General features: G+C 41.0%; 2 protein-coding genes and 1 long non-coding RNA gene across 4 annotated transcripts; 2 read left to right on the top strand and 1 right to left on the bottom strand.

Annotated features, from left to right (window-relative positions):
* The first annotated feature begins 33,673 nt into the window (after positions 1-33,673).
* LOC115790973 (uncharacterized) lies at positions 33,674-40,780 on the top strand. Its single transcript, XM_030745025.1, has 14 exons — positions 33,674-33,768; positions 33,849-33,937; positions 34,729-34,889; positions 36,744-36,858; positions 37,167-37,363; positions 37,439-37,487; positions 37,575-37,721; positions 37,818-38,153; positions 38,322-38,419; positions 38,505-38,611; positions 38,716-38,795; positions 39,130-39,158; positions 39,254-39,385; positions 39,739-40,780. The coding sequence occupies exons 1-14, from the start codon at positions 33,701-33,703 to the stop codon at positions 40,276-40,278; spliced, it is 2,148 nt and encodes a 715-aa protein (XP_030600885.1). The 5' UTR covers positions 33,674-33,700; the 3' UTR covers positions 40,279-40,780.
* A 770-nt stretch (positions 40,781-41,550) lies between these two features.
* Positions 41,551-42,783, bottom strand: LOC115789890 (uncharacterized). The gene is made up of 4 exons (XR_004020745.1): positions 42,554-42,783; positions 42,203-42,386; positions 41,942-42,033; positions 41,551-41,814 (listed from the first exon to the last, which is right to left on the bottom strand). It is a non-coding gene; the product is annotated as an uncharacterized LOC115789890 (long non-coding RNA).
* A 1,898-nt stretch (positions 42,784-44,681) lies between these two features.
* Positions 44,682-60,106, top strand: scn3b (sodium channel, voltage-gated, type III, beta). Of its 2 annotated transcripts, XM_030743467.1 has the most exons (6): positions 44,682-45,424; positions 47,951-48,132; positions 48,239-48,467; positions 51,100-51,238; positions 54,154-54,237; positions 59,070-60,106. In XM_030743467.1, exons 1-5 carry the CDS (start codon positions 45,370-45,372, stop codon positions 54,215-54,217), a joined length of 669 nt encoding a protein of 222 aa, XP_030599327.1. In that variant the 5' UTR covers positions 44,682-45,369; the 3' UTR covers positions 54,218-54,237; positions 59,070-60,106. The 2 variants fall into 2 exon arrangements, with proteins under 2 accessions (XP_030599327.1, XP_030599328.1); XM_030743468.1 differs by lacking the exon at positions 54,154-54,237.
* Positions 60,107-61,104: the final 998 nt, after the last annotated feature.

Raw genomic sequence — 61,104 nt, 5'->3', positions numbered from 1 at the left:
TTGTACCTGACCATTTTCAGAGAATATGTTTTGTTTTGTTTTGTTCTTTTTGGTTAAACTACTGGCATATCAATCATCTAACTCAAGGCACGTATCAGTGTTGTGTCTACACATAGCAGACAACTTAGCAAAGAATCAATTTTAGATTGTATCTTTAGGCACTTTGTTACTAGCAGCCTGTCACAAACAACATCTTTTGTTCCCATTGCTTTATATAATCTATGAAAAATGCCAGAGAGAAAGACCGTTTGACAGACCACCAACATGGTGATTTCTAAAGAGCTATTAGCTGAAAACTTGACATATCTTAAAATGGTGTGCCGTGTGTCCAAAAGAAAAACAAGGACAAAAGAAGAAGTGGCAGAACTCTCTACAGCAGATGAACAGTATGTGAAAGTCATGCCCATAATAAACAGGAAAAAAGACCTGACACAGGACCTGAAAGATGCATGTGTTCATCCAACTGCTGTTCGCTGAATCCTCCTCACTGACTCCCATTCTCTGAACCAAATTCCATGAATTCAGTTTATTGAATCAGTCACTCTTTTGGCAAAACTTTAGTTTTCACCTATTCAGACACAATTAGATCTCATTTCATCTATTTGCAAATTCTAAAAACATGCTAAAATACATTTTCCACAGTGATTCACATAATGCTACCCACTGAAGGTTGAAGTTAAACACAGATACAGCTCAGATGTGATGAAAGTGATATAAGCCTGTTCAGAGTGCACAGCCAGTAATGGTGAATTGAAGGTCGATACCAACAATGGAAACGATCTGAAAGCAGAAGAGGGAGACGAGGAAAATCATGATTATAAAACATAAGTATATGAGACATGCGACGCTTGTGACATTGTGTGATTAAGGGATGGACAAAGTGAACAACCTCTGCTGCCACCATAATCTGCTATCATGAATCTTTACCATTTTACCTTGTAAGTATAAAGGAGGCTCAGAAGTGGTTGACAGTGGGTGGTTCATTTCAGCATTTATTTCATATTTTAATCATTCTTATACAAGTGTAAGATTGCCACACAAAGTTGGACAGATTTGAATTATATGTCTTGAACACTGTGTTTTCAGTTTTTGTTTGCTTGTTTTGTCTGACTATGTGGAGGATCTGAAACTACTTTGTGGTTTTGAGCACAAGTTAAGCTGTTTCGATTTGGTTTTGTGTTTACAATCTTGAAATAAATGTCAAAGGTTTTAAGAAATGCATCTTAACAACTGTGAAAAACTGTATACACAGTAGCTTAGAATGTTTTATCTGCCATTCATTGTGACAGACAGTCGATGTGTTGTTCAGTATTAATATTGCAACAAGGCACTTTTTTCTTTTTTCTTATCGGCTGCCTTTCTCTTCCCCTTTTCTTCCTTTTCATGGTGTTTTTTTTTTTAATCATTATTCTTCTCAGGAGGACTGTCAGCCATGTCTCCAAGGTTACTACTGCGATGCTGCGGGGCTCTCAACACCTTCTGGAAAATGCTGGCAAGGTTTTGTCTGCTCTGGGGGTGCAGAGCGACCTGACCCTCCTTTGAGAGACAGCCGCGGAGGGCCGTGCCCTAAAGGTGGTCAGATCCCCTTACACCTATATCTTATCATTCAAAACACAGATGAAAAAATGATCAAAAGAAAATATACCAGACAGATTAAAAAAAAAAAAATGTGTGGATGATTTAGTAAGGCAGTCAACAGTGCTGGAAGTATAAACAGATTGGGAAGTTTAAAATTCACCTAAGGAATTGAAGCGAAAAGGTAAGCAAAACACTTTGATTATAATAGGGCTACACAAGCAGCTACTCGACTGACACTAGAAATCGAAGCCTCTCTCCTGTGGATTGTGCATGTCTTAGTTTGTGCTTCAGTGTGCATCTATTTCATGACTCTTGTCTTCACACGACCAGGTTATTACTGCTCTGAGGGCTCTGTGGCTCCTCGGCACTGCCCCTTGGGAACCATCAGCACAGAAGATGGCCAAGCCAGCTGCAGTGCCTGTCCTCAGGGGTAAACTCACTTATCAGCCATGCACAGTCATTTGAAACTGTAAACAGAAACACGTTTTAACAGACAAATATTATCCAAGAACTGTAACTCTACATAGAGTGCTTTTTTTTTTTTTTAGGTTTATGTGCATTTCCTTCTTGTTTTGCATATACATGCATAGCACATTTAATTTATTGCCATGAGCTAAATTATTCATCCTACATTTTTTGTGGATAGCTTTTATTGTTCTGGCAGAAGTAATGGCTCTCTGTCAGAGCGTTATGAGTGTCCTGTGGGTCATTACTGTCCATCTGGGACCTGGGCCAAACACCAATACCCGTGTCCAGTTGGAACTTTCAATCCCCACACTCAGATGGCAAAACCCCAGGACTGCCTTCCCTGCCCTCCAGGTCTCACATCATTTACTGCAATTAACTGTCAGTGTACTAAAGGTTAAGTAGTTGACTCAGGGTGTAATTAAATACTATTTTATTAAAATTAGTCAACATCAATAAGCAGTTAATAATAAAAATGTCAGGGAGAAAAAAATATTGGGTATATATACAGTATTTCAGTTTGAATTGGTACCATATACAGTGCTTATTCTTCATTTAAATTTTCTAGGTTGATTCATGGTAATATTCCCTTCCAGTCAATATCAACATTGTTTCCTCTTAAACCAGGCTTCTTCTGTGGATCTCCTGGGAAAAGTGTTCCATCAGGCCAGTGTGGTGCAGGATACTACTGTATCTCTGGGGCCTGGTCATCCACACCAGAGGATGGTGGGGTCACAGGTGACAGGTGTCCTAAAGGTCATTACTGTGCCCAGGGCTCCTCGGCACCAGTTCCCTGTCCAGCAGGGCATTACAGCAACCAAACCAGAAACAATCATCTTACTGACTGCCTTCATTGTCCTCCAGGTTGTAATTCACTCACCAGATGCTGTCTGCATTACATTTTTAAGAAGAACCTTCACTTGCATTCCTTGAATTATAGAGTAATGATCCCCTCGTATCATGTCTATAACTGCTTAACAGTGTTGCTTGCATTTTCAGGTTTCATGTGTGACACCAGAGGGCTCTCTTTCCCTTCTCATATGTGCCCAGCTGGCTCTTACTGTCCAGGCGGAAAAAATGGCAACCATGACTCAATCGAGTGCTCACCTGGAAACAAGTGCCCACCTGGTTCTGATAGGCAGGTACCCTGCTTGCCAGGGACCTACCAAAATTTACCAGGACAGGTGAGGAACATGGAGATGAATAGCTGCTTATATTTTCACATGTCCAGCAGTTCTAAAGACAAGGTGCACATACTATACAATTTACAGTAAGGGAAGTTGCCAAGTGGTAGCCAAGAAACCTGAAGGATTTAGATAGTTTCTGGAATGAGGAGAGGGCCAAAATCCCTCCTGAGATGTGTGCAAACCCTGTGAACAACTACAAGAAACGTCTTACTGCTGTTCTTGCCAACAAAAGCTTCTCCACCAAGTACTGAGTCGTGTTTTGCTTTGGGGTCAATACTGTACTTATTTCATTCAATGACATGCAAATCAATTTATACCTTGTGTGTAATGTGTTTGAAAATAAATCCAGCAAACCCATCTTTGTTTTAACACCTGCATGTATGATATATACTTCAACTCCAACACTGGCATCCAGTTTTAATGTCTGCTGATAATAGTGTAGTCATCACTTTGTGTTTGTACTGTGGAATAAAACTCATAATTTACTCCTTTACAGGCAGATTGTGTTACATGTCCAGCAGGATTTTACTGTGCTGGCATAGTGGATGCTGACACTGGACATGTGTCTGGGATTCACACTCCCATGCTGTGTCCTAAAGGACATTACTGCCCACCAGGTAGGTAAAGATAGTATTACTATTGTAACACATTCATGAGAAATGTACACGATTAGCAGTTTGTGTAATAAAATAAAGATATGTGTGACACAAGTGCAAAACAGTGAATATATTGTAGCTCTTGTTTTGTGCATGCCCTCATGCAAAGCTCTAAAGCTAAATGGATTTCTAATTATGTAAATGACCATTATAGAGCATGAGCAAGATAAGAAGGGTCTTTAGAAAATGTTCTGTGATGTGTATTCAGGGGCAATCTGTACTTATTATCCATATTTATCTACAGCAACGCAGGATGGTGTAGCATTCCCATGCCCAGCTGGCACATCTAGCAAGCAGATGGGGTTGTCCAATAAGTCTGACTGTGAGCTCTGCCCTCCAGGGAAATACTGCAGTTCCTCTGGACTGGCTGCTCCAACTGGGGTCTGCTCTGCTGGGTAAACACAGGCAAACTAAACACGCACTTCATCATGCATACAGCCAGATTATGAAAGAAATGTTCTTTCCATATATTTTAATTAAATCTCCTTATGCCCTGTCTCTTCCTGTGTGTCCTTCTGTTATCTATTACTTCTTTAATCCCACATACCCATTTCAATTATCTCTATCGTCATCATCTCTCTGCACACAGTTACCTTTGTGTCCAAGGTTCTGTTTCTGCCCAACCAGAGGACGGCCCAACAGGAGGCCGCTGTACTGCAGGGTCCTACTGCCCACAGGGTACTAGCTACATGATTCCCTGCCCTGCAGGCACTTTCAGCTCCACGGAAGGTGACATGCAATGCTGACTAATTACACAATGCTGTTGACACTGGAACATAACACCCTGACTTACAGTAGCTTAAGTTACTGACTGTGTTGAGTGTCCTTAAAACAATTAGCAGGTGAAGTGGAAATGTTTAACTTTATTTTAATTTGTGCCGTTTTCTTTTGAGTCTTCCCTTTCATAATAAATATACAGTATGAGCTGTTTGTTTGTTTTTTTGGTTTGCCAGGGGCAGTTTCTTTGGAAGCATGTCAGCCTTGTTTGCCTGGCTATTACTGTGCCAAGGCTGGTCTCTCCTCCCCATCTGGGCTTTGCAACCCTGGCTTCTACTGCAGAGAAGGATCCAGAACTGCCACGCCTTGGGGTAATACCACAGGTAACAGTTTTTTTTTCCTTCTTGCCCTTTACATAGTGTTAATAAATGCATAAAACATGGAGAACTAGTTATTTTAGTAATGGTATTTGAAGTACAAAAAAAAAACCTAAGGTCATCTGAAACAGCTTGAAAAATACCTCCCTGTGCTGAGTTTTCTTTCAGTACACTTTGTTTTTTTATTTAACATTTTCATGGCCTTTGACTCAGCACAGCTGAGAAGGTCTTCACAGAACATTTACCAGTCCCCACTACAACTCTTATTATTTTTCTTCCTAAGATTGCAGAAAATGACTCTGGCCTTTTTAGGTCATTCACTTACATAATGAGTAATGACATCCAATGAAGGTCTATTGTCTCAGTTACAGGAGATATCCTATCTCCATCCCCACTTCCTGGTGATTCAACCCAGGGTCAGTTCCATGGAAATGTATGTCCTGAAGGCTACTTTTGTCCTAGAGGGAGTGCAAAGCCCAGCCCATGTCCTCCAGGTAAAAAAAAAAAAGAAAAAAAAGAAGAAGAAGTCAAAAGAGGGCTCTGAAAAAAGAAAAAAGAAAATTATTTTTGTTGCTGTGAAAGTTTTGCAATAAAGCTTTGTCATGAATGTGTTCATCAACAGATCCTTAGCATTCTGCAAATACTCTTGTTTTTTATTTACACTGTCTCCAAAGGCAGTGTACAGTGCATAAAGCACTCAGAGGTAAAGTATAATGGCTTATTTATCCAGAACTTTAGAGAGGGCTGTAAAACTCAACAGCACTCCAATAAAACTGTCATAATGAGCAGGTAGCTACTTAACAAGGTGAATTAATGGAGCCTACTACTCATTTTTCTACTGCGGTATGAAAAATGACAATTATTGCAAGCTGTTCCCTTTTCTTTGTCTATGTACTTGCATGATCATATATCTCCTGCGTTTAGGCACCTTCTTGGGGAGGTCTGCAGCTGAGTCCGAGGTAGACTGCGATGCTTGTTACCCAGGGTTTTACTGCCCTTCATGGGCTCAGACTTCTGCTGACCTCCTCTGTCCCCCCGGGTGGTTCTGTCCAGCAGGATCAGCATCTGGACATCAGCCAGGTAGAGTACACATCAGTGTGGGTCAGCTCAAGTTTAACAGTGGTCTTTGCACTCTCATATAGTATGTGGTCACATATAGCGAATACAGTGGGCAATGCTATCTCTCTTGCTCAGTTTCAACTTGTCACTTCATTTGCTTTTTCTCCATGCAGCTGGTTTCAGATATGTTGTCATAACTAGAATGACCAGAATGTTTTCGTTTGACACATTTGAATTTGCCATTTAACTAGAATCCACTGAGGTGTCCGTCATTTTAACTGTAATACTTTTCTTCAAGTCTCAATTGTGTAATAATAATCTATAAACCATGCTCTAAATATACTGGAGACACATTTATACCTCACATAAACTGTCCTTCTCCTGTTATATTACACGCACACCTAAAGATTTTTTGTTGCCTTTTTGCCTTTTATTATGAAGATGTTTTGCTAATTTGAGCATGAAATGGGGCAGAACCTATAAATAGCCACAAGCTCATGTCTGTCAAGACAAGCCACCTGCTGCTGAGCCTGCTTTCTCTTCTCCTTTCCTCCCACAGGATTTTTGTACAGCAGTAATACTGCTAAGAGCCGCTGTCTTTTTTGTTGCGTTGTTTCCATGGACACTGAGCCAGAATATACCAGATGTGCTTACTTTCATGGCACATAAAGGAAATAAAGAGGATGTGTCATGGCAGTACTGTAATTTTCTACGTTTTCATTGTAAACAGTGACAGTTCAAATTTTTCTTTATCTGCCTGGCAGGTCACCAGTGCCCACCTGGCTATGCATGCCCACATGGTAGCGCAGAGCCAACTGGCTGTAGCCCTGGCACATTTCAGTCCTCATCTGGACATCCCACTTGCAACAGCTGCCCACCGGGTAATTTAAAAATGCCACATATTAAAAAAACTATAACCTGTAAGCAGAAACAAATAGATGAACTGATGTTTATTATAAAATGAGACTTGCTTCCTTGTCCAGGTTTTTACTGTCTGAAAGGTTCGTCTGTGCCATCTCCCTGTCCATTCGGCTACGTCAGTCCATCACCTGGCAGGATGTCCCTAAGTGACTGCTCCCCCTGCCCATCTGGGTTCTTTTGTAACAGCAGTGCTCTGACAGAGCCGTCTGGACCCTGCAGCCCAGGTCTGACAGCTTGGGAATTCATGTCAGACAACAGAGTTTCTTTATCTTTGCTGTATGTGTGCTTTGTATTAAGCTATGGCATTCACTGAATAATACTCTTTTCCTACAGTGTTTTAAATTGTAAATGTTTCAGCGTCCTCTGTGAGATGTCTGACCACATTGTTTACTACAGGACATTTTTGTTCCCTGGGATGCACCGAGCCTTCTCCTGTCTCCCAGTCTTATGGAGATGTTTGTCCCATGGGACACTTCTGCCCTCAGGGAAGTGGGTCTCCCACACCCTGTCCTGTTGGCAGCTTCTCACCCGAGCTTGGAGCTTTCTCTCTTTCTCAGTGCCGTCCTTGTCCCCCAGGGAAATACTGCCACAGTGCTGGAGCCTCACAGCCCACAGGTGGGGAATCAAACCAGACATCAGAGTGTTATAAATTGGCTTTGAATAGGTTGTAATTATGGGAAAGTGAATAAAACCCACAATATCTCATAATTCAGCGTTACCTCAAGTACCCCAAGTGCAGATTCAGGAGTTGTACACCTCCCATTAGTATTATCTGCTGATTTTCTGCCCATATCACATTGTTTTCAAGTCTCATAAGCAGATGTTTTAGACCCTTTTCTAATTCCTCTCTGCGTCAGGTCTGTGTTTTGCAGGATTCTTCTGTTCTGGAGGTGCAGATAGTCCCACACCTCAAGCCAACTCATCTTTGTCCAGCTGTCTTCTTGAAATGCTAGGGGGTTATACCATAAGGACAAACATCAGCTTCTGGATGCAAAGCCTGTCGTGCTTTAACAACTCTGGTAATTTTGATAAAATATAGTCTATAAAATATAGTTTTCTCTGTTGTGTTTGTAAACACAACAGATGCTCCATTTAAAAGGGCACTACATCACTTTCCTCAAACCGCTCTACCACAGTGCAGGGCTTTAGAAGTAGTGATAAATGTTCGCAAGGCAGTGGCTTTTCAGATTGACCTTAAGTATTCTGCAATTAATCATTGCCCTCCAATGCTACATTGTTTCGCTGACAAAATTGCTTAATAGGCATTGTGGGTAAAAAAAAAAAAAAAAAAGAGGCTCCTCTTTGGTGTCCTGTCTGTTAGACAAAGATTTAAACTTGACTCTTTTTCATGCTTTATCTGTCATGTTGTGTTACAGGGAGAGACGCTAGCTGGATCAAAGCGGCAGCGGTGTCACAGGAAGATTTAGATCATACTGTGACTGACTCACCGCCAAGTCTCAAGAGGCCACATTATGCGTGTTCCACTTACAGAGGAGATAAATGCCCTAGGGGTGGGTAAATCCTGACAGTGAACTTGTGCACTTAATGTGATACTTTGTTCATCCATTCAGACACACAAGTTATTTTCCTTGCTCATGACATGATAGTCCCGTTTATCGAAAGTGACAAGGCATATGAATTATTTCATCTGATTGGTGCAGTGTGTTTGGTGTACTCCAGCTTGAATCTCACATAATCTTAGATTTGTTTGTACACTTGGTCATAAAATTATGGCTGAAATGTTAAATCACATTATGGTTTGAAGAATGAATGCCTAGTGTCTTTAATGGCTAGCCTTATGATTAAGGACAGAAATCTCTTTAGTCAAATTTATGCATTAAGAAAACATGAGTGTCAGCGCAAAAAGCAAATAAATGTCACTCTTAGAGGTTCAGATTCCTCAGCTCAAAACAATAGCAAGAGCATTTTGTTTTATGTAAATGGAATCAAATCGCATCTCGTGTCACTTTGGATAACAAGTCTTTACAATACTGTGGAGAGAAACCCAGTGAATCTCTTTCAGTATGCACTTGCCGACAGTGGGTGATAAAGAGCTGCAGATGGGTGTGTGGTGAGGCACATGAAAGGAGCGCTGAAGTAAAAGTTGATATAAGAACACAAAAGAACAGATTTGCAAGTAATACCATTTCTTCAAATGTAAAGGAAAATCTGTGAGGGTAGTTATGTGAAACAGAAGAAGCAGAAAATAAAAGTGTGTGAGTAGAAAATTCTGAGTTTGAGAAAATCGTCTCTCCCTGGAGGAAGCACTTACAGGTAGTCAATTAGAAACTTTCTCTTGCTGAAGTGGAATAATTCAGCAACAATTTCTGGCTGTTTCTTTTTTCAGGTTTCTATTGTCCTGTGGGCTCTGCTTACCCTCACTCCTGTGACCCTGGTTCTTACTGCAACCAGACTGGTCTAGATGCTCCGGCAGGACCCTGTGCAGCTGGATATTACTGCGCTAGAGGCTCTTCAGAACCCCATGCCAACTCTTGCCCCACAGGACACTACTGCCCCCTTGGAACCCCTCTACCTCTGCCCTGCCCTCTAGGAACAGTAAAAAGTGAGACATTGCTGTTTTGTAATAAAGCTGTAATTGGTAAATTAATTTAATGAATGTATTGTTTTTTTAAAATTATTTTATCAACATTTATTGATTTAATTAACAAAATAGAACCAAGTGCTTTCTCTTTCTTCAAAAAGAGAAACAACCAAGGACAAATGAGTAAGCCCTGGCTTGTCCCAGGTCATGAATTGATGATGAATGCATATTCAATCAAAATACTAAAATTGAGAAAAACAAAACCTAATCCCCTTTGCTCCTAACATCATCAGTTTACCCACTGCCGTCCTTGTTTGAACTGATGTATACCTTTGCAGCTCAGTGATGTGGAAAAATATGAAAAGTTCCATTGAAGCATTTTTCCCCCCCTTGGGCGTCTATGAATAATTGCAGTCACAAAGTGGCTTAATCGTGTAATTGTATTCTTGTCTTGCGGCAGACAACTAGAATCCTATTATTATATGCTGTAGCTCCTTTGTGCGGTTAAGAATTAGAAACTGATGAGGGAGCTGGGATATACTTTGCATTGAAATAACATTGTAATCTACTTAAGGCTTTAATTACAAAGTGATATGGTAATTTTTTTTTTTGAGTGAACAAATACAGTGTACATATGAGTGTGCAAAACAACAGTTTTGTCTTTGTAATCGTTTTAGGTTTTTCACTTCATGAAAATTCAGATTTCTTTATTATCACACGCACACATGAATGTATTACCATTGCTCCTAGACAAAGAGTGTAACTACAACGTGCACATTATCAACCAGGTTCTCTTGGTGGATCCACGGTTGAGGCTTGCCAGCTGTGTCCTCCAGGTTACTACTGTCACCAGCAAGGAATCGCTGAGCCAAGTGGCCCCTGTGCAGAAGGCTACTACTGTCCTGAGGGACAGATCTCTGAAAGACCACAGCAACATGTCTGCTCAGTCGGTCATTACTGTGAGAAGGTCAGCCAGGCAGTGTCAGGCTTCAAGCTACTGTCAGTCATCACTGAATATTGTATGTGATGTCTTTACATAACCCTTCCTTTTCAGCTGTATTATTTTTTCAGAACAAGTGCATTACTATAGCAAGTTGGTCGCCAGTGATATTGTTGCACATTACATTGTGATTACAACTGATGATATATGTTGTCCTCCACATATAACATCTAATAAAATAGTTCTAATGATTTCCTCAGGGGAGTGCCAGACAGACAGCCTGCCTTCCTGGCACCTACCAGTTCAGACAAGGCCAAGGCGGCTGCGAGACATGTCCTGCTAGTTTCTATTGTAAAGAGCAAGGTAAAGCTGATGGAATGACAAAGCATTTAACTGCTGGAGCCCAGATGTAACCTTTAAACTGAGACCAGTTTTATAAGAAATCATAATAAAGGTTCTTATTTGATTTCTGTATCTGCTTGTCAGGAATGGCTCTTCCACTTCCATGTGAGAGAGGATTTTACTGCCCCAGTGGATCAGCATATCAACATCCCTGTCCATCAGGGACCTATGGAAACATGTCGGGACTGGTTGAGGAATGGCAGTGCTCACTCTGCGACCCTGGGATGTACTGCAAAGGAACTGGTACATTTCTCTGACCTCATCTGTTGTTTTTTTTTTTTTTTTTTTGCAGATGGCTGCTGTGTAAATTTCTTGATATATTGCTTGAAAAAAATATGTGCTTCTCTTCTTCGCTATAAGGGTGGCAAAAACCTTAAACTGTTTTTGCTTCCAGGGAGGACCTCTCCCACTGGACAATGTGCTGCAGGGTTTGTTTGCACTGAGGGAGCCACGGAACCTTCACCATTAGATAATATGACAGGGTTCCTATGCCCACCTGGGTTCTTTTGCCCTGTGGGGACATCTGTACCAAAACCATGCCCAAAAGGAACATTCAGGTGGACATCCTTGAGTCCTTCTAGAAAAATCTAATGATCTGAATTGTAAAAACTACAAAAATAGTCCAATATTAGACTTCACAGTGGCTAAATATTGTCTTCTGTGTAGCTATTAGTAACATGATCCATGTTCAGTAAAATACTCTGCTTTCAGTGAGCAGATTGGGCTTGTGGATCATTCATTGTGTCGTAGCTGCAGTCCTGGCTTTTACTGTTCAGAGTCTGGCCTTTCTGCAGTGTCTGGACCCTGCTTGCCAGGTAAAAGGCAATAGTCATTTTTATGTATCAGGTGATTCATTACCGTGCTTGGCATGAATAGTTTTACTCAGTTAAAAATATCACTGAAATGCTTCTACTGCTAGGTTTCTATTGCTTAGAGGGATCCCAGTCTCCTACCCCAATGTCAAGTGTATCAGGAGGTGTTTGTCCAGCAGGCCACTACTGTGCAGAAGGCAGCAGTGTCCCCTCACCCTGCCCAGCTGGCTTTTACCAGAACAAGACTGGAGGAAAAAGCAAACATGACTGCAAACCATGCCCTCTTGGTAAACAAAATGTTCATCTACAAAACTGACATTTCTGAAGATATCCTTACTGTCCTTAATGTCTTTGCCAGGCTGGTTCCAGGATTTACCAGGGCAGAAAGACTGTAATCCCTGTCCCCCTGGGTTTCATTGCCAGCCTCTCAATCCCAGCCCCACTAGAGGGAGCTCTGGTGGAGTATCAAGCCCCCTGCCCTGCCCAGCTGGCTATTTCTGTCCAAGGGAGGAGAATCCACACAATCAACCACTCCCATGCCCCAAAGGCAGCTACAGCCCTGTGCAGGGTCTCACCAGTGCAGGTGAAATCCTATAACATTTATAAGAAAGAGAGACAAATGCAGTTTATAGCTAGTTGTTTTATTCATTTAATATAGGTTGAAGTTTAAATATGGCAATAAATGTTTGATTGAGACAAATTATATTAAATATTATATTACATTATATCAGATATTATAATAAATGGTTACATAAGCAAAAACACAGACAAAAAAAATTCCAAAATATATAAAATAACATTAAATATGTAAAACATATTAGCAATGAAGTCAATTGAAAAGTAAAATGAATAAAGAAAGAAAAATACATGTCAAATATTATAAATATCTGAAGGTATTCCAAAGATGAGTTTTTACAAACAAGCTTATTTATCATGTGAAATATACAAAAACAAGTCAGAGTTGTCATAATTTAAAATAATATTTCTAAACTGGACTTTCATAGTAAATTAAAAAATATCAAAGTTTAAATTGATTTACATTATGTTTACACACTGACTTTTCCATTATGTTATTATAATGCTCTGTAATTTAGTTTGCTACAAACACTGATACGTTTAGCCACGTGCAACAGCCTCAGTGATGTGTTGATTGATCTGGTAGCTTGTTGTGCTGTTAGGATGAAGTGAAAGCTGTCAGTCTCTGTGTTTCCAGGTCAGTGCTTAGTATGCCCGGTAGGTCGGTTCTGTGGCTCTGAAGGTCTGATTGAGCCTTCAGGATCATGCGCTGCTGGGTTTCTTTGTCTGCTGGGTGCCAAAGTGCCAAATCCAACTGACAACAGAACTGGATCTCTCTGTCCACCTGGGATTTTCTGCCAGCAAGGTCTCGGAGCAGGTAGATCTTTGGATAATAGAATGAGACATAAGTAGGTGTGATTTGATTGAGTGATTGTAATAAGCAATAAAATGATTCTACTAAAAGTTCCTGTCTGTACAGTTAAAACTGTGGATTATTCTTGCGAATGACCAAATAGCTCCTTTGATGCATAAAAGCTATTTAATATACAGTAATGTCACAACTTTTCACTGAATTGCATGTTTGTGTAGCCGCACTACCAATAGCACTACACTTTTAACTCTGGCCTTCCTTAACCTACTGTAACAGACCTCCAGAGGTCTGTGAGGTTAAGAGAGGAGAGATCAAATAATATCTCTGCTGTTTAGATATATTGACTTGAACTCATTTTAAAATTAAGAGCTAATATTATATAAGTGATTATGAACTGTTTATTCAGCTCAACAGTCCATGTTTAGGGTCATTTAGGCCAAGATGTGTATATAATCATTAATTGAAGCCACTTTATAAGCTGCTTATCTGTAACTTAGTTTGTAAAAATAGCTTACTTCTTCCTGCATCTACATTTAACAGTTTCTTGTTGTTTTAAAAGATATTTTAATTGTTTATCCATCCTAATATCTAACACCATCAGATGTAAATAACGTTTATGTTGGTAAACTTTCGAACAATACGTATAATTGTACATTTCTGTATACAGGTATGTTTTTCTTTTAATCTCTTGTGTTTTAGGTGATTGCTGGGCAGGGTTTTATTGTGACTGGGGCTCCAGCAGAGCAAATCAGGTTGTGTGTCCAGCTGGTTTCTTTTGCCCCAGGGGTACACCAGCTCCAGTGTCTTGTCCTGCAGGAACATTTAGCTTTCAAACAGGCAACACACATCAGTACAACTGCACCACGTGTACCCCTGGATACTACTGTAAAGGTGGGTAGCATGGATTTATCTGTAGCAAAGGGAGTTAGATCAGTAACAATCCAGAGAGGAATCCATTTGGGGAAAAAAATACACGTTGTCCATTATTGTTTTTGTAACTTGCTATCAAAATATTTACAAGCTTTTCTTTTTTTATTAAAGCAACAAATTCACTTGCATTTTCTGGTGGTTCATGAAAGTCATTGTGGGACGCACATGGTTTTAATAATTAAAGTGGGCTTTGCAATTATGAGGTGCACTGAAGAACCTCACTGAAGTCTCTATGTCTCACCTAAACTGACCAATGATTTCACAGTGTCATCAAATTGATTTCATTATTGATGCAACTCTATCTTTAGGCCTTTGAAACTACACAATAAAGAGTTTCCAAAGTTGCCAACTGTTTGCTAATGTTATTTGGCCACATATAATGTGTTTGTTTTTTGTTTTTCTTGATGTGGCTCAGGTGAAGGTACTGTCCAGCCTACACTGTGTCCTGTTGGCCACTACTGCCCTGCAGGTCTGATGCTAGGACTGGAGTTCCCTTGCCCACCTGGCACTGTACAGAGCCAGCTTGGAGCCTCCAGTCCTGATGCCTGCCTCCCCTGTCCTGCTGGTACAGAAAAAAAATTTTCTGCATCATTTTAACCATTATATGAGCAGTTATTGTGCTTCTAATTATTGACTTTATTTTGTTGATGTTTCCTGCAGGAATGTTTTGCTCTGAGTCTGGCATGTCCAAGCCCACAGGTCTCTGTGAGGCAGGGTACTACTGTCCTGCTGGATCAACCAGTCCAAACTCTACTCACTATCAGGTGTTGTTTGTCCTCTATGATACTGACCAGTAGGCCCTTGCCATTAGTGAAATATTTCTAATGATTTCAGGGGCCTTCAACATTTGATGTAATATCAGAGGCTGTAAAAAAAAAAGAATTCACTAGATTCGCCACTTTGTTTTTTGACACATCATGAATGATCTTCCAGGCACCATCCAGTGTGATAGAAACCATCAGAAAAAAATAAATAAATAAAAATTAAAAAACAAACAAACAAACAAACAAACAAACAACAACAACAAAAAAAAGCAGTATAGACTCCAATCAGTGAGGTCATTCATTCTGTGAAAAAACAGGTGTCAAGCCAACACATGTTGTACATGGATTTCTCACTGAAAACCTGAGAAAAATGGGCTGTTCCAGACATTGTATAAAAGAACAATGTTCTTTGATTAAAATGTTGATTGGAGAGGGGAAAACATATAAAGAAGTGCAGAAAACAATAGGCTGCTCAGCTAAAATGATCTCCAGTGCTCTAAAATGAGAAGCAAAGCCAGAGAGACATGGATGAAAAAGGAAGATTACCATTCAAATGGCTCGAAGAATACCCAGGATGGGAAAGACTCAGCCAAAGATCAGCTCCAGGGTGATCAGAGACAGTCTGATGTTACCTGTGAGTATTGTGACAATTAGAAGACGCCTGTGTGAGGCTAATCTGCCGGCAAGAAGCCCCCATAAAGTCCCACTGTTAAAAAAAAAGGCATGTGCTGAAGAGGTGGCAATTTGCCAAGGAACACATCGACTGGCCTGTAGAGAAATGTAGAAACATTTTGTGGATAGATAGATAGATAGATAGATAGATAGATAGATAGATAGATAGATAGATAGATAGATAGATAGATAGATAGATAGATAGATAGATAGATAGATAGATAGATAGATAGATAGATAGATAGATAGATAGATAGATAGATGGATAGATAGATGGATAGATAGATAGATAGATAGATAGATAGATAGATAGATAGATAGATAGATAGATAGATAGATAGATAGATAGATAGATAGATAGATAGATAGATAGATAGATAGATAGATAGATAGAAATATTTTTAAATTTTATCTATTTTTCTTTTTCTCAGGGAAATTCTACTGGAAGCCATCTTTGTCCATCCGGCCAGTACTGCCCTGCAGGCACTGGCTATCCACTCCCCTGTCCTGTTGGTTCTCTTTCCATCTCTCAAGGATTGAAGGGAGTTCATGAATGTGCACCCTGCCCCCCTGGACTGTTTTGTGACAGTCCTGCAATAGCAGAGCTTTCACAAGCTCTCCCATGTCAGGCTGGGTAAACACTATTACTCTTCTACTTTTCAATTTCAAATCTGCTCTTTCTGAGAGTGGATAGTTGGTTTTTTTTAAAATGACCATTTAATATCTTTAAAATCACTTCAGTGTCTGCCAAGGGTTCAGTTTCTTTCTCTTCTAGTATTATACTGCAAATAAGAAGATTGGAGCATTTAGACATGTAGTGTAGGAGAATAAAAACACAACCCAATTAAAAATATTTTTACCATCTGTTTTAACTGCCGCTAGCTAATTAGGGCTTCTGCTTTTAAACTAAAGTGAAGAAGTGTAAAGTATAATTACAACGGTAACTGCTTTATTAAAATACACACATTAGTGTAGTGTGATATATATATATATATATATATATATATATATATATATATATATATATATATATATATATATATATATATATATATATATATAATTTTATTTTTTAATTGTTTCATTTGTAAGAACATTTGTAAAGTAGATTAAGTAATACAATGAATACAGTGAGCCAGAGTCAGTGTATCAGATGAGTTATCTAAAGGCAGTTAGATAACTCAGTCATACATACAGTACCAGTTAAAAGTTTGGACACACATACGGATTTAGATTTGTGGCTGAAATGACTTAGCCTTACTGACAGATTGTTCAGATTTGCTAGTGGCAGCTTGTGGCAAAATCTATGTTTTCCCTGTTTATGCCTACAGGTACGTGTGCTTGGGAAGCAGCTCCAGTCCTACTCCGTCTGATGGTTCCCATGGCTACCTCTGTCCTGCTGGCCACAGGTGTCCTGTTGGCTCAGCGCACGAGGAGCCCTGTGAGCCTGGCACTTACAATCCTGCCCCGGGAGCAGCCCTTTGCTTATTATGTCCTAAAGGATCCATGTGTCCATCGTCAGCTACTAAAGAGCCCTCTACCTGCCCATCTGGTGAGGACAGTGAAAACTGATGTTGACTCAGTCCCAAATCAAATATTTCAAACTTCAAGGTATAACAACAGTATTGTCCAAATTTGTATTGTCTGCAGTAATAGAAAAAAAAGCTTTCTTCCTAGGTCATTTCTGTCCTGCTGGGACAGCGCTGCCTCAGCCCTGCCCTTTGGGAACTTTCAGCAGCCTCACAGGTGCCGACTCTCTCTCCATCTGCACACCCTGTCCCTCTGGAGTGTACTGTAGCTCATACGGAGCCTCCACACCAGAAGGTGACCAGAGATGGAGATATTTTGCAACTTAACTTTGGTCTTTTAGCAAAATGTAGATATCTCTACCAAACTGATAGTGTCACTGTGTTTTTGTCCAGGTCTGTGTTTGCAGGGTTATTTCTGCCAAGGTGGAGCTATGGAACCAGCACCTCGGAGCTCTGAAAACTTTCCCAGGAATGGCCCTTGTCCTGTGGGCCACTACTGTCCAGCAGGGTCCCTCTCCCCAGTTCCATGCCCTCTTGGCAGTATTCGTAACTCCACTGGTACTCCACTAGTGTTTACACTCATTATAAAATGGCAGTTTCATGCTGCTGCATTTGAACTTGAAAGAGATCAAATTCTTATGCTGTCTGCTTCCCTGATCTGCGTCACTATTTACTCTGTTATCTATTGTGCCCCCATCATAGGAGGTGTGTCCATGGAGAGTTGCTCTGCCTGTCCCGCTGGCCACTACTGCTCCACAGATGGTCTTGCCAGCCCCAGTGGTCCTTGTGCTTCTGGTTTCTACTGCCCTTTTGACTTCTCTTCAACCACTCCATATGCATTCCTCTGTCCCAAAGTAAGGCCATACTGAACTACCTCCCCAAGTCTTCCCTAATGTACTGCTCAAAAAAGTAAAGGAACACTTTGAAAATACATCAGATCTCAATGGGGGAAATAAAATCATGCTGGATATCTTTACTAGTAAGGACTGGTAATGTGTTAGGAACGAAAGGATGCTACATTGTTTGATGGAAATTAAAATCAACCTACAGATGGCCGAATTCAAAGACACCCTGAAAATCAAAGTGAAAAAAGACTTCTGGTAATGGGACATATTGACGTGCCAGCCTGTGTAACCTCTGTAGGGTCCAGGTTTTGCCTTATGCTGCCAGTAGTGACACTGAGCCTCAGCCAAGCCAAATGCACAACTAGTGATATCCCAGAAGTTTAATTGATTGGATGCTATACTCAGATTAAAAAGTGTTCCTCTAATTTTTTGAGCTGTGCATTTTCCAAACATTGATATTAAACAATGTTCTGCTAAATTGGATGTCACCTCTCTGATGTCCTTTCATCATTTTCATTCTATCCAAGGGCCACTACTGTCTGGAAGGATCTGCCTTGGCCTTGCCTTGTCCCACAGGACAGTACCAGCCTAACCAGGGATCAGACAGCTGCATCCCCTGCCGACCTGGATTCTACTGTGAGGAGGCCATAGTAGGAGATCCACTACCCTGCCCACCACACTCATTCTGCCCTGCAGGTAGGCTGAAAGGACGCTCTTGACAATAAAAGATATAAACTTTTATTTATAGCTCACTGACATGTTCACTGACATGAGACCAATATGAGTGTTCTCAAATAACTTTTGACAAGAATGTAATACAATATCTTTTTCAAAATACAGAAGTGATAAATAACCAAAAAAGACTTATATTTTTGTTCCACCGAAAGCTAAAATATACGGCATATAATAAATAGACTGGCACTTTTTTTTTGTTTCCCAGGCACAATGGTACCTCAGCCCTGCCCTAATGGGACTTATACTCATTCGGATCTGGGAGGTTTGCAGGAAGAGAGAGAGTGTTTACCCTGCCCTCCAGGGAAGTTCTGCAGGTACACATTTATGTGCGTGTAGAGACCTTCAGTGCACTTGTCTTGTGCTTTCAAATGTCCAAAAACAGTGTAATGACTTACACATATGTGTACACAAGCATACAATTAAGCCCATGCCCATTCTGTATACAGACATATTTAATCAGTTTATTTATTTAGGCTTCATTTAACCAGGAGATCCCTTGAAATATAATATAACATGAATATGTATAAAACAAAAATAAAGCAAGTCAGGGTCAGCAAATAATATAATACAAAATACAAAGTCCAGCTTATGAGTGGCAATTGTCTTTATAGGAGCTCCAAGATGTCCATGACCAAGATGCAAAATAAGAGAAGGCTGTTCTACTAGGTTTTAAGAAATCCTGGGTACCCTAAAAAGGAGACAACTAGAGGACCACAAATCATAGTGGCTGTTAGACGGGAGTTTATGCAGTATGGTTATGTACATAAACATATACCAGTGCGAGTGTCTCCTTAGGCTTAATAAAGACCAAGAAACCAGGTTATAATGTACACAGTGATGTGTGCTGAACAAATTTGATATGACCTGTAAATGAGTATGATATACAGAGTTTAGACAATGAAGTGCTGAGGTGGCAACAAGCATGTAAAAAAATGAAACCATAATCAAGTAATCAAGAACATTTAAGCACATAGTTTGTGCAAGTGTTTTCCAAACTAATAAATTAAGACAGGCCCCATTTTGATAATAGATGCTCAACATCCACACTATCCAACCAGATTCTTAAATACAACTTAAATTTCAAAAAAGGTGGGAAGATGTGTAAAATGCAAATAATCCCCTCTTCTTTCAACAGTAGTCTATAAACATCTGGGAACTGACAAGACCAGCTGCTGGACTTTTGGGAGAGGAATGTTGTCCCATTCGCAGTCTGATATAGGTTTCTTTCAGTTCAACAGTCCTGGGTCTTCTTTGTCATATTTTTTCATTTCATAATGTGCCAAAGGTTTTCAACTGGTGAAAGGTTCTGGACTGCAGGCAGGCCAGTTCCATACCCAGACTCTTCTACTATGAAGCCATGCTATTGTAATAGATGTGGTATGTGGTTTAGCATTGTCTTGCTGAAATAGGCAAAGCCATCCCTAAAAAAACATAATCATGATAAAACCTGTATATACCTTTCAGCATTGATGGTGCCTTTCCAGACGTGCAAGCTGCCAATTCCATAGGCACTGATGCACCCCCATGCCATCAGAGATGCAGACTTTTGAACTAGCTGGATGGTCCCTCTCCTCTTTAGTTCAGAGGATATTAAATTTAGATTTGCCTGACCACAGAACAGGTTTTCATTTTGCCTCAGTCTATTTTAAATGACCTTTGGCCCAGAGAAGACAGTGGCATGTCTGCATCATGTGCGGCTTCTTCTTTGCATGATAAATCTTTAACCTGCATTTGTGGATGGCACGGTGAACTGTCACACAGACAGTCAGTGACAGTCACAAACAATGATTTCTTTAAGTGCCCATGCAGTGATTTCCATGACAGAATAATACCTGTTTTTAATACAGCGCCATCCGAGGCCTGAAGCTCATGGGCACCCAGTGTTGATTTTCAGGCTTGTCCCTTTTCCAGACTCTCCGAATCAGATTTTCAAAGCCTTTTCAATTTTAGTTTGAGGAACATTACTCTGAAATTCTTAACCAATTTGGGGTTATATTTGTAGAATGATACTCTTTCAGTGAAGTTTCCTCCTAGGGTATGATCAGACATTATCAGATCTGGGAGTGATTTCTGGAAAACAACATGAATTTGGTTTTGTTTGGTTTTGCTGAAAGGCAGTTTGAACCTTCTCAGCAGCCTGATGAGTTCAACATGCCAACTGTCTACTTGCAGAGCATGTCTGTTTCCAGATGGAGGTAAGGTTCAAAATATGTGGCACAACCAGCCTGTGGCCTACAGCTTGGTCTGTCAGCTAACTAAAGAAAAGAGCAAAGTTCCATCCATCCATCCATTTTCTTCCGCTTATCCGGGGCCGGGTCGCGGGGGCAGAAGCCTAAGCAGAGAAGCCCAAGCTTCCCTCTCCCCAGCCACCTCCTCCAGCCCATCCGGAGGGACCCCAAGGCGTTCCCAGGCCAGCCGAGATACACAATCTCTCCAGCGTGTCCTGGGTCTACCACGGGGCCTCCTCCCGGTGGGACATGCCCGGAACACCTCACCCAGGAGGCGGCCAGGAGGCATCCTAATCAGATGCCCGAGCCACCTCAACTGGCTCCTTTCGATGTGGAGGAGCAGCGGCTCTACTCCGAGCCCCTCCCGGATGGCCGCACTCCTCACCTTATCTCTAAGGGAGAGGCCAGCCACCCTTCGAAGGAAACTCATTTCTGCCGCTTGTATTCGCGATCTTATTCTTTCGGTCACTACCCAAAGCTCGTGACCATAGGTGAGGGTAGGAACGTAGATCGACCGGTAAATCGAGAGCCTCGCTTTTACGCTAAGCTCCCTCTTCACCACGACGGACCGGTGCAGCGTCCGCATCACTGCAGAAGCAGCCCCGATCCGCCTGTCGATCTCCCGTTCCCTTCTCCCATCACTCGTGAACAAGACCCCGAGATACTTAAACTCCTCCACTTGAGGCAAGAACTCGTTCCTGAGCCGGAGATGGCACTCCACCCTTTTCCGGCTGAGGACCATGGCCTCAGACTTAGAGGTGCTGATTCTCATGCCAGCCGCTTCACACTCGGCTGCGAACCGTTCCACTGCGAGCTGGAGGCCCCCCCGTGATGAAGCCAACAGAACCGCATCATCTGCAAAAAGCAGAGATGTGACTCTGAGGCCACCAAGGAAGAAGCCTTCCGCCACCTGGCTACGCCTAGAAATTCTGTCCATAAAAATTATGAACAGAATCGGTGACAAAGGGCAGCCCTGACGGAGTCCAACACCCACAGGAAACAAATCCGACTTATTACCGGCTATACGGACCAAGCTCTCACTGTGGTTGTACAAGGACTGAATGGCCCGCAACAATGGGCCAGACACCCCATACTCCCGCAGAACCTCCCAAAGAACACCCCGAGGAACACGGTCGAATGCCTTCTCCAAGTCCACAAAGCACATGTAGACTGGTTGGGCAAACTCCCACGCACACTCGAATATCCTTGAGAGGATAAAGAGCTGGTCCAGCGTTCCACGACCAGGACGAAAACCGCATTGTTCCTCCTGAATCCGAGGTTCGACTAACGGACGCACCCTCCTTTCCAGCACCCTGGCATAGACCTTACCGGGGAGGCTGAGGAGTGTGATCCCCCGAAAGTTGGAGCACACCCTCCGGTCTCCCTTCTTAAAGATGGGGACCACCACCCCGGTCTGCCAATCCAATGGCACTGCCCCAGATCTCCACGCGATGTTGCAGAGGCGTGTCAACCAAGACAGCCCTACAACATCCAGAGCCTTCAGGAACTCAGGGTGAATCTCGTCCACCCCAGGGGCTCTGCCACCAAGGAGTTGTTTAACTACCTCAGTGACCTCACCCCCAGTGATGGTCAAGTCATCCCCCTCATCCCCAGACTCTGCTTCCACTACAGAAGGCGTGTCAGTGGGATTCAGAAGGTCCTCGAAGTATTCCTTCCACCGTCCGACTATAGCCTCAGTTGAAGTCAGCAGCACCCCCCCCGCACTATAAACAGTGTGAGTGAAGCACTGCTTTCCCCTCCTGAGTCGCATGACGGTTTGCCAGAATCGCTTCGATGCCGTCCGAAAGTCTTTTTCCATAGCCTCACCGAACTCCTCCCACACCCGAGTTTTTGCTTTGGCCACTACCCGAGCTGCATTCCGCTTGGCCTGTCGATACCTGTCAGCTGCCTCTGGAGTCCCACAGGCTAACCAAGCCCGATAGGACTCTTTCTTCAGCTTGATGGCTCCCTTCACCTCCGGTGACCACCATCTGGTTCGGGGGTTACCACCACGACAGGCACCAACCACCTTGCAGCCACAGCTCTGAGCAGCCGCCTCAACAATGGAGGTGCGGAACATGGTCCATTCGGACTCAATGTCCTCAGCCTCCCTCGGAATGCTGTCGAAGTTCTGCCGGAGGTGGGAGTTGAAGATCTCCCGGACTGGGGCTTCTGCCAGGCGTTCCCAGCGCACCCTCACAATACGTTTAGGTGTGCCAGGTCTGTCCAGCATCTTCCCCCGCCACCTGATCCAACTCACCACCAGGTGGTGATCAGTTGACAGCTCAGCTCCTCTCTTCACCCGAGTGTCCAGAACATACGGCCGCAGATCTGATGATACGATTACAAAATCGATCATCGACCTGCGACCTAGGGTGTCCTGGTGCCATGTGCACTTATGGACATCCTTGTGTTCGAACACGGTGTTTGTTATGGACAAACTGTGGTTTGCACAGAAGTCCAATAACAAAACACCATTCGGGTTCAGATCGGGCAGGCCGTTCCTCCCAATCACGCCCCTCCAGGTCTCACTGTCATTGCCCACGTGAGCGTTGAAGTCTCCCAGCAAGACTATGGAGTCACCAGATGGAGCACTCTCCAGCACCCCACCCAGCAACTCCAAAAAGGGTGGGTACCCTGAACTGTCATTCGGCGCATAAGCGCAAACAACAGTCAGGACCCGTTCCCCAGCCCGAAGGCGCAGGGAAACTACCCTCTCGTCCACCGGTGAAAACTCCGACGTACAGGCAGCAAGCCGGGGGGATACAAGAATACCCACCCCAGCTCGCCGCCTCTCACCGAGGGCAACTCCAGACTGGAACAGAGTCCAGCCCTTCTCCAGGAGACTGGTTCCAGAGCCCAGGCCATGCGTTGAGGTGAGCCCAACTATATCTAGCTGGTATCTCTCAACCTCACGCACTAGCTCAGGCTCCTTCCCCACCAGAGAGGTGACATTCCATGTCCCAATAGCCAGTTTCGATAGCCGGGGATCGGTCCGCCAGGGCCTCCACCCTCGGCCACCGCCCGACACACACTGCACCCGACCCCTACGACACCTCCTGCGGGTGGTGGGCCTGCAGGAGGGCGGGCCCATGTAACCTCTTCGGGCTGCGCCCGGCCAAGCACCACGGGCTAATGCCTGGCCACCAGACGCTCTCCCTCGAGCTCCCTCCCCAGGCCTGGCTCCAGGGTGGGGCCCCGGTAACCCTATCCCGGGCAGGGTAAACTGTTCCCTTGTTTTTTCCCTCATAAGGGTCTTCTGAACCGCTCTTTGTCTGGACCCTCACCCAGGACCAGTTTGCCATGGGAGACCCTGCCAGGGGGACAAGCCCCCAGACAACATAGCTCCTGGGATCACTGGGACACACAAACCCCTCCACCACGATAAGGTGGCGATTCACGGAGGAGAAAAGAGCAAAGTTATAACATAAAAAGACCTGAATTGAAAGTAAGGCTAAAAACAATGAAAATTGTCCATTGCAGCCACTATCTGTACTTTTCCTGTTCTTGGTGAACTCCAGAACATGAGAAGTGTGTTGCTCCCTTTCCTGTTTGGGCTCACTTGAACACCAATCAGTGTTCAACCTCCACACAGCCAAGCTATGCACTGTTGGGTTTGGAGGACTGCATGGGAGCTCAGTTGTGTAGCTTGAAAGCCCCTCTCCATGGGCCCTGAGTGGGTAAATACATACCCAAATGAACACAACCACATACTATAAAACAAGCATGACTCAGAGTAGCACCAACTGATTAATTGTTATCACATCAGCTGTAGACATATTCTTCCAAATGATATACTCTATACCCTATAGCCCCATCACCCAAACCAACATCACCAAGTCTGCCTAACAGAATATAATGCCTTGGATAGATCAGTGAACATAGCAGAACGGCTTCCTGTCCAAGGCATAAATAATATTGTTACCTACATAGCAAATGTTACGATACTGTGACCCAATCTAAAGCCAGACTGAGTATTACTTAAGATATTATTGTCAGTTAAGTATCGTTTCATTTGAGAGTTTATTTCAGATACTAGAGTCTTGGCAAAAGTACAGAGTTTGGATATAGGGCAATAATTGTTTAAATCCGAAGTGTCGTCACACTTTAATAAGGGGAGAATATAGGCTGCTTTCCAGATTTTAGGGTGATTCAGTCTGGAGACTCAGATTAAAAAATATGAGTAATAGACACAGCAATAAAGTCAGCCGCAAGCTTTAGAAGATAAGGATTCAGATTTGTCAGCTCCAGGTGACTTTTTTGAATGAATGGATTTCAAACCCTTATGGATCACCACAGAACAAATGACAAAGACAAATGAGTTCTTTGATAAGGCAGTGCAAGATGGAAAAGACTTAGAATTCAAATTAGAACACTGAGATCCTGCTACATTTACATTCAAACCAGAACTAGCTGATAGAAAATGTTCATTAAAATGCCCAGCAATATCAGCTTTACACTTAATTTCAACTGAGTTAATTAAAATATGTTCAGGCAGGACTAAGGTGAAAATGGAACATGACAGCGACTTTATCTGGTTCCAGAATTTAGAAGGGTTATTAAGGTTTTCTTAAATAGATCTTATGTAGTATCGGATTAGTAATTGGATTTTCTGGTCAGAATTGTACATTTCTTTATTAGAGCTCTGGAGAAAGCTCAATCAGCAGGGGAATTTGTGGGCCTAGCCTTGACTATAGATTGTCTTGCCTAGAAATCTTAAATCTTAAATTTCTTTATATGAGCATGCTTATTGGATATTGTCATGAAAGAATTATAAAAATGTTTACATGTTTATTTTAATGAGGAAACTGTTAAATTCTAGTTCTAGTTCCATCCCATCCATCCATTCTCTGCCGCTTATCCTGTCAGTGCTTCTCTGAACTCAGACAACTAGTTCAGAGAAGCATTTTCTTCCCTGGGTATAACTATAACTTCACATTCTGTGAACTACATCAGTGCAGACAGACAGCTGTCTTTCAAGCATCTGTTTCTCTACCAAATCTTCCACTCTGCCGACTTCTACCTCATCCACATCGTGACACTGATGTGGATAAATCATATGGATTCATTCATTAAATAACAGATATCTTGTGTCATCATGAAAGTTTTCACCAGAAAAATCATGGGGAAAAATTTCCTTCCTTCCATCCATCCATCCATCCATCCATCCATCCGCCAAGTGCAGGGGCAGCAGCCTAAACAGAGAAACCTTCCTTGAAACAATCAGATGCAGCAGATAGACAATCCCAATTTAAATCACCCCGGATAATTAATGCCAAGTCACTGAGACTTTGTAAGATATCAGAAAGAGAGGAGAGAACTCCTTTTAGAGCTGATGGTAGCCTACAACAGTAAAGTGGACATATTCATTTTAATGGCAAGCAGGTGAAACTCTCCAGCTTTAGTTATAGATAAGGAGTTACAAAACCTGCATTTAACATACAATGCAACTCCACCACTTTACTGGCATAATCAGATATATAAACATTGTAATCACATTGCTGCTGTTATTCCATCACAGTTAGCAGAATGCAGAAGACGGTCATGTTCAGCAGCCATGGTTAACTGCCAAAAACAAATTACTGTCTTAATACTATCTTAATATGCATTATTATAATATACCTGGAGTATGAAAGTGGAAACATTAAACTGTAAGAGTGGAAACATCAAGCTGGAAGAGATTATTATCTATTAATTTAATTAACCATATATTTTAGATCCTTCTAAACTAATTATGCATGTATGAGCATATGTTTCGATCTCCATGGAGTAAATCTTGTAGTTTTATGCATTAACTAACTGTATGTTTCCTTAGGGGTGGTAAGATCCAAGGTGTTTGCGCTGCAGGCTACGTCTGTGTTTCTGGGAGTGCAGATTTCAACCCGCAGGGACCAGTGACTAACTTAAGCCATTGCCAGTGGGGTGTGCAATGTGCTGGACCATGTCCACCAGGTGCAGTGTATATATAATTTAAAAAAACTGAGCCTGCAAAAGAAAATACCAACCATTCAAAATTTTAACCCTTTTGTTCTCAGATTATTTGATTCAGAGCTCTCCAGGTTTCGTTTAGCTAAATAAAGACCAAATGCTTCCTTTGTTCTAGGTTTTTATTGTCCTGAAGGCACAAAACATGCTCAGTTGTGTCCTGCAAATACCATCAGAAGCTCCCCGGGAGGTGCCAGCCTACAGGACTGCTTACCCTGCCCACCCCAGTATTGGTGTAAATCTGGTATGAACTGAGTGGAGTTTTATAGACACTACCTTTAAATCATGATCGCTGAATTGGTTTTGTGAAGTGATGAAAAGGAATATAAAGCCAAAGATATAAAAATGATCAGTAGAGAACTGGACTCCCTTCTTGTAGTATAAAAGTTGGTTCAATATAAACCAAGTATCAGAAATCTTTTTTCTTCCTAATCAACTTTTTGTTGTGTTTGTTTGCAGGAAACCCAGTTGCTCAACTGTGTCCTGTTGGTCACTACTGTGACGGTCTCCCTGGTGGTGACTTTGGTGGAGGGACTGGTCCCAGACCATGTCCTCTCTACACTTATCGAGCTTCTCCTGGAGCACACAGCAAGGCTGACTGCCTGCCATGCCCCCCTGGTTCACACTGTAACAGCACAGGTCTGTTACTCACAGGCCATATCCCTGTTTTAAAAAGTGAACCCAAATTTAACTGATAAATATAACAAAACCTGCCCCCTTTCCATTCTGTTATTTTATTCTGATTACATGCGTGTCCTGTGCCTACTGTATGGTGCACTGTAATAAATTTTAAAATACATCGTAGAGCATTTCTCTGCTGGATTTTAATGCACATTTCCAAGGGCAATTCAAAGCTACCTCTTTTCAAGACTGCATTAATGTCAGTATACAGTATATGGAGCACATTATCCTAGTTGTGCTTAAAATACGAATGAAGGAAATACAATATGAGTGAAGGCAGTGAATTTTAAACTCTTCACCTAAGGCCACAGCCATAAATGAGGACAACATTTTCAAATAAACAACTTGCTTCTACTCCCCTCAAATGTTTATGGTTAAAATTAAATAATATTGTTGGATAATAAACAGCAGATGGTTGTTGTCCCTTTTCTTTCTTTGGTTCTTTGTGTGTATAAATGAAGGCTTATTAAAAACAATAGGCATTAAAGAACTTCCCTTCTGTTGTACTCATTTTGGTAAGTTTTATGGTTCATATATTGTAATAGTATAAAGTGATAAGCTTTTTTGTCTCTTTTTAAGAAAATTGTTTTTTTTTTTGTTTGTTTGTTTGTTTGTTTTGTTTTTTTCTAGGGCTGACAGACTACTCCAAATATCCCTGCCCACCTGGCTTCTGGTGCAGCGGGACTGGGCCCCCCATCCTTTGCCCCGCAGGCACCATGAGGCAGCTTCCTGGAGCTGCTGCACCCAGCCAATGTGAACTCTGTGCAGGGGGAACCTTCTGCCCAGACCCGCAGGCTACAGGAAAGCCCAATGTGGAAGGGGTACCTTGTCGGGCTTCCTATCAGTGTCCTGTTGGTGAGTTTGTCAGCACAGTTTGAAATAATAGCTTCTGTATGCGATGATTGAACCTTTTTGAAATTCCTTCCTTTCCAGACATAGTAATGAGTGTTGCTATATCTGGAAATGTAACAAGTGCTTGATCATAATTTAGGTGCGGTTTCAGAGAGGCTGTGCAGAGCTGGATCATATTGTGGACCTCAAACTGCTGAACCTCAGGTCTGTCCAGAAGGTTATTTTTGCCCTGAGGGATCCCATTCCTATAGCAGCACCAAACAACTGTGAGTGCATGACAGCTCTAAGAAGCTAAATCTGGCATAGAAGCAATTGTCAACTCTAAGTGTGATATAAAAAATGAGAGGCTTTAACTGTTGAGATGATGAAAGCTTAATAGGTTTTGACTGATTCTACATGGTGTGGTTTAAAGCTTTATAAATAACCCTGTTACCATGTTCCACAGCTGTCCGTTTCCATACTACTGCCCAGCCAATAGCTCTGCCATGATGTCTTGCGAAGGGGGTTCTATGCCTGCCAACATTAGTGGGCTCAGAGGATCCGAAAACAGCTGCTGTATTGTGTGTGAGGGGGGCACCTATCGTCCATATCTATCCTCCATTCTGCAATGCCTTCCATGTCCACCAGGATACTACTGCCCCCCAGGTACTTTATATACATTAGTATAGGATTTTTTCATCATTTCAAATTATCTCGACTATACACTATTTGCCATTTCATTTTCTAACTTTCTTAACAACTTTAATGCAACAGGTACAGACAACTACAAGAAAAACACTTGCCCTCTGGGCTATGTCTGCCCTGGGGGATGCACCCAGCCAATACCCTGCCCACCTGGCTCTTTCGGCAACCTTACTCGTGCTGAGAAAATGAGTGACTGTCACCCATGTCCAGTTAACACCTTCAATCGCATACCTGCCCAGAAGGCCTGCTTCCCCTGTGGCAGCTCCTCCACCTCACAAGCTGGTTAGATCAGGAAATAATAGACTGTTTTAAGAATTTATAATATTACACTGAGTTACAAGAAGTTGTATATCAGCACCACAAACTGCCACGCCACGTATTGCTTGCTTTTTCAGGTTCTTCTTCTTGTACATGCATTGGTAAAAACCGTGCTTTCCATTACTCTGATGGTTCGTGTTTGTGCAGAACTGGCTTTATCTACTACAACGAGCTGGATTTCAAAATCTCTACTGCTGATAGTGAATTGGACTGCCAACCTGAGGTCAGTTAAAACAGTTAAAACGATTTGTTTAATCTGTCTTTCCCTCCATAATCTGTGTTACTGACTCAAAAATATACACTTATATTCACTGGGTGAATTGTAACATATCTTAATTTTCTTTTCCTTCCTGAGCAACTCTATAGACTTACCTGCAGCCAACCTTCAAGCAACTGATATTTAAATTTCCCAGAATCATATGAACAGCTTTCATCTACTTGTCAAAAACAGGCTCTCAAGATTTGAAGCCATAATTTTACTTTGTGGTTTCCACATTCTTTTTGACATATGGGAATATGGAGACAACTATACCATACTGTAAATGAAGGTTCAATCATGAATGATGCAACATATTGCAAATTCCTTGTGTCTGAAGTCTGAGACTTTTTGTTTCACTTTCAGGTGAACAGACGGTGTGCCACAGGAGAGGTGCGTTTGGCAGCATCCAGAGAGTGTGTGTCACCATCCCTCCACTCCTGTAATGTCACCTGTGGACCACATGGAGGAACTCTGGATGTTGAGATGGGCATGTGAGTTACACTTATCGCCTAGTTCCTTTACAAAATCATTCAAGTCAACACCGATTTACAGCTACATGTAATAAAGAAGTGAATTAGGGTGTCCAGCTGGTATATAGCCTGATATTTTGCCTTTCTGTCTATTGCCTTATCTACACCCCAGCTGCCAGTGTGAGCGATACGTGTCTGCGGAGGAGCTTTGCAGTACATCTTGCCTTTCCAGACTGCCTCAGCTCTCTGCCCAGCTCTCGCCAGATGGACACCTGCTGCTCAGCCTCAAAGAAAGGCATAGCATGGTCTGGGCAAAGGTGATGAAAGGTTAACAGGGCCACTGACAAACTGATGATCAGCTACAGCTTGCAAGGACATCCAGCTATCCAATCCAGTTATTTGGCTTATACTTAGTGATCAGTTACTCTAAATGTGTTCAGGAATGAGAGGAAGGATATTCGAAGGCTGCTACTGCCAGATAAAAATAAGCACACATACAACATTAGAACTGTACTGATGCAGCCAAGAGACTCCTCAGACTGTAGGGTTTAGCTACATCAATTAGTAGGCGGAAAGCTTGGCACGGTCTTTAACAAGGTTTTGGCCAGCTTGAGTCTCAGCAGGACGTGGAAAAACGTTGCAGCTGCAGATTTTGTGATATCATTGCATATGGTGAAGTGACAGTTATAAATAATGAATTCCACTCACCATGAAAGAGAAAATATCTAGTTATTTCAAGTTATGAAATAAGAGGTTAGTTCATTTTCCAACAGTTTCATCATGTATATGGTACTGTGCAAAAGTCTTGCACCACCCCTTATTTCTGTATATTTTGCTTCCAATGAGCCAGACTTTCTTTTAACTTTTTAAAAAGTGGCCTTGAGCAATAGTTCTTCAGGCTTTCTGAAGATCTTTCGAAGTTTTTCTTTGAACATTGCCTGCTTTTTAACTAATTTTCAATCCAGTCCTTGGACCTGAGCATTTTTAAGAGGATTATTTTTTTGTTGTTGTTTGTTTATTTGTTTGTTAAGTCATTTAACACTGGCCTGTGAATCCTTCAAGCATAAAAGAAACCACCTAACTAAAGGGATGAGCCAGTGTTGTGTCTGCACCTAACATACAATTTAGCAAAGAAACCATTTTAAATTGTACCGTTAGGCACTTTGTTAGTAGCAGCTTGTCACAAAAACACATAATTTATTTAAATTTTTTCAGTTGAATCTATTAAAGATGCCAAAGATAGCAGTTTTACAAACAGCAATTATTCAAAAGTTGTATTTTTGCACTCACATGGTGACTCCTAAAGCACCATTAGCTGAAAACATGGTGTATCTTGGTATGGTGTGCAGTATGTCCTTCAAAATGAAGAACCTGGAAAAGAAGAGGACAAAAGAAGTTACAGTCCTCACAAACTATCTACAGCAGACGAACAGAATCTGAAAGTCATGTCCTTAAGAAACAGGAAGAAAAATCCAGCAAAGACCAATTGATCCATCTACTGTTCACCAAAGCCTCATCAGAAATGGTCTCAGTTGCTGTCAAGAAGCCATTCTTAAGAAAGGGAAACAGGGAGCAGAGGCTGAAGTATGCCAAATTACACAAGAATGGGAACTTTCTTCAAATTGTAAAATATGGTGGGAGATCTGTCATGGTTTGGGGCTGCATTTCAGCCAGTGGTGTTGGAGATCTTGTCAAAATTTACAAAATTATTAATGCAGAAAAGTACTGTCGTATTTTGGTCCAACATGAAATACCATCTGGAAAGTGTGTGATTGGCAGCGGCTTCATTTTTCAGCATGGCAACAATCCCAAACACACTACCAATGCAGTTAAAGCATGCCTGGATAGAAAAGCATACAATAAAACATTTTCAGTCTTTTCCAGAACCCGGACCTCAATTACGGAGCAGTGTGGGATCATGTTGACAGAGAAAAGAATTAAAGGCAGCCAACATCCAAAGAAAAGTTTTGAATGTCCCCCAAGAAGCCTGGAGAACTATTCCTTAAGAGTGCTTAAAGAAATGACAAGAAAGCAAGAGTTCAGGCTGTGCTGAAGAATAAACATGGTGATGCCAAATAGTGAATTTCAAACTCATTAGAATTCTACAAACTTTGTTTTTGCCTTGTATACTTTATTTCTGAAATATGTTCCTGCATAGTGCAGTGGTTAACATATTTGTTTGGCAAATGAAATGTGGCTGGCTTTGTGGTTGCATTGGGAAGGTTATCTGGTTTAAAACTCTGCCAAATCTTGTACCAACCCACTGTGGTGACCCCCTTGCAACAAGGGAGCATCCAAAAGTAGCTTCATGCTGTATTTCCGTGTGTTTCCACATGTTTCAATAGATCACTGCACCTATTTAACAAAATATAAAGAAATAAGGTGGCTCAAGACTTTTGCACAGCACAGACTCAGCAACTGGAAAAATTATATTTAATGTAGAAACACAATATGGCACAATTTGTAGCCACCATAACGAGTAGAAAATGTTAGCATGCTGTTGTCTAATCTTCTAGTCTGTGTTGTTTCCTTTTACTTCCAGAGAATAACAAATATTTTAGGCCCAGATATTCATTCACAGAATATTGGGAAAATACATTTGGTCCAGTTTGATTCTGAAGGAGTGTTTGGTTGGATTCCTACCCAAAAAGACATCATCAATCAGTTTCTGTCAGGTGACTAGAGCTATCATGTTGATTAATGTACTTTCTTTTTCTAACCAAAAACCCATTTGTTTCCTGTATCTAGTATCAATTGACCAGAAAGTTCTTGATTTTAATTGGTTGATGAAACCCCAAACGTGCAAACTGTGACACACTGTTATCTCTTTTCAGAGCCAATAGAAATCCTAAACACAAGACCCAGAAATAGGAGAGACATAGAAGATGATGATGATGGCCATGATCTGGCTGTCTTACCTCGAATCCCCAACCCCATTGCCTGTCTTTCCTCTGGTGACATGCTCATTTTTCATCTTACCATCAACCATACTGGTACCAATTATTTTCTTTACTTTTACTGTGGTTTTATCACAGGGTGTATTTTTTTTTTAACATTGTCATCTTGCTTCTAACTTTTAAATCCCTAAGACCGCCGTCTCAGCCACTTTCCAGTTTATCTAAAAGACCACCTGTTTAATAGCAACCCCAGCTGGGACTTTGGTGCCTTTAGACATCTGCAAATACTCATGAAGCAGACAAACTTTAACTACTCAAGGTAGCATAGTGTCCACACAGTATCCAACATTTTATATTCTATTTTGTAATCGTAACACTTTGATCTGTCATCTTTCTATTGTCAGGTTTGCCCATGTTTTTTCAGACACAGGGAAGTATGTGTTTGTGGACAGTGTTGTCCCTGAGTGGAGTATGGTAGTGGTAGTCAGTGAGGAGGGGACAAAGTGTAACCCCAGAGCTGCAGTGTTTCAACCCATGACCCCAGAACAATTGGTCAAGCATGGGATTGTCAAGAAACACAGACTAAACCTTCTGCCCGACTGGGGAGTGATTGCTGGTGGGTATTTGTATTGCTGACTAATTGTTTGCAGGGGTATTATTGTAATCAATTAGTTTTATGTATATCCCAATGACACAATACTGACTGTGTGCAGGGATCCTTAGTCTGCTCTTGGTTGTGGTCATTATTCTGACCACTACAGTCTTAGTTCTGCGACCTAGCAAAGCAAAGCTAGTCTCCCAGTGGAGGATGAAGCCAAAGTGGCGCAGTCTTGGGGAGCCTTTCTGTCCGGTGGAGTGTGTGTGCAGCAGAGAAAGGTATGCTGGTGTGACAGGAGTGCTGATTTTATGTTTATAAACTTACATTAAAAAATAAAATTTGAGTCTTTGTGTTTCAGCTTAGTTCTTCCAAGCCAAGGTGACTTCCTTGGTAATAGAGGTGCAGGAGAAGGAGCAGAAGCTGAGGAGCCTGCTATTTCAAAGGGAGGTAAACCCTCTGTTTAATAGACTGTGCCATTGCTTTTGTTGTTGTTGTTGTTCTTTCATCAAACTCTCTAAGGGTTTTGAAACAATTTCAGTAATTGTATCTGAGTCGTGGTAGATAGTAATTCTTTTGTTGGCCTGTTGGATTTTAAAGAGGTACTAGTTTGTATACAATGAAATATAGTATCATAATATATGAATCTTTTATCACTAAGGCAAGTCTAAACTGCAGTTGAATTCTACTTTTATGACTTACTGCAACCATATTTTGTCAGATTCTTCAAGTAAGATTTCTGCACCTCTTTCATGACTTGGCGAATAACACTTAACGTTTTCCAGAAAAGTTTCACTAAAACCAAACTTTGGCAGCTCTTTTTTTTTTAAATCTGACTACTTTTCAGTACATTTGCCTTGTTTCTTTCTAATCTCTGATAGTATAGTTGATGGTAATACTTCTCAGTTAATGCTTATTGCATTATTCATGCAGCTTTATTGGGCACTTAAATGTCCATTGGCCGAGCCATTATGAAACCATCACGGATGACCAGCTAGCACTTAACAGCCTATTCCACATTTGATTGACGATAAAGAAAATAATGGCTTATATCATACTGTAATTACTTGTGCTCTTACCACTAAAGAAAGCTAGACTGGTTCTACTGAATTATTATGGTGCAGTCATGCGTCACAAGATTATCTCCTCAGATCTTAAAAATGTCATCATGAGACCCCTCTGTAATTTTTTCAGCCCCTTTCTATCTTACCTATTGTTGACATTTTACCGGCCCCATTTAGGAGGTGTGTCGGGGTGCTGTGATTTGGAGGAGTTCAATGTGAAGACTCTTTATGACAAGTTAGAGGATCAGAACCTCCATGTAGCCTCACAACTGGCCCGACACCGCAAAGATATACAGGAATTTTATAGAAACATCTGTCAACAAACGGAATCACTCAAGGTGAGTTTTAATGTTGTGATTAATAATACATGAATAATACATTTACAAAGTACATTTATAAAATAAATCATCATGCATCCATCCATCCATTCGCTTCCGCTCATCCTGTTCAGGGTCGCGGGGGGGCTGGAGCCTATCCCAGCTGACATAGGGCGAGAGGCAGGGTACACCCTGAACAGGTCGCCAGCCTGTTGCAGGGCCAACACAGAGAGACAAACAACCTTTCACACTCACATTCATGCTCTCATTCACACCTATGGGCAATTTAGAGTAGCCAATAACCTAACCCCATTAAGTGCATGTCTTTGGAATGTGGGAGGAAACCGGAGTACCCGGAGGAAACCCACGCAAGAACGGGGAGAACATGCGAACTCCACACAGAGAGAGGGAGAGGCCTGGGCCAAGGTGGAATTGAACCCAGACCTTTCAGATGTTCTTCTAACTGTGAGGTAGCAGTGCTAACAACTGCGCCACCATGCTGGCATGATCAAGTTTAACCTAAAAAACTCCAGCATGTTTTGTCACATAAGCCTTCACCAGGGGGTGAAACAGAGTTCATGAAAACACCGGATCTTTTCTAGTGGTGCTCCACCAATAGGGACCTTCCATTTAGGGTGTTCCACCAATGGTAAGCTTCCAGCTAGGTTGAGAGTGGAATATTCACCAGCAAAGAGCGAATCTTCAAAACCTGGACAGATGCAGTTGCCCAAAAGAATATCAACATCAAGCCCAAAACACTCACCAAACTCAAACAAGATAACACACATCAGCATCAACCACAGACATCATGACTGCATCTCTAAAGGCAACTCTTAAGTCCTTATTTAAGCCAGGGTATTTAGTGTCCCATAATTTATAATTCCTAAAAACTTCCTTTTGGTTAAGACTCCTTCGTCTGTCACCGCTTTGTACAGAAAGAGGAATGTGGTCAATTCCAAGGCTTGCAATGTAGATGGATTACTATTATTGAAGTCCAGATAGTGTCTAGCCATGAGATAATTCATGTTACATGTACATACGACATATTTGTGTTGTGCAAATGTCTTTTAGTTCTACCAATTTTAAAAAAAATAAAAACTTTGCAGTTGGGACACTCTAGCCTATAGATAAGGTGTTACAATTAATAAAGTGATTAATAGCAAACTTTTAAGAAGTGAAATCAACAAATGTCTTGAGTACATCTGAGCAATGATTGCACTTATGGGATCCTCTGGATTTTGGGCCTGACCACGTTTGCTGGGAGTCTGGTTGAATATGGCTGCATACCAGTTTATCCTGTAGAGTGGGAGGCCTCCTAAAACTGATTAATGGTGGTTCAGGGAGGATCTGTTTCATTACATCATCACTCTCAATAATACCCCAATTCCTTTTAATTATTTGTTTAATTTTCTCTGCCTCTGTACTGTATGTTGTGACAAAGACTAATATTTCTTTTGTTGGTTTGGGAACATCAAACCAACACCTCAAATAGAAGCTGTTTGAATCTAGGAAGCGCCCATTCACATAAACAGTTCAAGTACATTTATAAAGTATTTTTAGTAGTTTTAATTAATGATCAGTAAATAATATTAATAACAGCAATTAATAAGACCAACTTATGGAATGCAAGTTTGTGGAAGATCCTCATTTTGTCTGACACTTTGCTTCCCTGCAATAGATAGGAAATAATTTATTAAGCTTTAATAAATCTATTGACCAGATGTTACAAAATATTTTTAAAAAGTCACAATTTATAAAGTATTACCAATGAGTCTTTCAGCAAAGAACTGGAAAATGCATACATAATACTGCAAATTTGTTGTCCTCAAGTGCTATGAGACAACCAAATAAAAGTTTTTTTTATCTTTTTTTCAGAATGCCTTGGAGAATATGGATCATAAAAAAATGAGTCTCCTTAAAGAGATATTAGTTCATAAAACAATGAAGGATGAACCATCTAACAGCGGGGTGGGGGAGAGAGAAACACAAGGTAAAAATACATGATGATGATGAGGAAGAGTAATGTCTTCTGCTGAAGATAATGACTGTCTCTAATAGTACAACAGATCATTAAGGGAATGGTTATTCGATCTGGAAAATATGTACAGTACACACTCACTCATGAATGGTAAAGATGTATAGATGTATAGATGACAGTATCTGGTTTGTGTTATGTGTACTAGGTGGGCCATCAGGCAGAGGTAAGCTGGCTGTTTCTTGTTGTCCTTTGAGACAGACAGAAATTTATGTTGCTGTATGAATTTCTTTGCATGTAACTCAACATCCCGATCACTCAAGTTGAGGCCTGCATATCATTGCTGGGAGCTGTTGTCAGGTCAGTGGAAGCTCTCTTATGCAGGCTGACAGGAGACGCTTGGCAGAACCAGGATTTATCTGGTCCCCTGTACTGTCATACTGGCCATCATGATACCAGGGAGTGTGAGGCGCAAGCTGGATACATGCAACCCAGTGACACTAACATGTGTTATACGCAGGTAGTGCAGTGGCATCAGTTCTGTACCATGTATTCATATAAGTAGAGACTAAAGTCCTCATTCAAATGTCCACAGTTTTCATCAGTGAATGTGACCAAAACATTAGCTCTTCAACATGAACCAGGTAAGGAACAAATAGTTATTTGCTGCAATTGGTCACATTTACAAGAACATTATGATATTATACTAAACTTATTCCTCTCTTTTTTAGACCATGTACAGAGCTCAGCTCCTTCTTTAAGTGATCATGACCTGTCCAAACTTGTCACTATATCACCTCTATTCAAGACCCTGCAGGAGATTCAGAATTCTTTACAAAACCTCACCATAAATGAGTCAAAACAACATTTTAACAATGGTAATGAAACATGATATAAAGATCTCAAAAACAGACATGAAATTTAATGAATGTAAGATATATTAACTCTTAAAATACTTTTTTTTTCTTTTTTAGAAGCTGCAGACAATTCTGCAAAGGGGAATTATGATGGGCACCTCATCCCGACTGCACTGGACAACCTCTCACCGCAACACTCTGCCATTTTCCTGTTTGGTTGTCAGGTGATGCAGTTGCTTGCAAACTGCCCCACGTTCCCCAGTGTACTTCTGCTACTGGCCAAATCGATTCCGATTGCTTCATCTTCCTCTAATGAGAGTCTATTGTCACACTGCTCTGAGGACTTTTATTATGATGAGACTAATCAAATCCTTTATCTGTCAGAGGCAAAGCTTCAGCACGTGGGACATTTCATCTCTGTCATCCTGCAGTCCATGGCCCACATAGCATCCGGTAATCAGAAAGGCACCAATAGAACACAGTTCTGAAGGACAGTCTTCTGTCCTAGCTTGGCAACTGTCATATGTAGTACAGAGTAATATCCCTGGCAATTATCTTTGAAAGCACAAAGTATGTAATCTTCTTTAAAAACAATATACAAATATCTATATTTTAATCCAGGATCCAAACCCCAGAGCTTTATGCAATCTCTCCATGAGGCCATTTCAGCTCTAAGCCTTCAGCTGTTCAATGTTTCTTTCAAATGGAGCACATCAGAGGTGTGTAAGTGCTCTTTAAACCTCACTCATCATTCTCATAGTGTAAAAATGGGGGCAGATAACTTTTTATACCTTCTTTTAACAGTCCATTTTCGATGCTTTGAAGAGGCGGAATAACACATTAGTTGAGGAATTTCTCAACATTAGAGTTCCCACTGAAGCTCGCTTCACTGAACATCTATTAGCGAGCAGGTTAGTGAGACAGATAAAGACTACAGCCGAGTGTATGATATATGCCATTTTAGCAAAATATTTCTATTACAATAAATAATACTTCTCCCCTTTTGCCAATTTAGACTCCAGAAATATAAGTATTTTCCGCTTGAACAACTCATCTCTGAACTCAAACAGACTTCAAATCAGGACATAGACAAAGGTATGGCAACTGTTGATTTTCTAAGAAGATGCTGTTAAGTTAATTAATGTGCACAATGAATGAATTTCTCTTGCCTGAACAACTCCCAGGATCATTGCAATGCTGTAAAGCAATAAATATTATGAGGAGAAGAAAAGCGAAGCAAAAACGTTGAATTTCACACTCTGCATCTGTCTCTGCAAAATTAATGAATAAAAAAAAATATCATCAGTATAGTAGCATACATAACCCACTGTAAACAACATTAACCCATGGTCATCTGAAATTCTGTGGAAATATATAATTTGTGTCTTGTGTTTTAGTTGTGTTTTTCTTTCTTTTTTTTTTTTTTCAGGTTTACCACCAAAAGGGACACCAGTGCAGGTATAAATATAAAAAATAAAACAGAATCTTAAGTCATGGGAACTGTCATTGTCCTCCAAACACCACATTCTACTTAACCATTATCTCTGTTCCAGATGTCATGTATAGAGGAAGAAATTGATCGCATGAATGAGTCATTCTTGCTGCTGAGCATGCAGCTTCAGAAGCGAGCTCAAGTGAGCACATGGCTAAAGGAAAAAGAGAGCAGTGCTGGAAACCATTCTGCAGTAATTAGCTGAAATATTACACACTGCACATATAATTACATAATCTAAGAATGAATCCATGTGTTAATTTAATTTTGTTGTGAAGGGCTTTCCTCTGCATTTCAGTTCGGCATGGTGAAATATGTAGTTTGACTTTTTCACTATCTGTTATTATTGTATTTCATCCATATAAATGGCATATTGCAGTGATTGAATAGTGATAACTCATTTCAATATGATATTTATGCTCATTCAGCCTTGACTTAAAAGAGAAATGTGTAAATCAGTATGCATGAACATGATGTGTGCCTGCATTTGCATTATTGCTTGAGATTATGTGTATTAACTCATCTATGTGATCTATTCTTTTGCAGAGGGAAACTCCAACAGACATTCCAAGCCTGAGTCGTAATGGAACAATCCTGCTGGAACTGAAGAGACGCCATGTATTACAGCGCCTCAATGAGCTCCAAATCACATTAGGCCAGATCAGACGGTGCCAGCAGCATGACAGCAAGTCGAAAGATGGGACAAGAGGCTGTACACAAACCGACAGCGGCACCGCTCAGCAGGGAGAAAGTGAGAATTATGGTGGTACTGATGGCTCAAATCCCACCGATGGCCAGCAGCAGGACAATCTTTCAGCCAGTCACAGTCACAGCCACAGCCAAAAAGCCATAGAGAGCAGAGGTCTTGATAACTATAAACTGGAAAGTCATATTTCTGACCAGAGGAGTAACATTGTCCAAACCAGCAACCCTGACCCATTGCTGGACTGCCAGATGCCAGGCATTCAAGATCTTAATGTTCCAGCAAAGCAAGAGCTAAAAAGTGAGACTACAATAGAAAATACAACAAGCCAAACAGATACTGATGACATGTGGGTGCACACTAATCTCACTGTGGATAAATGATCAAGGTTTTCTCGAGTGGTTCTCTAAACATTAATTTTCTGTTTTTTGCCTTTTTGTGCTCCTTCGTGTTAGACCTCAAGTGGTTATTTCTGTACAATATATTTGTTTTCTTTGAGTATTGATGCAAGTGACCTCTAACGTCATTTGCATCAGTTTTAAAAAGAATTCATCTTAGTTCCTTTTAATTATCTTTAGACACAGACAAAAATAATTTGCAGCAGCATGCAGTGGCATGACACAATCTGTCAACTTGTCCAAAGAATTTCCTAGTCAGGAGTTAATACTGGCCTCTAAGACAGGTTCTGCTCATTACCATATTCTAATTAAGACAATAAATTTCAACTGATTAAACACAAGGTGACATTGGTGATTCTGCTCTGCTTCCTGATCATAACAACTTCTCTCTTGTGTAGAGGTGACAACCCACGTGTTTTTCATGAATATGCAGTATTAAACTACAATAACTCTTGTCTTTCTTGCACATTTATTGGTTCTAACCTTTATTCCCTGAGATATTTCATTTCAGTGAGAGTTCTCTCTAACCAGCAGATTAACTGAGTGAAACTAAAAGTAGCTACACAACTTGAAAGCCACTTTGATTTGCTCCAAAAGAGAAGTCTGTGTTGCACAACTGCTGTCTTCTTCTGGTTCAGTGATTTATCTGATGCATAGCGTTCTGGGTCTTATAATAGAAAGTCAGTATTCCTACATGGGGCTGTGAGCCAAATCAGAAGGTCAGATGGAACAAGTCTTCACTTACTATCAGTGTTAGCTTAGAGCTCTGTGCCAAGTCCCCCTGGTTGAATTTGGCATTGCCCTGTAGCTATGTGTGTGTGTGTGTGTGTGTGTGTGTGTGTGTGCCTGCGTGCTTGTGCATCTGTGGGGTATAATTCAGCAACTCCTTGACATTATATGCCTTATCAATTAGACTGGCTGCAGTGCCACTGGTTTTGCTTTTGTGTCCACAGTACCTCACAGCGGGACATGGCAACATGTAACAACATACTGGGCAGCTCTGAGAGTGTAAATCTTTGTGGTTATTTAGTACATTAGGTTTGCTCTAGTTATTTAGATGAAAACATGGGTTATTTTTAGGAAGACTGGCTTTGTGTGATGACTGTATCTGTAGCTGTGTGTGCACATAAATAGAGTAATGTGTCTGATCTCAACTTTGTTATTTGGGTCCATCTTTCCACAATAAAATGATAAAAACCTACACAAATACACACAGATTTGCAATTTTTTTTCTTTAAATTTTGTATATTTTATGTGTCCGACATGGTGACAGCATGCGAAATATACAGATGTAGTCACACACTGAGACTGAATATGAATGATAGATGAGTGATGAGTGAATTTGTGTTCATACTTTTCAAACTGCAGCATTAAGAGGCTTTTCTAGCAGGGAGCACATTAGATATACATCAGAATTTCCAACATGTTTGATCCGTGGCTGTCTGCTGTAATCATGTTATAATCTTGAAATCCTTCCAAATCCCTAGAAATCTCCTCTTTGCAGTACATCCTCGAAGATGCCTGCACACACACACACACACAGGCATAATTATAGTACAAACATGAGCACACACATGCTCTCTAACCTGCTCATTTATACATTCATTCACTCATGTAGGCTGTTTGTTAATGATGCCAGCACACGTACATAACTGTCTTTTTGAGTTCTTGATTTGGAGTTGGTCCTGTCTCTCTGATGTGTTCATCAAAAGTGTGCGCCCATTTGGTAAAATCTTTGATCTGAACACAGAAACACGTAAAAGCTCATTATCTTTCATTATGAAAACATATTCCCTCTCTGTGCCTGACATTTTTTAGCAAATCTTTTCTGATCACAAAGCCCGCTGTTGTAATTGAGATTTCGCCTCCCTGTCAGACTGTCACACTTCATGTGGCTGCACACTCTTACCTGGGCTGCTGCTGGACATTTTTCTTCTGCTCATGCTCAGCCTCTAGACAGACCTCCTCCGCACTCGACTCTTGACCACTTACTCATTCTGTGCAACTCCACCTGCTTCAGTATTTTCGATTGTGTTGCTCTTCTTATAAGCTGATCACCTCACACCTAAAGCTGAGCCTTTAAATGATGAAACCTTTCAGAGAGTTTGCAGAAGACCAAAGCAAAAAGAGATAAAAACACAATCAGGTGTGTTTTGAATTGTTAATTATCAGGAGACTGTCAGAGCAGCAAAAACAAAGTGACTTTTACAGACCTGGTGTTTTAATTAGTACTATTAACACTGTCATTATTTCCTCCTACCTCTGCTCCCTTGTAGGGACCTGGCAATGTGGGAGAAATTCCTTACATCTTTTTTGTTGATAAAATTTCACATCACGCCCCCACCAAAATACACTTACGTGACTTATTCACCTCCCACCTTTAAAATAGTTTAAACACATTGGATTCCAGTTAAAATAAATACATTTTAAAAAAGAGCTCAGTTTTAGGCTTCCTGTTGTCATACTGAGTCTGAAGCTGCCTAAGCAAGCCTCCTGTAGTCGCCATGGCACTGCATTACTGTTGCTATGGTTTCCCTGTCTGCAGGATATGGTTCAACCGGGCCTGCCATATTAAGTCTGGTCCTGCATGAGCCAGCCTACTGCTAAAGCTGACAGCAACACAAGAGTACACTCAGCTGCCTCTCTGCTTTTTACATTAAAATCTTTATGAGTGAGAATAGCAGCAACACAGCTGTTCATTCACTCTGACTATTTCTCAGTATTTTAGAGCTCTTGCAAAGCATAGACTAAAGTTCTAGTTATTTAATGGTACATATGTTTACAAAAATGTAAAAAGAAAAAAAAACTAAATAATAATGACCTTAACATTCTCAAACCTTTGATTTTTATTCTCCTTGGAAATAATCCTCTTATTGTTCCAGACACAGTGGCTGTAAAATCAAATACTGTGATGTCACAGTGAGATTATTGTGGCTTAATGCTGCATCACAGGTTTATCTCAATGTTTTTTTCTTTTAACATCATAGCGACCCTTTTTTCTTGGTCAGTGTTTCAGAAGGAAAGATAAGGTTTCTCTCATTGTGTACATAAAAAACCTATCTTGTGATTTCAGTGATTTTCATACTGTTGTTTACCATTTGTTATTATGTATGTGTTTGTGCACGCATACGCACGCTTGCATATATGGAGGTATGTGAGTGTGTGTATGTGTCTTCACTGATTGATTTTTAATTGTATCTTAATCTGTTTTTTTTTTTTTTTTTACCTGAACAGGAACTGCAGATTGAAACTAGCCAGCAGCTAAATTTGGTACAAAACATCTTTTCCCTTTTTGTGATTAATGTATTTTGTACATGTTGTTTGAAATAAACAATAAAGAGACAAGCAATATATATATATATATATATATATATATATATATATATATATATATATATATATATATATATATATATATATATATTAATCATATTAATAATTGCTTGATTGAGTAAAACTTTTTTATTGGATGTCAGGCAGGTCAATAGAGCAGAAAAAAGACAGAAAATTATGTATTGTTGTGTGCTTTAGGTTTTGCAGTAGAGTCAAATCCCTTCAGCTTTTTACTGACAGAAAAAAAATTACATTGTCAAACAGGTACTTGAGTTCTCTCCCATGCAGGTGGTGTAGTGGACTGTTTTTTTCACTGTAACTGAAAAGGGTTTTCATTTTTAGCATTTTTAATATCTCAAATGGCTAATTAAAAAAAATAAAGAAAAAAAGGCTTCATGAGATGATAGACCTACATATGGATTTACATTTTTTACAGTAGGTATACTCGTATCACCTTTATATTGGTTAAGAACACGTTAAGTGTACACGAATACATCTCTGCTACAGTACACTTGGCTGAAACAAAATCTTTAGTGACCAAGAAATCAGGATTGCTCTGATGTAAGATATTGTAAAGAAAAATTTTTTTTAAATAAACCTGTGATACAACATCAGGTCACATCAAAATCTCTCCGTGACTTCTCTCCATTGTTCCTATGATTGCCGGAATCGGGTGGGGAAATGGGAATAATGCAATTACTGATGTGTAACAAATGAAATGTCATGAGAAGGAACTCTGCGGGCAGCTGCTAAACAAGCTTATGTAACACATGACAAATAGAGTTTTGTCTCATCTTACGCTTTAAAGCATTCATAAAACTGCTTTTCATTTGGTTTCTACGCGTGTGTGTGCCCCCCAAAGTTTATACACACTGCGCTTTGTTTAGCGCCTGCTCTCAATATTTAAACAATCCCAAACAAGCTTACCGGCTGATTTGGTTAGGCCTACCCAAATGACAATAATGTAGTCATGCACACTGTAGCGTAGGAGGGAGTGACTCACGCATGCGTATCAAACCCTCTGCCCCTGCCAGCGCTAAGTGACTGCTGAAAAACAAAGACATTGAGCCGCGGCTGGGAAATGTCATCAGTCATCTCTAATGGAGGAAACGGACTTCTGACAGCCAGTAGATTTATTCTTTGAGGGCTGAAATAAGAGAACTGGCCTCGATAGATTTTTTTTTGCTGTTTGTGTGTAATCAGGACTTCAGATCTCGCAATAATAAGTGAGTACATCGCCTTTTGAGAATCCACAGGTTCCAGATCCCATTCGCCTTTTTCTAGAAACATTTTCTCTCTGTTTCTGGATGGATCCGGACTGAATGACAGCAGTTATGCGCGAAGAAACTGTCGGATCACTCGGGTAGCTCTCTCACATCACGGACTTATTAATTTCCCCGAATCGAGGAAATGATTAACTTAGTTCTTTCTATATAGATGCTACATTGCGAGCTAAGGGTTACAGGAACACTCAAATTCTTAGATGAACGCATTAAAATAGAACCCAATTCAAGAACCCTTTTGTAAATCACAAACGCGTCTTTCATAAGACTTCTCGGTGTGGATTTTCAATCGTGAAGAGGAAAGTTACCTGCGCTCTTATTTGCCGAAAAGAGGCGCTGTCGGTGGTCCTGAAGTCTTTTCAACAACTGTATCTCACGCCTGACCTCGTGTCAAGACAACTTGAGAAAAAGAACAAGTTAAAGCGATACTTTTCTCCAGCAGCTCCACAAAGAGCTGAATATGTTAACTCAATATAGAGTTCATCTCCAAACTTTGGTACTTTTGATTTCTCTTGGTAAGTATAATTTTGCAAGATGGTAAAATGCATTGGTTGGCTGTGAATGTTCCTATCTTAATCTATTTTAATTTTTCGGTTATACAACAATGAGTAATCAAGGGCTTTGGCAGTAGCTTGCAAACCACCAAGGAAACTGTGAACTCAAAACCCAGTTTCAGAGCAGTCCCATTGACATCTGCAGAGTGCAGCACTGCTGAGTGTTGTCAGCATTTAAGGGAAATAAATAGAAGCATTGAAGAGAGGACACTGGGGTTAAGCTTTTTCCCTTTTTCCTTTCCCTTTTTCCACTGCCTCCTTCCTCCCTGTCTCTGTTTCTTTGCTCTCTTTCCATGTGTTTGTATGAGCCCTCAGTATAAAAAAAAAAAAAAAGATGAGATAGAATCAATGTTGTCACTGTGAGCCCAGGGGGCTTTGGGTTATATAAGCACACTGGGCCCAACACTTCAACAGTCACACAAACACACACAAAAAAATCTGTTTTTGTGAATATAATCCCCTGAATTATTTTCCTCCACATATTTATTCACTTCCTGCCCCTCTCTCACTGCTCGTCTACCACTAATGCATTTGTATTTTAATCAGTTCTTTCTCTTGCATTATTTCCCTCCTCTCACACTGCCCACAGTTTCTGCACTCCCTTTATCCATTTATTCCTCCCACTGCCAGTAAATACTAATGGGCAGAGGCCATCATTAGTGCTTGCTGGTCTTGAATTTGCTATCAGTATTGTGACTTGAGTGTCTCCGGTGCCTACAGAGCTGCATAATTCAGTTTATCTTTTTAATGCTCACTGAGTTTTGCATCTGGTTCAATGTGGGGTTTAGTATGAGAGCTGATGACCTCAACAGAAAGGGTCAAGGATCAGTGGGCCATGATGCTATTACAGTTGCAACTTCAAAGGACATTTCACGCCTAAAAATAAATATACATATTTTTTCCCCTCTTGCCTGTAGTGATGCTTATCTATTGTTTTGGTGAGAGATGCCCAGACACAAAATTCTTAAGAAATGACATAGAATACTTTGATCTTGTTCCAAAAAAAAAAAGTGTAAGTATGGATTTGTTTTAAAACTTGGTAAACTTGGTAAAACTTGATAATTTTCCACACTACATTGAAAAGCCTATTCTTAATGTTTATTGAGGTTGTTTCAAGCTGCCACATCATATTTATAGTTGTGATACTGTAAAAAGGGAGTGCCCCCTCAGTTAGCTCTAAGGTTTTACATAACAGGACATTATAAAAAGGGATCTAGTTCTGACCAGGTCTTAAAATTAGGTAAATACAACCTGTGATGAACAACAACACTTGTTTAACAAAAACTGAGTACATGCCATGATTCAATAGCATGTAGAACCCCTTTTAGCACCAATAATGAAGTAATAATTTTCTGATTGACTATCAGTCTTGCATATATTTATGAAGGAATTTTGGCCCACTTTTCTTTACAAAGCTTCTTCAGTTCATTGAGATTTGCATTTATGTACAGCTCACTTAAGCTCTTGCCACAACATTTCATGCAGTTTGAGGTTTGGACTCTGACTGGGTCTTTGGAACAACTTGATTCTTTTCCTTTTCAGTCATTCTTTAGTAGATTTGCTGCTGTGCATGGGATCATTGTCCTGTTGCACAACATTATTTCAGCCAAGCTCTAGCTGTCGGACAGATGACCTCACACTTGACTAGAATTCTTTGATATACAAAAGAGTTCATGCTGGACTCAATTACTACAAGGTGCCCAGGTCCCGTGGCTGCAAAACAAGCCCAAATCATCACCCTTCCACCATCATGTTTGACCGTTGATATGAGGTGTTTGTGCTGATCTTCACTTTGGGCTTGCCTGTCCAAAGGACATTGTTTCAGAAGTCTTGTGGTTTGTTCAGATGCAGCTTTGCAAACCTAAGCTGTGCTGCCATGTTCTTTTTAGAGAGAAGAGGCTTTCCCTTGGCAACCCTTCCAAAAAAGCCACACTTGTTCAGTCTTTTTTAAAATTATACTGTAATGAGCTTTAACATTTAATATGCTGAGACCTTTAGAGTCTTTCCTCCTTGGCATTGTGTTAACACACACCTGAATGCTCCAGACCATCAAACTGCCAAAACCTTTACTTTTATTAGAGGTGCCCACACTTGCTGATGATAAATTAATCAATCAATTAATAAAGTGCATTTGATCAGCAGATCCTGGCTGCTACTTGCTCTTTTGATTCTCATGGAAACAGTAAAGGTGTATTTAGTTTTTCAACATAGCTTCTGCATTTTGGATTAGTTTTTGTTAAAGAAAAAATGGCACAGTGTGATGTGTTTTACAGTTTATCTGAGGCTGTATTTACCTAAGACCTGCTAAGGACAGATTATTTTTGTTATACCCTGGTATGCAAAACCTTTCAATTTAAAGAGGGTCTAGTTTCTTTTTTGTTTTGTTTTGTTTTTTGTTTGTTGTGTTTTGCTTTTAGTGGAATATGGAGTTTGAAGTTACATTTTGAATGCCAAACTAACCCTGTGTAACCTTTCATGTTTTTCAAGTCCACCTGAGCAGGCCAGTATGTGTCGATGTTCAGTCAGACACAGAAGCAATCGTGGGACAACCCAAGAAGTTGACCTGCATCTCTTGCATGAGGAGGGAGGAGGTCAAAGCAAGCACATTTGTAAAATGGTATTACACTCCAAAGGAATTTGCAGACAAAAACCAGACCAAAAAATATCTCGTAAGTTGTTTATACATTTTTGTATACTGTGTGTGATCTGGCATATCATGACTGTGCTCACATTAATGTATTTAATTAATGTCTGCATGCTTTCCCTCTCTTCTAGATATACATGTATCAAGGTAACAATCAGACTGAAATGTTTGAACCATTTAAGGATCGTCTAAATTGGAATGGGAGCCAGGACCTGCAAGAGGTCTCCATTGAAATCCGTAAAGTCACCTATAATGACAGCGGTTTCTATGAGTGCCAAATTCGGCGTGAGTTTGGCTTTGGCTTCTACACTCCCAGCTTTGTAACTGAGAAGAACTTCACACTGGCCGTGAGAGAGAAAGGTGTGGCTAAATGGAAATTTCTTGCATGCTGTCCTCCCATGTTCTGTGCGCAGGTTTAGCAAAATTTATGTTTTTCCATGTCATTAACATAAAAATAAAAGTTAAATATAAATGGAAGCTAAACAGCTAATAGTGGTGGTCCAGCTGTGTCACTGGAGTAGGCTGTGATAAAACATCTCCCAAATATCCCCTCTTTAATATTGGCAGATATGACTTTGTTAACCAGTATTCTCTAAACTGACTTAATAAAAAGAGTTTGATTTGCAAACGCAGGATGTCATGAGTGATGACTCCACTGTAGAATTGCACATCCTAACACTGAGACAAGAGAAAGACTAACCTGTGTAGTGTGTTGACTTCTGTGTGCTCAGTGTGATATATCTGTGATATAAATGTTGCACAAACCATCATAAGTTGATTTTTAAAATTTATTATATATTTTCAACAGTTTTTTTTTTCCCCTAAGTGATGCATGAGTGTGAAAGCAGTTTGCCACTAACAAGACCACTTTCCTTCCTTCCCCTTTGTTGTGACTGTATATATTTAAAAGGAATAATTGTGTGTTTTGTTTTGTCTGCCTTTATTGTCCATCAAAGCTTTCTTCTGTTGTCAGTGAAGGTGTTAATTCAAACCAGCTACTTTGCTATCTATTATAAGGGGTAATGTATTCTGCTTCCTGAATGCTTGGCTTGCTGAATGTGTCATGCTCCACCTTAATCGAATATACACCATGTATATTTGAAATTACTGAACTCTCCCTATTTCTCTACCTTTACATTATATATATATATATAATGTTAAGGTAGAGAAATAGAGTATATATAGAGTATATATAATTATATATATAGTTTGATTTAGAGTTTGCACCCATAAAAAGAAGAGTGAAGAATATAGTACTGTTAGATTGTTTTTTTTTTTTTACTATTTTCACAGCCCATCCTTCATATTTCACAGAACAGTGGCATCAAATTTCACAAAGCCTGCAGCTAGTGCACTGTACAGTAGAGCATAGTTACATTAATGTTTCAGTAATGGAATCCATAATGGTAGAATGAATTACTGGCATTTCCGTGCTTTCTTATCTAAGAGATTTTATTCCCCTAATAGCCTTCTTTTGCACAGGCTGCTCAGTCAAATCAGAAAAAAGTTGTCATTGTCTGGTCAGCAGGCTTTCTGGAATTTGTTAAACACCCACTGGCACAGTGGTTCACAGTCACTCATTATGAAACCAAAATGAAGGATAATACAAGGATAACTTTGCATTTATTTAACAACTAACACATGCCCATATGCACTTTGAATCAGCATTCACTTGCTTGTAATCCCTCTTCTTGTCCTTAATGGGTTATTAAGGGATAATTTTCTAATGTTCTTCCACTGTAAACAATGGAGAGAAAGCACTGAATGAGTAAACATTCTCAGTGTGATGTCAACAAGATACTAGCCTGAGTTAACTGATTTTAATTACTGAATAATCATATTAAAGTATCTGATAAGCCACAACATTAAAACCACCTGTCAAGTATTTTGTAGACCTGCTCTGAGGGTGTTTTTTGCTCTCTAGCAATAATACATTGATAGCAGATCCTTTTGCAGGGTGGCGCCTCCGTGGGTGGGGTTTGTTCTGGTGCATCCTGTGCATGGTTAATTTGGTTGAGATGTAGGAAGTTTGCAATGCACTGGGCTCCTTTCTAAGCAGTTTTGTCTTGTGACTTTGTACTATTGGAAGAGCCCCCCTTGCCATGGGTGTGTCTCTTTGTTCTTCTACAATGTGTACATTGGCCATGAGTGTCATCCATGTACACCTGATTTGCAGGAGTCAAATTTTCTGTTGTTTAATTGTTGTGGCTAATCTCAGTATATATGCAGTATATAATATTTAGAATGGGACGGGATAGTTTATACTTCATTATTTACTCTAGAAGCATGTCAGAGGAGAATTGTTTACAATGAGCAAAAGCTGTTCTGGTGTTAAAAATGGCACGCAATTATTTTTTTTCTGACAGATTCTAAAGTTGGAGCATCTTTCACGCTCTGTGAACCTCTGTGACATTACATATCCATCTTATTTCATTCTTAAAGGTACCCTGTGGAGATTTAATGTTTTTTATTCATGCATTTTGGTTGAATTTACCATGAAGATGTGTGTACACTCATGTAATAACAACATAAGCACTGCAACAAAATACACTCAAAATGCCTGTTGTATTAGAGCCCCAAAATATAGATGCAGCATGTTAGGAAACATTAGACATAAACATAGCCTTGCAAAATATCCACTGGGCACCTTTAACTCCTTAGGGTCTGTTTTCATTATACTGCAGGTATGGGCATGATATTATCTATACAACATGCAGTAGTTTCTGCATCATATTTAAGTGTATCTACAGACAGGATGCTTGGCAAAAATACCTTTCTTTCTGTGTTGTTTAGCTGCATAATGAAAGGGAAAGGCAGCAAAAGTATTGATATTGTGACTGACAGAGGATTGTGGGTCAGCAGTGTTGTACAAGCTCAGCATACATTCTTAATGCTGCGATAAGGTCTCTTCTGCTCTTTTTTGCTCACAATATTCCAAGCAAGCATGCATGCTGAATAATACATGTGCCTTGCCACTGTTTTTCCTCCGCAGCCAGCAATGACACCACAGCAATCTACTCTGAGATCATGATGTATGTGTTGCTGGTATTCTTGACCTTCTGGCTGCTGGTAGAAATGGTCTACTGCTACAGGAAGATCTCCAAGTCTGATGAGCAAGCGCAGGACACAGCGTGAGTCTCACACAGCTAAATGTACAGATGCACAGAACAGTGTGTGTCTGCAACACAAACCTGTGTATTTTTATTCAGATATTTATGTGTTGCGACTCAAAACTTGGCAATGTGTTCATATTAATTCAAAAGTCAGAAGTCATCAAGAAAGTGTATGCAAAAATAACTGAAAGTGTTTATTTGCTTAAAACTTCTGGTTTAAGCAAGAATTGTAAAGTCATAATTGTAACTTGAATTCTAAAAAACATATATGGGATAGGGAAATGAGATTTAGGAGTGAGTTGGGGGAGAAAGTGACAGAAAGAGAAGGAGTGAGGCAGTGGGGCAAACACAGAGACAGAAAAGTAATTGAGTCCATCAGTTTCTAACTGTCCTGCAAGACTAATCTGTCTTTTCACCTAGACTGCTGACTGCTCTTCTTTTTTTTCTTTTTTTTTAACATCCGTGATGGATTTTCAGCTCTGTCAGTGACTGGCTTTTTGCATTGCCTTGTCAGTAATGTCAAAGACCCAAATGCACCTTTATAGTCAGCTCCCACTGGATTTTAGTGGTGTTGGCATACCTTGTCAACCCACAGTTACGACTTTTGTACAGGGTCTTTATGTCCTGAAGAGAGCAATCACACATGTGCTGATCCAGTTATTTTTATTTTGCAGTTACTGCTGACTACAAATCTGTCTCCTTCCATGAAACATTGAGTGAATGTGCTGCACAATAGGCACAATATTGCTGAACATTCATTAGAACTAATGTCCAGGGTTCAGACAAATTATATTTTAATTAATAGTGAATGGTTTAAGCTGAAATAGTTACTATATTTTGTAATATTTCTGGGAAGAATTCTTCTAAATACATTCAGTTATTTAGTGCCTTTCTAGTTTACGCTTGCACTAGCAAGTAATTGAGATTTATTGGTAGTGACCTAATTGAAATGCAGCAGCTTTCTTGCTATTTTCAATCTCGTCCTGCAGCAGTTTATAAAACAGTCCTGTACTCTTATTTGTGTAGTAGCAAATGTAATGAAGCACTGTTTTTAGCAGCAAATAGCAGCACTTCTAGTGGAAAGCTTCAGATTCCTGGAGTTCTGAGAAAGCAATTAGGGGTAATTGACTTACATATTTACAAGTTAGGTAAGTAGATATTAAAATCCATCTTTGTGTACAGCATTTACATAAAATTCAATGACAGATCGACAGATGATTAAATTAAACATCAAATAATCTATCAGTACATTCCTCATCTGTTGACTTTACTAAGATTTACAGTGTTGGTAACTTAAATTTTCTTGTTCACCTAATTTAACTGTAAAATTTTTGCTTCAATGGGATGTATTTTTAACTTCAAAAAATACAGGAAATTTTGTAAACAAAATAATTCTACCTCAAGTAGCATAAAGCTTTGCTTTTACAACTTTCAGCTGCTCATTTAATTTCCCATGGTGCCGCCACAGCAGATGGATCCACCAATTTGATTAAAACTGGATACCCTTCCTTATGCAACCCCCTATTTTTCTGGGGTAGCAGTGGTAGTACACCAGCTTGTGACCTTCCCACATGAGGTTGAATTTCTGTTTCCCCCCAGTTGTGTTAGGCAAATGTGATAACCCCTACACCTGGGGTGGGAAATTTTCAAGCTGAACTCAATTCTGCTCAATATTCAATTTTATCTCTTCATAAACTGCTATTACTAAGAGTAGATGTTACAATTAGGCCCTAGACTGTGGCCCCTTTGGAAAGTGAATTGCACACCCCTCCATTATACTAGGGAAATACATTAAAATTTGCCTTTACACATCAAGAATATTTAAGTTGCTATACTTGTATTTAAGGAATTAAATAAAAAGGAAGAGGACACAGCTGAAAATGAGCAAAAAGGTTATGTGTTTCTATAGTGCAGAGGTCAGCACAAACCAAATGTATGTCTCCATCAACTGCGGCGACCCCGTGGGAAATAAGGGAGAAACCGAAAGTTGTAAAGATACAATTTTATGTCATTGAAGCTGGATTTTTATTTATTTATTTTAGTTTGCACTACAAGAATTTCTGTGGTTTTTGAAGATAGAAGATAGATGCCAGTGAAGCTAAAATTGTCTTGTTAACCTTACAGGAATATTGAAATTAGGTGAACAAGAAAATTCATTAAGGGTAAATCTTAGTAAACAGTAACAACAGTCCAATGCTCAAAAAAGCTGTTGGATCAGGTTCCCTTAATATTTTGATTTTTTTTTTTAACTTTTTTTTTCTTTTTACAGTCTGTGTGTAATTAATAGGTTTTGGCAATAAGCCATTACAGACCTCTATGACAACATAGAAGGTCCAGCCACCCACACAAGAGGTCATTTTATGGTCTGCTTCCTACTCAGGCTTAATGAATGGAATACGTGCCACAAGTAGGACATTTTGAGATTACATTTTGTGATGCATTTAGTGGTTTGGAGCATATTAATCATGTCCCTGAAGGAGAAGATAGGATACAAGGATGTGATCTGTCAAAGAGTTAAATTAGGCTATTTCTGAAATGTGCTTACAGTCACAAAACTCTTTTCACTTGTGTGAAGTGTTCTTTAGCTACACACTCTCAGCGCAGCACTTTTGAAATGGTAGCATATTCAGTGCAGGTACTGGGATTTTTAACAAGCTGAAAGTTTGCTATTAAATACTGAATTAGGATGTCAAATCTTCCTGATGTGCATACCATACAGTCTCTGTACACTGCTCGCATTACAGTGGCGGTTTTCACCTGGTAAACCTCATTCCCTTATTTCTATGAATTAGAGGCACATTTTCACTCTTTAGTAAAACAGAAATTCAGAATTGTTGCCCTGTTGTGAACACTGTGCAAACTTTAACTAGCTGTGGTATGTGGTGCTAGCACCAGGTCTTAGACACTCTGTTTTTCTACCAATCTGCCCACAGGACAAACTACCTAGCCATTCCCTCTGAGCAGAAAGACAATCCAGCCGCACCTGTTACAGAATAAAAGCGGTTGTCAATGATACGGTATTTTACATGTGATTCTCTCAAGCTGATTCTAATCACTGAAATCATCCCCTCGCTTTCAGTTCATATGTTTGTACCTTTATCACTCGTAATTGTGCAGCTCTCTAGAGGAGTCCTGCTGCTTCAACACCCCTTGCGCCCTTCCTTCTTATCCCTCTTCAAAAGGGCTTTCATTCCTGCCATTTTTTAAATTCCTCACTTAATCACAAATCCTCCATTTTTATTCACTCTCCATTCAGTGTTCAGTCTGTCCCACTTTCAATGATTTTCTGTTAGAAATGTTAGCACATATTTGATCTTAACAGTGTTGAATGAAGTATGTGAAAGGGTGGGAAATGTAAGCATGTTAAATTCAGATATAATTTCAGACACGTGGTGAATGTTATGCATTTACATTTGCATGTTTAGGGTGTAGGTCTCTTGGATTATTATTAAAAAAAAGTACATACCTATGTATGTGAATTACTTTTGTTTTAAGGTATGCAGGCCTACAGTACTGTGCAAAAGTCTATGAGCCACCCCTCATTTCTTTATATTTTGCTTGGAAAATGGGGGATAAATACAGGAAAATCCTCCTGTAGGCCCACCACCCGCAGGAGGCGTCGTAGGGGTCGGGTGCAATGTGTGTCGGGCGGTGGCCGAGGGCGGAGGCCCTGGCTGGACCAATCCCCAGCTATCGAGACTGGCTATTGGGACATGGAATGTCCAAAAAGGTTGAGAGATACCAGCTAGATATAGTTGGGCTCACCTCAACGCATGGCCTGGGGTCTGGAACCAGTCTCCTGGAGAAGGGCTGGACTCTGTTCCAGTCTGGAGTTGCCCTCAGTGAGAGGTGGCAAACTGGGGTGGGTATTCTTGTATCCCCCTGGCTTGCTGCCTGTACGTCAGAGTTTTCACCGGTGGACGAGAGGGTAGTTTCCCTGCGCCTTCAGGCTGGGGAACGGGTCCTGACTGTTGTTTGCGCTTATGCGCCGAATGACAGTTCAGAGTACCCACCCTTTTTGGAGTCGCTGGGCGGGGTGCGGGAGAGTGCTCCATCTGGTGACTCCATAGTCTTGCTGGGAGACTTCAACGCTTATGTGGGCAATGACAGTGAGACCTGGAGGGGCGTGACTGGGAGGAACGGCCTGCCCGATGTGAACCCGAATGGTGTTTTGTTGTTGGACTTCTGTGCAAACCACAGTTTGTCCATAACGAACACCATGTTCAAACATAAGGATGTCCATGAGTGCACATGGCACCAGGACACCCTAGGTCGCAGGTCGATGATCGATTTTGTAATCGTGTCATCAGATCTGCGGCCGTATGTTCTGGACACTCGGGTGAAGAGAGGAGCTGAGCTGTCAACTGATCACCACCTGGTGGTGAGTTGGATCAGGTGGCAGGGGAAGATGCTGGACAGACCTGACGCACCTAAACGTATTGTGAGGGTGCGCTGGGAACGCCTGGTGAAGCCCCAGTCCAGGAGATCTTCAACTCCCACCTCCGGCAGAACTTCGACAGCATTCTGAGGGAGGCTGAGGACATTGAGTCCGAATGGACCATGTTCCACACCTCTATTGTTGAGGCTGCTGCTCAGAGCTGTGGCTGCAAGGTGGTTGGTGCCTGTCGTGGTGGTAACCCCCGAACCAGATGGTGGTCACCGGAGGTGAAGAGAGCCATCAAGCTGAGGAAAGTCCTATCGGGCTTGGTTAGCCTGTGGGACTCCGGAGGCAGCTGACAGGTATCGGCAGGCCAGCTCGGACAGTGGCCGAAACAAAAACTCGGGTGTGGGAGGAGTTCGGTGAGGCTATGGAAAAAGACTTTCGGACGGCATCGAAGCGATTCTGGCAAACCGTCAGGCGACTCAGGAGAGGAAAGCAGTGCTCCACTCACACGGTTTATAGTGCGGGTGGGGTGCTGCTGACTTCAACTGAGGCTATAGTCGGACGGTGGAAGGAATACTTTGAGGACCTTCTGAATCCCACTGACACGCCTTCTGTAGTGGAAGCAGAGTCTGGGGATGAGGGAGATGACTTGAACATCAGTGGGGGTGAGGTCACTGAGGTAGTTAAACAACTCCTTGGTGGCAGAGCCCCTGGGGTGGACAAGATTCGCCCGGAGTTCCTGAAGGCTCTGGATGTTGTAGGGCTGTCTTGGTTGACACGCCTCTGCAACATCGCGTGGAGATCTGGGGCAGTGCCATTGGATTGGCAGACTGGGGTGGTGGTCCCCATCTTTAAGAAGGGAAACCAGAGGGTGTGCTCCAACTTTCGGGGGATCACACTCCTCAGCCTCCCCGGAAAGGTCTATGCCAGGGTGCTAGAAAAAGGGTCCGTCGGTTAGTCGAACCTCGGATTCAGGAGGAACAATGCGGTTTTCGTCCTGGTTGCGGAACGCTGGACCAGCTCTTTATCCTCTCAAGGATATTCAAGTGTGCGTGGGAGTTTGCCCAACCAGTCTACATGTGCTTTGTGGACTTGGAGAAGGCATTCGACGGTGTCCCTCGGGGTATCCTTTGGGAGGTCCTGCGGGAGTATGGGGTGTCTGGCCAGTTGTTGTGGGCCATTCAATCTCTGTACAACCGTAGTGAGAGCTTGGTCCGTATAACCGGTAATAAGTCGGATTCGTTTCCTGTGGGTGTTGGACTTTGCCAGGGCTGCCCTTTGTCACCGATTCTGTTCATAATTTTTATGGACAGAATTTCTAGGGGTAGCCAGCTGGCGGAAGGCTTCTTCATTGGTGGCCTCAGAGTCTCATCTCTGCTCTTTGCAGATGATGCGGTCCTGTTGGCTTCATCAGGGGGTGGCCTCCAGCTCGCAGTGGAACGGTTCGCAGCCGAGTGTGAAGTGACCGGCATGAGAATCAGCACTTCTAAGTCTGAGGCCATGGTCCTCAGCCGGAAAAGGGTGGAGTGCCCTCTCCAGCTCAGGAACGAGTTCTTGCCCCAAGTGGAGGAGTTCAAGTATCTCGGGGTCTTGTTCATGAGTGATGGGAGAAGGGAGCGGGAGATCGACAGACGAATCGGGGCTGCTTCTGCAGTGATGCGGACGCTGCACCGGTCTGTCGTGGTGAAGAGGGAACTTAGCGTAAAAGCGAAGCTCTTGATTTACCGGTCGATCTACGTTCCTACCCTCACCTATGGTCACAAGCTTTGGGTAGTGACCAAAAGAATAAGATCACGAATACAAGCGGCAGAAATGAGTTTCCTTCGAAGGGAGGCTGGCCTCTCCCTTAGAGATAAGGTGAGGAGTGCGGCCATCCGGGAGGGGCTCAGAGCAGAGCCGCTGGTCCTCCTCATTGAAAGGAACCAGTTGAGGTGGCTGGGCATCTGATTAGGATGCCTCCTGGCCGCCTCTTGGGTGAGGTGTTCCAGGCATGTCCCACTGGGAGAAGGCCCCATGGTAGACCCAGGACACGCTGGAGAGATTATATCTCTCAGCTGGCCTGGGAACGCCTTGGGGTCCCTCCAGATGAGCTGGAGGAGGTGGCTGGGGAGAGGGAAGCCTGGGCTTCTCTGCTTAGGCTCCTGCCCCCGCGATAAGCGGAAGAGAATGGATGGATGGAAATACAGGAAAATATTGAAACACGTGGAAACATACATGAAAATACAGTGTATAAGGCAAAAACTGCATTTTACAGTTCCAATGAGCTTGAAAGTCAACATTTAGTATGATCACCTTTATTCTTCAACATAGCCTAAACTCTCTTAGGAAGCTTTCTTGTAATTTCTTCAAGCAGTCTTCAGGAACAGTTCTCCAGGCTTCTTGAGGAACATTCAAATCTCTTCTTTGGATCTTGGCTGCCTTTAGTTCTGTTCTCTCTCAAGATGATCCCACACTGCTTCAATAATGTTGAGGTCCAGGCTTTGAGCAGGCCAATCCAAGACTAATAGTGTTCCACTGTGTGTTTTTCTATGCTTTTATTACACTGGCATTGTGTTAGGGATTATTGTCATGCTGAAAAATGAACCCATTACATATTAGACTGTACTTTTCTGTGTTCATATTTCCATGAATTTTGACACGATCTCCAACACCACTGGCTGAGATGCAGCCCTAAACCATGACAGAGCCTCCACTGTGCTTTACAGATAGCTGTAGGCACTCACTGTTGTACAGCTCTCCTGACCTACTATGTACATATAAACAAAGATTTGAACCAAAAATTTCAAATTTGGATTCATCGCACCATCCAACCTGTTTCCACTGATTTTCAGTCAAGTTCTTGTGTAATTTGGCATATCTCAGCCTTTTCTGCCTGTTTCCCATCCTTGAGTATGGCTTCTTGACAGCCACACTTACACTGAGCCCACTTCTCCACTTCAGCAAATAGTGGATCTACTGAAGGTCCAGATGCATCTCTTAGGTCATGTGTCAGGTCTTTGCTGTATTTTTCCCCCTCTTTCTTAAGAACATTAATTTCAGATAGTATTCATTTGCTGTAGATATTTTTTTTTTTAAGGCTTGACATTTTTTGACTCTTCACCATGCCAGATCTTTGTCTAACAGCACTTTGGGAATCACCTTACTGGTGCAAAAAGACTATTTAATCTCAAGCTGTGTTATCTTTGGCATTTTTCATAGATTTAACTAAAGAAATGGGAACAACTTATTTGTTTTTTGTGACAGGCTGCTAGTAACAAAGTACTTAAAGATACAATTTAAAATGATTTCTTTGCTAAGTTGTCTATTATGAATAGGCACAATGCTGACAAGAAATTCTGGCTCTTTGGAGGCAAACTATAAAGAAATGAGGGGTAGCACTTCTGCACAGAACTGTATACTGTTGCATAACTGAAAGAACACGTCTTCATGTTGAATAAGAATAAACATGTTCCCTGTTCTCCTTAGGTATTGACCAATCACAATGGGGCATCAGTTTCATCAACCCCATCTGTCCCACTATGAAGATTTCTCCCAGGCAGCAATGGGAATCCTGCTAACTGACCTTCCTGCTTATCGACTGTGTCTTGTGAAGAGCCAGTCAAAAATGTCCAAAAGCTGTTTTTCTCCTGCCTTTCCTCACATGTTTTTTTTTTTTTTTTTTTTTTTTAACCTTTGTGCCAGGTATCTCTCAAAATCAAGTGCTTTCACAGTTACATCAGGTTAAAGAACACAAATGTTAGTGTCCTCCACTTTTATAAGAGCCAACCTTCATTTGGACATGCCAGTGTGTGGACTAACTAACTAAAGCATTTCTTGGTAGTTAGTAGTGCCTCTGTGGTTTATATATAACCTATAAACAGATATGACCCCAGAAAATGTCCTACTGTTGTCAAGTCTCTTATGTACTTCTTGTATACTGACTTTATAGTACTTGTTTTCTTTTTCCTTTTCTTCTTCTTTTTTTTTTTTAGTTTTCTTACAATTTTATACCATGTGGATATTTTTGGTTGATAGTTTTATTTGTATTGGCCAAAAGGCTTTTTAAGGAAACTGAAATGTCCAGCTTTTATATTGTATGGATCTGCATTTGTCTCTTTTTGCTATATGAAACAAATAGTGTAATACAGAAATAGCATACAAATAAGCAGACAATACTGCATCAAGCCACACACTTTTACCTGGTCTGAATTTATTCAATTTCCTACTCTCCTGTATAAAACTCTAAAATCCACAGGTGGCTCTAGTCTCCAAGTATATTTAATAGGTCAAGTCTTGCTATATACAGTTAATCTGGAACTTATGCTCAATACTTTCACTGTTGCTGATGTTCTACAGTAGCATTGCTGCTGAGACTAAATGTGTGCCTCTTTCTATAGTACAACACTGTAGAAATGTATATACTTTGTCATTCATTCCTACTATGCTTTTTTTTGTCTATTACAGATATGTCATGTTTCAGTGAGCTGCTTTTAACTATCAAATACAATACATTCCACAATCTATGTTACAGTTCCTCTGTTGTTGCTGACTGAAGACCTTTACTACAACACTGGTGACACTGTTACGCAGCAGCCTCCAGGGCTAAACAATGAAGCCAAAACAGAAGTGCAGGTCCTTGAGGAGGCTTCGAAAGCTAGTCAACTCTAATGTCAAAATAGCGAATATAGAGCAGAAAAAAAAATGCTTTGGTTTCTATATTTAAATTCTCATTTAATTAAAAATTGAAGAAAGTATGCATTTTTAGGGGCATGACTGCTTCAAATGGTACAGATTTTCAAGAACAAGGGGGATATGCAGAGCTGTAACCACTACAAAGGGATAAAGCTGATGAGCCATGAAGCGCTGGGAAAGAGTTGTTGAAGTTAAGAAGAAAGGTGACGATCAGTGAGAAGCAGTATGACTTCATGCCTAGAAAGAGCACTACAGATGCAGTGTTTGCCTTGAGAGTGTTTTGGAGAAGTATAGAGAAGGTCAGAAGGAGTTTTTACTGTGTCTTTGTGGAGCTAGAGAAAGTGTATGACAGGGTGCCAAGAGAGGAAGTCAGGAGTGGCAGAGAAGTATGCCAGGCTGGAGCAGGATATGTATGAAAAAAGTGAGACAGTAGTGAGCTATGCAGTGGGTGTTACAGATGGGTTCAAGGTGGGGGTGGGATTACATCAGGGATCGGCTCTGAATCCCTTCTTGTTTGCAATCGTGATGACAGGCTGACAGATGAGGTCAGGCAGGAGTCTTCATGGATAATTTTTCAGATGACACTGTGATCTGTAGTGAGAGTAAGTAAGTAAGTAAGTAAACTTTGTTTATATAGCACCTTTCACAGATAAAATCACAAAGTGCTTTACAATGTGCAAGTAGAATAAATAACAATAGCTGATAAAACCAAGTAAAACATTTAACTAAAAGCCTGAATAAGTGTCTTAAGCTGCTTTTTAATACGGAGAGACAGCGGCAGGGCATTCCACAGCCTGGGGGCTACTACCTGAAAGGACAGGTCACCCCG

The sequence above is a fragment of the Archocentrus centrarchus genome, chromosome 13 (assembly GCF_007364275.1).
Source record: "Archocentrus centrarchus isolate MPI-CPG fArcCen1 chromosome 13, fArcCen1, whole genome shotgun sequence".
NCBI classification, from domain to species: Eukaryota; Metazoa; Chordata; class Actinopteri; order Cichliformes; family Cichlidae; genus Archocentrus; species Archocentrus centrarchus.
The sequence above is the reverse complement of the archived record's forward strand: the minus strand, read 5'-3'. Positions and strand labels throughout refer to the sequence as shown.

Coding starts and splice junctions, on each gene's coding strand:
- scn3b (XM_030743467.1), top strand. CDS start 45,370: ATGTTAACTCAATATAGAGTTCATCTCCAAACTTTGGTACTTTTGATT. Junction 48,133..48,238: donor ACCAGACCAAAAAATATCTC/GTAAGTTGTTTA, acceptor CCTCTCTTCTAG/ATATACATGTATCAAGGTAA. Junction 48,468..51,099: donor ACTGGCCGTGAGAGAGAAAG/GTGTGGCTAAAT, acceptor TTTCCTCCGCAG/CCAGCAATGACACCACAGCA.
- LOC115790973 (XM_030745025.1), top strand. CDS start 33,701: ATGAAGCCAAAGTGGCGCAGTCTTGGGGAGCCTTTCTGTCCGGTGGAG. Junction 33,769..33,848: donor TGTGTGTGCAGCAGAGAAAG/GTATGCTGGTGT, acceptor TTTGTGTTTCAG/CTTAGTTCTTCCAAGCCAAG. Junction 38,796..39,129: donor AAATCAGGACATAGACAAAG/GTATGGCAACTG, acceptor TTTTTTTTTCAG/GTTTACCACCAAAAGGGACA.